A 68,233-nucleotide genomic window follows, 5' to 3' on the forward strand; every position below is an offset into this window, starting at 1 on the left:
ATGGTAGTGGCGTGGGTATGACAATATTCAATTTTCCCTACTTTTGGGACCACTGCTTTTTTAAATGCTATAAAAATCCCGTTTTTTTACTGTTTGGGCAGTTTTGTAATATTACAGCTGTCAAAGAAACTAGTAGCATTAGCAATGCGACAGCTTCTATTCACAACCTCTATTTATTCATCTTCGCCTCCTCTCTTGTACCTCCTCTTGCAGGGAGGAGACCGAGGAAGGACTCCCCGCAGCTGGTAGTGCACCAATAGCAGTTGAAGCTGCCAGCATGATCTGGTATTGAATTCGTCCAGAAAACCAGATCATGCGACAGTTTCACCTGTTCAATGGGAGCATAATGAACTTCGATTCGCGGATTCGTGTTTCGGTTCGCAGCCACACGGAAGCTGCTAGGGTTTGTGATTTTCGATCAATTCAATCTTCGTTACACTCTTGTTTTGTTCTTTCACCTCCTCTTTATGTATTTACCGAGAGTATTATGGATTTTCGTGGTGTTGTTCCTTGATCTATTATGGGAATATGTAATGAGCTGAGATCGTTGATTGCATCTCCTAACGTGGTTCTGAGCTTTCCAGATCTTGTCTTGTTTTGATGGATTCGGATTATTTTTCTCTTTGGATAGACTTGTTTGTTGATGAGATGAAAGAGGAAAGCGAAATTCTCAGATGTGATTTTTTATTCCCTAGTTACAATGTTTTAGAACCGCTTACGGCCTGAACTTTGGTGCAAATCTTTCTTTTATGATATCATAAACGTGCAGAATCATGTATGTCCGTGCTTTTCTATTTTTCTTCATCGTTTCTTCTTTTCTTTTAGATATCTGTTTCGTATTTGATGTTTTTCTTTCCTCCTTCATATCTTGCTCGCAGATGTCATTTTTTCCACTCATCATCGCACCCGATCCCAACTTCTTCTTCTGCTTACCCCGTTTAACCAGGTTTAACATCTTCTCATGGCTATTTGATATTTAACACCTCTTTTTACATTTTCTCTTCCATTCATATTTAACCCCTATGACTCCTTGGTTTAAACATGCATCTTCAAGTTCCACATTCACTACCGTAAACTACCATTTAGTCTCAAATTCTTCTTTCCAACTAATGTTTCAATCTGCACTTGCTTTAGAAACGCATCTTAAGATTCTTAGTTGCAGACTTGAATATACTTTGTATTATTGAAACTTTTTTCTTATACTTGAAATTCATGGCACCGTAGAAGATACTTTAACGGTTCAGTGATTCACTCTAGCCATCTGAAGAGATAAATGTACAGGCAGCGCGTATATTGTAGATTTTTTACATTACTCGTAGCCACATACTTACAAACAGAAAGTTTTGTCTTACTGAAGATATGACGTTCTGGCAGCAGATTCGGAGTACACTGTAAGTAATTGTTTGTTTTCTTTCTGAAGATTAGCATCAGCTCGATTAGTTTAGCAAATATGAAACATAAGAAAGAGAACTGATGGGACTGTGAAGTTTTATTCAATAAGATAGGAAAGATGCTTAGAATCAGAGTAGAAACATATATCAAAAGATGTATTTAAAAGAAGAACACCTCATTTGATTAAAAAAAAAAAAACGAGGCAGTAAAAGAGAAAGACAGGAGATTCTTGGGCTAATGCAGGTCTTAAATCTGTCTCTAAGACCCACTAAGAGATATATTGAAGAGTCAAACAAAGCTTCCATTGATATCATCAATGGTGCGAAGATACAGTAGAATCACTATAAGAACTAAACTAAGACAATACAGAGATTTGAATTAGGTATGTTGTAAACCCAGTTTTTTTTTTTTTAAATGAATTGGCCAAAAGTCAAAAGACATGGTTTAAAGATCGATGTTCACTAGGAATGCTGGAAGGGGACTGACCTAACTGTGTTAAGTCCCTTTTAAAACAAAGGCTACGGCCATTAGATAGGTACTGTCTCATCACATGCCCTATTCATGGTGCTCTCAAGAAGGTCACGTTTGCTCTTAAAAACTTCTTTGAAGACGAACATGGTTCCGTAATATTTTTGTCTAGTGCAGGGAAAATGATGGAACGGAGAAAGCTTAGCTGGTTCTCTCTTGCTTTAGTAAGTAGAATTGCAGCTTTAATGGTTTTTCTACGGAGTGGTCCATTTCAGCTAAGTGTTCCAATCTTTCTCTCTCATTTCAGTTACGCCTTCCTCTCTCTCTCTTTCAGGCCTCTGTGATCATAAACCATAATGGGTCTCACTTAAAAACAAAGCTGTCTCAACCATCTCTCTCCCTCTCTCTTCTGGAGAACATTATAGGTTTTCGCCTCTGTTTGATATAAACTGTGCGTCTTAAGAGTCAGATTTTTGAATTCTCAAAGCTCAAACAACAATGGCCAAAGTCCTGTAACTTTTCTCTCTCCTTTTTTGACTGCACATAAACAGCCTCATCTTCTCTCCAAGACTCAAACCGGCAGTGCCTTTCTTCCCGTGCCTGTTTCTTGAACTTTCCCACCGCCCTTGGACCTGGGCAAGGACCACCCCTCCCGGTGGTCCCGCTTCCGTTTTTCGCTTTCTCTTTCCTGAGAACCATTTTTTTTCCGCCAGCAAAAAGGAAACCCTAACGTCATCCAGTTCGATTCAATGGCATCTGGTTTCCCCGTTCGATCAAAGACACAAGATGGCACGTCACGTCCGGTTGTTCATCCCTTGTTTTCATGCCCTTTCCAGGCCCCTTCGCATGAAGTGGAAGCTCTGCCGTCTCTCTTGACCACACCACTCAAATGGCAAACTTATCTGTGACACAGCAAACCACTGACGAGGGGTATCGGAGGAAAGTATGGCGATGAAAAAAGGAGAGATTCTGAGTTTTCTATTCTGGGGATTCAACCATCTTCCAGATGTTGAATGATCGTATCAGTTCTGAATTTTTTTTTATTTTTTTTTTTTGACTGTAGTATAAGGTAAGACACAGGTGCAGTCCACGTACACTTTGTCCATTCTTTCTTCCTCGAATAGTTCTGAAATTAGTAGTAGTTGCAGCTGGTTAGAAATTTATTGCGTTCCATGGGCAAGAACTGCGCGTTGGACTGCATGTCTCAGGGAAGTGGATTTTAAGCTGTAAGGATGAAATCTCCTTTCAAATAAGCATCAAGTCACTCAGAATGATGACAGTGTACTATACACAGACAGTTTGGTGTGATATACTTTTCTGCATTTCTGCTTTAAAGAGCACACAGGCAGTGCTGTGTAGAATACGGTTGAGGTCTTTTATGGGCTAAAATTGGATTGGTTGCAGAATAGATAAAGGTGAATCGGTGCCAAAAGGAGGAAATGTGATAATTTTGTCCTTTTCTTTTCAGTCTTCTTTCTCTTTCGGAATTTTTCCAGATGTGATACGCTTCAGGGACTCTGCATGTGCTGCCATGGATCTTCAAAAAAGAAAGAAAGAAAGAAAAACTAAACCCAATTTTTTTTTTTATATGTGGTCTTCCTCTAATCGTGAAGGTTAACACTTAATTTAGCCATAATCTCTCCGTTTTCTTCATCGAAGACAGCACAATGGAGGTCTTTTTAGCCCACGAAGTTCTTCTGCCTCTCTTGCAAATAGCCAACAGTAAGACGAAAGAGTTTATTACATCTCACGGCATCGATGGTGCTCAAGAACTTAAACTAGATTAGACGTTAAGAGTTCTGAGTGTTTCAGGAACTTAAATGTGTTTTTATCATGGATTAGGATTGAGTAGAGAGTTTGAATCAAATTAATAATTTTTTCCTTTCTGTTAATACGCCGTGTTTGGACTGACACCCATGCAATCATGACTGGAGAAGAAAGAAGAAGATTAGCTTCACTGTAGAAGGATGTAATGAAAAGGAAAAAGATTGGGCGTCTCCATTTATCCACCGTCCTCTAATTTCAATACGAAGAACAGCCTTCAATCCTTTCCCTTCCCTTTTTCTAATCTTTTGCCGTAACTCTACCCTAATCCCATTATTGAACCTAAAATCGTCAAATTTTCTACCACACCTGGTTTTTCCTTTCCTATGTGAGTTATCTAACCAGCACTTTTCTTCTCTCCATCGTGTACGTGTTTGCCACAGGGTTTTAGAAACCAGTCAAAGAAAATAATCCAACTGACTCAATTGGGTTTGCAAGCGAATCAGAAAAAAAAAGGAAATAGATTTTTTTATTTTTTTATTTGTTTGGATAAATACGAAAAATGAAAGAAAAATAATAATATTTTAAAGTTTTAATGATTAAAAAATACAAAACTTCACTGCTTTTAGTATTCAAAACCCAATGTCATTCTTCTGCCTTTTCTTTTCCAATGTAGTTGATTCAATGCAAAGACTGACTTTCTAATTTCCCATTAGCCTCATATGTTTTTCCAATCCTTACTGCATCTCCCATGTTAATAACTCTAGCTTGAAGGCAACACAACAAAGAGAAACCCAGAAAAAGAATTCATTAAAGATCACCATGGCTTCTTAATGAGTTTCTTTACACCTGGTAACTCACCAATACAGAAAGGAATGAAGATGGAGATTATGTGAACCCTCTCAGTGAGACCAACATCAAAATAGAATACAGTGCAAAGACTGCTTGGAAAAAAAGAAAAGAAAATGGGCTGCTGCATAACGAAACTATACATGCACTAATCTGATGAGATCACCACTGATAAAAAAAAAAACAGGACATGCAGAGAGAGATTACAGATGCAACAAATCAGATAGATAAATGGCTCACCATCATTTTAACAATAAAACATCACTTTCTTCACATTTTCCTTAAGTGCTGGCAATGGACGTATTCCCGACTCCCCTATTGAACGCACACCAGACTCCGCGGAACGTGGGGAGTGTGACACTGTTTGGTTCATGCCTCCTACCAGTGAGCTGTTTTCTGGAAGGTCAGGTTCCATGTAGAAGCGAGCTCGAAATGCTGCTAAGTGTGCATAATATACAGGAGGAACTGCATCACAATAGGTCCACAATATTAACAGAGTTCAAAATAGTAGTACTACACCTAAATGCATGAAAAGAGGTATAATGCTCTCTGATACTGCAACAGTCTTGTCAACAGTACCAGAGATATGGTTGAGCTACTCAGGCATGAAGGAGCTAATGTTGCAAAAAAGTGTTCCATAAGAGGGCTATGGAAATTATTGTGAAGCAACTATTCCATAAGGTTTTGGTTTTTCTCTAAGAGTGGTATAAAAAGTTTTCCGACAGTCGGCTTGTAAGTGAAAGTGCAGCACATTGTACAATAAAGTTTCTGGTAATTGGCTAGGAGTATGGGACTAATGCAATCTTTAATAGAATCTAAGAGATGTGAACACTAATCACTGATACACACCTACAGAGACAGATCTTGTACACCTCGCATACCTGCAAATTAAAGGAATGAAGAATGCTATCAGTAGTTCCAGGGAGCTCAGCAGTACTGTAGATCATATATATATATAAATATTTTTTGAATTCCCAAGATTTTACACAAGAAAGCCCCCATTGTCTCCATCGAGCCAAAGGCCCTAGTCACCCATTGACCAAAAATATTGCCCGACTAATGCAGTAATTTCTGAGACCACTATCAAATTCATCTCCTGTTTCATCTCGCTTTGTGATAGAAATAAAACCATAAAAGAGATGAATTAAGACTACTTACGTATAGCAGAGGTTATTCGTCAAAGACTGTATTCCGTCTGCAGTGAAATTGTTTTCATCCCATAAAACATGGTAATGGGCTGGCCGACTCGTGCCCTGTGGCAATGCACAAAAACTACTTTGTAAAGAAAATGAGAATTAAGATGTATTTCCAGGAAATAAAATTGAATTGCCACCACATCTTTTACTAGATGTAGCACACTGATATTAAATTTTCATTATTCAGAAATAAATTAGTACCAGCTTAAAATGAATATCCAAAGTGCATATGCTTTATGACAATGAAAAATAATGTTGGCAGAAAAATGTATCATCTTGCATTTTCTCCAAATACCTATTAAAAGATCAGCCAGCTAAATCACTAGTTAGGCATATGTTGCCAGGAAGTAAAACAATTAAACTCATATTCAATAACCAAAATGTAGATAATTGTTTTTTCGACAACGAGAAATAGGAATGTATTAAGAAAGCTCCTGAGGGAGAGAGTGCAGAGGTGATGATTGCAAATTGAGAAAAAAAAACACAGCAAATTGCAACAGATCTCTTCTAGTGCATGAAGGATTTTCTTTTCTTAAATAAGTTCTTGAAAGATTTTCATATAGAAACCCTTGCATCGTTTCAGATAACCAATGTCTTAAATAAGTTCTCCTTCTTCTTCTTTTTTTCAGTTGAGTTGCATCAGTTTTTTTTTTTTTTTTTTTTTTTCGAGAAATTGTTGAGTTGCATCAGCGAAAACCAAACACTGAATCCAACGTAGTAGATCATCTCTTGGTATACAAGAGTATGTGCTTTAATATATATTCTGATTATTTAACGTGTTCCACCAATTTTTATCCAATGTTTAGAACTTGTTCCTTCTCAAGGGGGGAGGAATATTTCCCCACCATCTCCCTGAAAAATTGAAGGAATGGACATGAATGACTCTTTCTAGTCCCAAAAATTTAAGGAAAATACCTGAAGTCCAGCATGGCTGCAGAGATAGAAATCAAACTCTGTGGGATGACAGATTTTAGAATCAACCACGGTGCCTGTGCAACAAAATCTCTTTTCATTTATGCATAATCCAGATATAAGACTATATTTCATAAAACAGCTCACTCAAAAAACTGAACTATCAATGGACTACACGTTACCTGGTAGGATGTTCCCACTCTTGTCTGTACTGCTTCGGTCTTTATGGTTGCTTGCAAAGAGTCTTGTGTGGTGACGTTTTTGGACCACAACAAAAGTAACTGGGGGTTGATAATTGGGTTCAAGAGATGCACAAGCCTGTATAACCCACTTATTCTCAGTTATGATCCCCATTGTTACATTCGAAAAACATTTTAAAACAGCAGTAACAGTGGCGCAATTAGTGAAGAAAAATGGGAATTAATATGCCCCTTACCTTTCGAATTGCATCCAATTCATATAGTAGGACATGATAGAACTGCCCTTCGCTCACACCATCTCTGTTCACAAGGTTCTCACATGAGAAATTAAACAGTCCAATGGGTACATTATTTTTTATATAATATATAGTATATATTATATATATGTGCATCCAAAAATCAATTTGAATAATAAGAATGTCCACCTGTAGAATATAATTCTCAGGGGCTTTTGGCCGGTTGCCTTCCGAAATGAAATCAATAGATCCCTATAAGGAAAAAAAATCATGAACATGATGATGAATACAATGCTTAAGTTACAAAATGCTGAAATGAGAAAGTTATTTCGAATCCTCAATTTAACACAATCGTCTTTATAACTGCAAAGAATGTAAAAACAACAAACTACATTGATTCAGATGTATACATAGAAATTAAGGTAATTATATGGTCAGATAGCATCTGATATAACATAGAATAAATCATGCTGTAGCCAAACCATTTAGTCACAAGAAATCGCATGGTTTTTAGCATAGTAAAAATACAAGAAAGGTAGACTAGAAGATCTCTAATACCGTATCATGCCACCACTAATTGTTCCACGGACTGGATCATGCCAAGTCTTGAATAAATCCTGTATGAGTTCCTGTCTGTGAGCCTGAGCACAAACTAGTCCAGCATATTTGGTGACTTCAGGCCAGTCCTGGGAGGCCACTACCTACATCAGAAGCCAAATTTCTTAAGTATCTCAAAAGGGAGCACTGACACAGAGGAATAATATGGTTTGAGGTGGTGTAATATAAGTACAGCTGCAATTGAAGGGCTGGACTCTTCTCCATTCTCAGGGTGTGTCACATCTGCGCCAAATATAATAGTTGGTATATCACTAACAAGAGGTATCCTCCAGCTTAGAGCATCCAAAAGAACTGTGTTTCTTCCTCCCATCTGCGAACAAGACAGAGATCATCTAAAGCACACATAAATTAAGAAATCCAGAATGGTCCGAAGTAAAGTTGACCTTAAGAATACATGACAACATAAATAGCTATCAAACTTCCTATGGCTGCAAAATGTCTTTTGTGTCATTAAAGTAGTTACTGAGTCACTAATAGCCGTGGATAAGGTCATCAACAGACTTCAGGGGTTTGATTTCAGAACAAACTTACATGTTGTGCAACTCCCAAGATAGCTTTCATCACTGACTGATGAATGGCATGTCGGTGACATAAGAGTCTTATATTTTAAAGCGATATCTCTTAAAGACTCTGGACTGGGAATGTAATACATGTAAAGCAACATTAAGACCACCATGAAGTATGACCAATGTTCCTAACATGAAAAACTTGTTTTTGACCAGTAACCTTCATTGTAATGGTTGAGATAGGTTGCCAACAACTGAGAAATTCATCTCTCAGATTCCTGAGTCCCTAGACATGCTGTGTGATGAAAACATCCTGTCTTCAAGAAAGAAACTACTGATCCCCATCCAAATGCCAAAAGAGTAGACAAATTGGATCAATGCTTCTCGAAAAAAAAAAAAAAAATAAGGATCAACAGTTCCAAAATCTCAACTCACCTTGACATTGATTTTTAGGGAGACATTGGCCAGATACTCTTTTCTAATTTTGAAAACATGTTTCGTTAGACAGCATTGAGATATTAAACCAAGCTCAGTTTCGCATATTCGTTTCAAATCACCTGAAAATGCATTTGAAAACGTTGTATAAGGTCTCAAATAATTTCATTAAAGAAATCCTTGTATTAAAAGGAACCATATAAGCAAAGAATTCAAAATCTGTGCTCAATAAATTCTACCTACCATACAAGGACCCATTATTGTCAGGCAGAATGGCCAAGAGTAGCTCTAACTCTTTTGCTTTTAATCTATTAAGAGACGCATTGCATACATGCTTCAAGGCCTTCTCCACATGTTCTGGCTTTGCAGAGTAGATTGGGATCACAGGTTCAGGATTAAATTCCTACAGTAATAATCCACAAATACCAAGTTCAGAGGTCTAAAAAATAAAATACAATAAAGAGAACCCATGAATGACACTGAAGATATTAAGGCTCCACCATGCCAGACACTTGGCACATCTGAACAAGCTCGCTGCAGAAAGCACGAGCAGCACTCTCCTGAACACTACGTGAAAAATTGATACATGCCCATCGACTGACAGTGCTTCCATTGATCATTTTCTGCATGCAAGGGGTAATGAAGAAGCTTGAGTCCACAAGATGAGAATAATATGGTCTCCATTCTTTCAGAATTTTCATATGAAGATATTAACGCCATACCTTGTTCCTCATATTCCATTGACCAACCTGAGGCAGGCAATCTTTTTCTTTCCCTGAATCATGGTATTTAAGCTACATAAAAGAGAACCAGAAATAGATATTAGATAATAATAATAATAATAATAATAATAAAAAAAAAAAAATCAAAGTCATATCAAAGTCTAAGCTGAGGTTACCCAAGGAGCAGGAAGAACCCTAGCCTCCACAACTGCCAGTTTTTCAGTGATTTTGATACCAAACTCCTTCGCATATGGATCTCGATCATAAGCATTACGCTGAACTGTCTGCTCATTTAAAAATATTTACATGAGAAAGAAGCAGGAAAATGTTAACATTCGTAGCTATTTTTGTATCTGCCATCAGAAATTTGAACCATTTCTTGACATCTCTCTGTCATCCTTGTGCGGAAGCCATGTTAATCTTCTATGTATCGTTCTAATTGTAGGCATCAGATAAAGTATCAAAATTTAATATTTTAATTTTATTGATATCTCTGTATCATTCCAATTTTAATATTCGTGAACATTCGAAATTTTAAGTAGATAAAAGTATGAAACATCCAAAGCTATCTGCACAGTTTTTATAACACCATCAGAATGCTAACATTACTAGCTGTGAAGATGATGCAGTGGATCAGACCAATAACTGGTCAAGATCAAAGTCGTGCTTAAGCATTGAACAGAAAGAATTTAGTGAATGTAACCCTTTGCAAATCGCACTAATGAACTTGAAGCCACTACAATTAAGAAAAGAAAGGCAAAATAAACATTTAAAGACACCCAGATTCTTTTCTGTCAGCAAATGATTTACCATGTAAGGAACCTCACTGCAGGCAACATCTGGTATTTCCTACTTCAGACAAGAATAATCACTAAAGTAACATCAAGTCTTCCAGAGAGTTAAGTAAGATCCAACATTTAAACTTTTGGTTGGTTTAGGTTGAGGCCTAGATAATAGAAAAGTTTTACAGCATAAACCACACGAATAAAGTGCAAGAGAGGCGAGGAATATATGTATCAATAGCAGATCGAACAAAAAAAGGCTTCCCTTACTTTGGTTTCTGTAAAGTAATTTGGATAGATAAATATGTAGGTGAGAATCTTGCTTCAAATTAAGCCCTTGTGCACAGTCAAGAAAACATACACATGCATAAACGACCACATTAATAGGACACACAGTTAATATCAGTACAAGCAACAGAAATGGCATAACTTGGACTAGTAAACACTTTTTCAAACCTGTAAAATGTCATTTTCCCGATCTTTTGGCCTCTGGCAAGTAACTTTCAAAAGAGAAGTAATTTGTTTTTCATTCAACCTTTTAGTATACCGCTGTCCCCTCACAATTTTGCAGGCCTAGCAGCAAATCAGAACCTTTGGGTTAGGATCTTGAAAAGGATTCCACCTAATTTAATCATATCTATATGGGATGTCAAATTTAAAATGCCCGATCAGTACCTCCATTGGAAGATAGCTAGCCTTTTTTTGGTTTCCGACTTGAAGGCACGGAAGATGAGTGTACTGGATATTGAAGCCATACATCTCACGGAAGTATTCAACTACTGATTTCAGGTTTGAGTGTTCATCAACAGGAAACCTGAAAATTCATAAAAAAGTATGAACAATTTCATTCTGCAGCCTCTTTTAATAGTCTAGAAATTTACAAGACAGAATCTTACACGAGCTCTCTCGTGGGCTGTGATGTCAATCCAGCAACCCGATATTTTCGTCTAACATTCACACGGTGTGTCACTTCAACCTTCACTCCTCTAAGGGCCTTTTTTACCTGACAACATTTTTCCAGTGCAATAACAGAAAATCGATTTTATTGCTCACGATTCAAACTTGCTATACATGACTTAGTGATTATTATTAAGTGCTACCTTCGTTCGGTCAGAATCAGATAGTGGCCTTGACAAAACATCCTTGGAGAGAAGTTGAGCAACGAAATCAATGACCGGAAGGGGCTCAATAAATGCAGTTGATGACATATCTAATAGATGGTTAGACAAAAGCAATTAGAGAAACTAAACACAAGGAGCTAAACAATCATAAATGCAACAGTTAACTTGGTGCTGAGCAATTACCTATATTGAGCGATAAGCCCATCTGAGTAGGCCTTATGCTCTGATAAAACCCACACCATGACTCGAGACCATCACCAAGCCGCTGAGGTGTTCTAATATCAGGTGAAAAGAAGGATCTCCCAACAGGGCAATACCTTGAAAATCAGCAATTCAGTATAAGTGAGATTTCACCTGACCTCAACATAGTTGGGAATGGCTATAATGATTACTCTATAAGTGAAAATTTAAGTGTTCATTGCAGTCATTAGGAAGATGAAGAAAATGTAAAATACACACCAGATTTCACGAACAAACCTTTTGGCAGATAGTTCTCTCAAGACAGTATCAAGAATCTTAAGAGCTTCTACTGGGGCTTCCCCATGTCTTCCAGCGAGAAATTGACTCAAGTGATGCATGTCTGCTCGAGCAATAAATCTGATCAACACTCTGTATTCTCTCTCCCTCCTAAAAACATAATGAATAAATGGAACCAGTTTACTTCTGGCTGGAGAATTAACAGGGGCAGAAAAACGAAACAAAGCATTCACAAAATACTTATATGAAGAACTTCATTTAAATTGAACCTGTTCGTTCTTGCTAACTGTCAACAGAAACAATATATAGAAGACACAGAATGTGAAGTAATTAACTTACAAAATCCTTACTTTGGACCATTTACTCCATCGTCTCCATCCACAATTTTGATGCTGAATTCCTTCGAAACAAAAGGAAGCTCCCCAGCTGTGTAGAGACTCCTCCTTCCATCATAGGCGGGTAATCTCATCCCCAAATCCGACTCTCTGTACAGCCTCACAAGCTCTGAAATTATAGCTCTATTGACAGTTTTTGACGCTACCTCAGGTGTTATAGTGACCTGAGAGAGAGGAAATTGTACTCTAAAGAGTTAGAGGCACGGATACCCATCCTACTGCATCAGTTACATCAACAGAGTTCCTTGCTATGAGAACTCAATAGAGTAATTAAAAACACAACATTAATAAAATGTATAAATGGAAAGCTAAGGGACTTACATCGTACTGGTTTAAATCTTTGTTTGGTAGTTCTGCTAAAAAATGGTTAGCTTTTACTATACATTTTACTCCAGCTTGTCCCTGCCCCGGCCTTGGTGGAAACCTAAGGGACTTGCTAGAAGAAGGATAATTCATCTGCATTTGACACGCAGTATCTCCAACCACCGAATAACTACTATGAATTACCGTTGCAGGGAGGATCATCGAACCATGGGAGCAAAAACCTGGATCCTGGCGCATTAAAACGTCAACCTGGCCATTGGATTTGGCCCCATTTCTCCTCTTCCTTCTGTTCCTATTCCTTGTGGCGGTAGATGGAATAGAAATTTGAGGATCCTCAGGTGGGCCTTTGCCATTTTGAACAGTTTTGAGTGGTTTTTCAGCTGAGCTCGTGGAGCTGAGAGCTGGAGATTTTATCACAAGATGCCTCTCGGAGCTTTCTTGCATTTGCCTTATGGGCATGGTGGTCAAGATACTGCTCAAGCCGAAAAGAAAAAGTATGTTGATAAAATGCTTCTCTCTGTCTCCCGCTTCGTCACTTTCAGTCTTCTCAAGTGGCCCTGTTGCATGTGCTGGAAAACAGAAAACTTGGAGAACAGAAGAAACAAAAGTTAGCAAGGGAACTTCATTGCAGAAGCTTGATACACATTACTAATGCCAAAAATCACAGCAAAGATTCAAATGCGTTAAAAGGGGAAGGAGAAAAAAAGATAGTTGCAAATGTGGCTAGTCGAAACCCAAAATCAAATCTTTCCATAAATTCACTTTTACTTTATTTGCATTTCCTTAGTTTCAACTGCTAAGAATCCGTGAAAGGAAAGCTCCAGTACCGCACAGAAACTAAAGTATCCATGTTTCCACTCCACCATAAATTTCTCACAAACATGTAAAAAGACAAGGAGAGATGACAAATAGCATGGAAAATCCGAAACCCAGAATTGGTGGCTAAATTGCCGCTCAGAAACAGAAAAAACCCACCATGCAACTTACACAAAGAACTCAAAATCCAAAATTCCATCCTCATCATTCAGCTCAAAATCACCGACAGTAAACCGAAAATTTCAAACAACACAGAAAAATCAAACTCCCCGGAAACCAAGAAGAAAAGGAAAAACTGCTTCAGAAGTAAAAAACCAAAAGCTAGAAATCAAACACATAAAGATTCCAACACCTGATAACGTTCCAAGATAAGTATAAGCAGAGCTCACCAAAATCAGTAACACCGAAAAGCCACCAAAAAAATCCAAGTAATTATTTGAGCAAGAAACAGTGCAGTTACAATGGGAGAGAGGTGGCGAAAAGCATGGAAGGGAGATGGAAACAGCGGAGGGTCAGCAGATGAAGCCCATTCACGCATGCAAATGCCTTTGTTGGTTTCTTTATCACGTGTAAAAGGCTTCCAAGAAGGGATTTTTTTAGTGGCATCTCTCCAAAGCCATGAGTGGGTCCTGTCCCCTCTCTCTCCCCTTCCATTCACAGTCTGCGCAGCAATCCAGAAACGCAAAATAAATAAATGTACAGACAGGGTCTCCCTCTGCGGATAATGCTTAAATTAATTAGAGAGAGAACCACAGACCGTCCAAAAGGACTGAAAGGATGCAAAAGCAATCATACACCGAAGAAGAATAATTCGAACTTGCAGTCCTTGTTTGCAGAGATTTCAATGACCTCCCTCCCTCTCTCTCTCCCCAGCAAAATCTCATGCGTCCAGGAAAGAAGTAACGGTCGACTCAAGTGAGATAAGATAAAATTTTCTCTTCTCACGATAAATCCATCATTTCTTCACTTCTTCCAAAGCCCAGACCATTAACCAAAGAACATCTTCAGATCTTCTCCGCTGCTGATAATCTCCCAACCCATCTCGAGTTTTAGGATGCATGGGCTGGTTTTGTTTTCTAGCGTTTTGTTCACGCCCAGGAAGACAAAGAACCGCCATTTTTGAGCCATGAGAGAAACATTAAAGAAACCAAAAAATAAAAAATGAAAAAGCATGGGGATGTGGGCACGCTGTGTTGATTCCTATCTGCTTCCAAGGCAGAGGATTCGAGAGAAATGAGAGAGAGTGGCCCTCCACTTTCTACGTGAATAAAAAGACTCTGAATGGATATAAAGGTTCCTCCTCTTTCTCATTAAAGCCTTCCTCCAGTTCCTCTTTTCTTGATCCGACCAAAATCCCCTTTGCAGTAGAGCTTCTTTCGATTCCAACCCTAGGATCTGCTAACTCTCATAGTTTCACCCTTCATCCCCACCAACCGTTTGGCCCCAACCTGTGCGACAACACTTCTATAATTGAGTGGTCAAATGACCCTTCATTGGATCTCTTCCCTCCCTTCGTACTAGCAACAGTAACAAGTAGCTCACCCATCAGCTTTCATTGATTTCAAAAAATCAATTCTATCAAGGTGGCCTTCTGAGTTGGGTTATCACATCAACAGCCCCATGGAATCATGGGAATGAATAAACTGATCTTCAGTTTTTGTTAATCCAATAATGACCTTCAAATTGTGTTTAAGTGATCATAACCCAAAAAAATCATCTAATCCAAGAGAGAAACACAGAATGTCAGATTAAAGAGTAGGGAATCCACCACCGACACTACCACTTCAGCTGTAAGCATGAGGGAGGCCATTATTCCTCTAAAGAAGAAACAGCCAAAGCAAGAATTAGTTTTCTTTGAGTTGATCCATCAATCCTCTTGGATTCAAAAAACCAGTTTTAAGACAATCCACATCATTAAACAAGTTTTGATCGAAGCATGGGCATGTTGGGACTTGAGACCCATCATGGGTGTAGAAACTTTTCCCTCCTACTTTTATCAGTGAGCACTGTGGATAGAGCTTCCCTTTTCCATGATGATAGGGGTTCATGTTTCAGTTTTTTTTTAACGCAAGCAGAAGCACGCGTGGGGAACTTTTCCATTCCCTTTTCAACTCTTGCGATGTAAAGAATGGTTTTAGTTGCCAAACAAAGGTCTCAACCAAAAGATCCCCAGCTGGCTCTTCATTTATGGTGCTTCGATATATAAGTAAGAACAGCCAGAAGGTGAACTCCTTACGTTTGATTATGTCGTTTTTCTCTTTGTGTGGCCTTTGTTCTTCTTCTTTCTTTTCTGGGTATTTTCTTCATCAATTCTTATTCAAAAATGGAGAGTTGGCAATGGTTTTCTTAGTCTTCGAGTCCACGTCATGTGTTTCCCCTTGCTGGGAAAGTCCAAGGAAGAGTGGCCATGCTGTCCAAAGATACGACGGTTAAAAGAGAATATCAAAAGCGAAGAAAATAACAAGAAAGCTTTTACGAGGAAAAAAAACAAAAATCATGCTCGTCATGCCCGTCTCAGCTCTTCCTTCCGGATGTCGCCCCTGCACAACTACCAGTTCCTCCCCACCATCAGAATTTTTATCCTTTCTAGCCACCTTATGGTCGAGTGCCCCATTTCTACGATTTTTTCTTCTATCCATTCTTGACGCTCTTTTCTCTTCGTTCGTTAGATTAACTAGCAAACCCGACTCTACTTTCTCATTCCTCCGTTTTTATCTCCTCCAACCATCAAAAGTCAGGAGTCCTGAACAGGTTGAATCAAGGGATGCTGTACGTTTTTTTACTGTAGTTAGGGGTGATGAGAATGGTGTGTAGAGAATAAATATTTCATGTTTACATTGATGGAGACGAGTACAATTTATAGATTACTGAGAGATTAAACCGAAGAGAAAAAAAACATTACACTGAAGATAAATACAAAGGGAAGATCCTTTATTGTTCATTTATCTCTATCATGCCCCCGCAAGACGGAGCTTCGAGAGGAGAGTCCAATCTTGGTCTTCCGGACAAAGAAACATATTCGCAAAAGCGAAGCAGTTTGGTGAGAGCATCAACCAACTTATCAGTAGAGTAGACATAAGTAACCCGTAGAATACCACTTTGAACTTGTTCGCCAATGAAGTAGTAGTCCAAAGCAACATGTTTCATGCGAGAGTGAAATACTAGATTGGAGCACAGATTTATAGCACTGAACATTGTCATATAAAGCATCAATTATTGTGAAAGAAAAACATGAAGTTCAGTGAAAAGAGAGTCAATCTAACAGATCTTAGTTGCGGTTGTTGCAATAGAGCAATATTCTGCCTCAATAGAGGAGCGAGCCACAGCCCGTTGCTTCTTGTAACTCCAAGATATATGATTGCGACCTAGGTAAATAAGATAGACACCTGTTGAAGTAAAATCATTATTGTTTTATGCCTAGTCAGCATCAAATAACGCATGGAGAAACAAAAAAAATTGTCGATGTAGGACAATACCACGATATTGAGTTCCACAAAGATAGCATAACAATCGTTTAACAACATCCCAATGGTTAGTAGTAGAGACAATGCATAGACTGAGAGAACTTATTTACCGCCTAGGCAATTTCAAGGCGTGCAAGCGACAAGTATTGGAGACTACCAAAAATAGTTTGATATTCAGATGGATCAGAGAGTGTCCTACCAGAATGAAGTGTGAGTATAGAAGTCGTGGCAAGAGGCGTAGTTACATGCTTTGCATTGGCCATGCATGTGCAAGCAAGTAGATAAAAAATATACCAGCTTAAGACAAAAGTAAGCCTTGAAAATGAGAAACAATTTCTATATCGATAAAGTAAGTCAATAAGCCAAAATTCTTGAGTGAAAATCATTGAGCAAGAAAGTGGATAAACGTTGCAAGAATTTGATCATTGCCTCTTGTAATAATGGTGTCATCCCCATAGACGAAAATATACGACACAACAGTACATGTGTGAGAGATAAATAGAGAAGAGTTTGCATAAGAGTTGTTTACATTGATGAAAACGAGCTCAATTTATAGATTACAAAAAGATTAAACCAAAGAAAATAAAAATTAAAATGAGGATAAATACAAAGGGAAGACAATTCCTTATTGGGTTCGTGTTCTTTTATCTTCATCAAATCTTGTACTATTTATAATTGCAACAAATTGGTACAACGTACAAGGACAACAATGTATGAAAAGGAGGGTGGGGAGGAGGAACTCTGAGAGGAGTTGATGGTAGGCAAGGCCACTTGCCCAAGGTGACCTCATAAGAGTTTTAGAGGTCGAACTTGCCTATTTTGTCCCTTGATTCGCCCTAAGGGGGATTAGGGCCTATTAGTGGCCAGTGTAAGTGAAATGTATTTCACTTACGCTGGGTAAAATATATTAAAAGTCGTTAGTGCCCAACGTAAGTGCTGGGGGAAAGTAAATTACAAATGTATTTCACTTTTTTCCGTTTTAGGCATAATGGGAGGAAAAGTGAATTCAGAGGGGTTGAGCTCTGAATTCACTTTCCCTCCCTCAATTACATCAGGCTAGGGCTGTCGGGAGGGCTCTGTCAAACAAGGGTTTCAGAGAATTTTTTTTTTCTCTTGCTTGCGACCGACCTTCGGTGATTTCAATCGCCCTTTGTGCTACCTGTCTCCGACGCTCGACTCCCTTCTTCTCGCTGTCCTCAACACCAATGACCTTCGGTGACTTCTCTCTCCTCTTTGCAACCTCTCCGGCTCCTCTCTCGCTCTCGACCTTCGACGATTTCAATTGCCCCCTCTATGACCTCTCCCCAGCGCTTGACTCTCTTCCTCTAGCCGTTCCTTGCACCGATGACCGTCGCACGACTTCTCTCCCCTCTCTGCAACCTCTCCGACTCAATTTGGAAGAAAGTAAAAATAAATTGGCACACAGTACAAGGACAACGATGGATGAAGAAGAGGGTGGGGAGGATGAACTATGAGAAGAGTTGATGGTAGGCAAGGCCACTTGCCTAAGGTGACCTCACAAGAGTTTTAGGGTCGAACTTGCCTATTTCGTCCCTTGATTCGCCCTAAGGGGGATTAGTGTACTTTTAAAGTGAAAGTGAAAGTTAATGAAAAAGTGAATTACGTTTTCGTGTTAGTGTGCTCCAAAGAAAGTGCAGTGTAAAGTATTTTTCTTGTGTTAGTGTGCACAATAGAAAATGTAGTAGAAAATGGAGAATGAGTTTATTTATAAAATAATTTGATAGATTTAACTTTTTAAAGATAATTTGACTTAATTTTTTAATTAAAAAAATAAACTAAATAATTTTAATTTTAATTAAGTAAAAAATAATAAATGTAAACAAACATGGTTACTTTTATAATGTCAAGATACTTAATCAAAATTTGACTTTTAAAATATATTAATTATCACTCATAATTAGTAATTTAATATAATATTAGAAGGTATTAATATAATAAATAATTAAATAGGCATTTTATTAATAAAATAAGATAGATTTTAGATTAGTCTAAAATAATAAAATAATTAAAATTATAAATTAAATTAAATATAAAAAATATACCTAAACAAACATGGTTACTTAAACTAATAAAAATAGAAAATAGAAATAAATATATGTACATAATTTAATATAAAATAAAATAAAAACAGAAAATTAAATTATAAATATATTGAAATACAAAATAAAAAATAAAAAAAATTTGAGTAGATTTTTTTATAACATTAAGCAAATAATAAACATCGATTTTTAATAGATTAATAGATTTTAAAGTATTTTTAATAAATTTGAACCAGATGCAATAAGCAAGCCATTTCCATCTTCTCCACTTTGACGTTCTTCATAAATATCACAGTCACCTAGTTCACGAGACCATGTAAATCTGAAGTCTTTGCCATCAAGATCAGTTACCTCTTGCACTGTGCCTCAACATGCTTGATTTCTTCAACGAGGTCGGAGGCAAGCGGATGATCCAATCCAAAGGCGAGAGAATCCGCTAAAATGAGGCTAAAGTTCTCCTCAGGCACATGCGACACGGCACTTGGGGGTTGTCCACCGTTACAGTGGCAAGTTGTCGGAGTAGCACCAACGGAGAAAGGCACGAAACCTTGGCGGAAGTATAAAATTAGATAAAAGAATAATTTACCGATATATTACTTTCATTGATACCGTTATTTATAATTACATAATGATAAAATGATAAGGATTATCTCTAAGAAAGTTTACATGATTATAAAGTTACAAGTATAAGTTACAAATTAAGACAATCTCAACTTCTCTCATCATTATCTTCTTTATCTCTATCAGCAAGCGCCTCATGCCTCAGCCTTCCTTCCTAAGCTTCCCAGAGTTGCTGAACATAGACCGATTCTACAAAGCTACACAATCACGAGAGGAAGGAAGTAGCCTTTAGCGTGGAGAGAGAGTGAATGAAAGTGAAATCGGAAAATGAAAGTGAATTCCAATTTACTTGGACTTATCCAAAATCTTTAATGTATGCCCAACGAGTGAAAGTTTTCCTTGGAGAAATTATCCAATACGAAGAGCAAAACACTATCTTGATCGTTCGATCAACGACTATCTCAGTCATCTGATCAATGACTATCTCAACCATTCAATCATGATCGACCGTACTTTCCTTAAATCCAAAGGAGAATGGGATGAGATAAGAGATTTCTATCTTTTACCTGTTTTTTAAAAAAAAATTATTATAACATAAAAATGATATGATACTAGTTTATTAATTATTTTTTTAAGAATGGTTAACCAAGACCCAACCAACTCACTGAGTCGGCAGCCCGGTTTGTATCCAATTTAGGACACTCCAAGTCTCAAGGAAAATACCAATTTCGGCTGCACAGCTGCATCGACACATCGCCATCTTTCACCAATCCACGAGAGAAGTTGCTACTATTGAAACCGATCACCTTACCCTGCAAAAAAATCTTCCAAGCTCGCCAAATTGGACTTCTGATCAAATTCGTCCATTTCTTGACACACTCGGACTAGGAATTTAGGTTACAATCTGGGCATATATGCTCAAGCCGACATTCAAGAACTAAAAGCTCTACTGTATCGAATGGATCTTGCCGTTTACATCGCCATCAGGCATCAGCGACAACTCAGATGATTGTCCAAGTCATTACCATTATTTGATTGCAAAAAAGGCTCCTCCGCACTTCCTTTTCCCTGTTGAGTGCGTCCTCCATTTTTGAATTCCGAAGTGGCGGAAGCTTCTCAGCAGGAGATGATTCAGATAGCAACAAACACTTGTCCGCTTACTCGTGAGAAATGCAAAACTATTAGGGTCCGGAAATAGAAAACCTGTCCAGGTTCATCCCCCCAATCCGCTTTCAGATTTTCATTTTCCTGTAATAAATATCCCATATAAATCTCATATAGATCTTAGTCCGTCTTTGTCTCTATTCTTTTAAGGTTGGCTGCTCGCCGAGGCGAGACTTGTGTCGGCCGTCGCCAACTGAAATTCAAATTTTTTTATTCCTGGAACGGCCCTTCAGCCGGGCATTTATAATCTCTTGGCATAAGGAGCTCTGACTGCGGCCAAAAATGGCGTCCATCAGCAACTTTCTGTGCAGAACCCCGGCTCTGCAGCACCCGTCTCAACGGACCCCAAAGACCCATTTCAGTTCGACCGTCAGGGTCCCCATTTTGGGTAAGAAAGCCATTTGGAGTGGGAAGAGATTCTGGGTTTCGGCGGGTTTGATTGAGCCGGATGGGGGAAAGCTGGTGGACCTCGTGGTGGAGAAGCCGCTGCGGGACGAGAAGCGCTGGGAGGCGTTGTCTGTGCCGCGGATCAAGCTGTCTCGGATCGACCTTGAGTGGGTGCATGTGCTCAGCGAAGGATGGGCTAGTCCCCTGTCTGGATTCATGAGAGAATCCGAGTTCCTCCAAACTCTTCATTTTAACTCGCTCCGGCTGGATGACGGGTCACGCGTTAACATGTCGGTGCCGATTGTGCTGGCTATCGACGACGCCCAGAAGCGGGAAATCGGGGAGGCCAGCAGAGTCGCCCTTGTCGATTCTCGCGATACACCAATCGCGATTTTGAGCGAGTAAGGTCATAGGCCATTTTTAAACGAATTATTTTCATTCATGCTATATGTCTGTATGGATTGACATTGGAGGGACACTTTTATGAATGCTGAAGGTAGAGTCTTTCAATGTTATTGGGATTCTTAAGCTTACGAATTTCGTTTTCTGTTTCTTTATATGCTTTTTTTTATGACTTAAATTGGGTACAACTGCTTGCCCCAGTGGTATTTCGTTGTGTAGTGTAACTTAGAGCTCTAGTAGTTGTCTTTGTATAGTAAAATTTTTGACTGGAGAGTTCTTTCGTAAAAGGGTAGATTTCTTCGCTGAAGATGGCTTTACCTGGTGAAATGAGTTTATTTCTTCTGAAACTGTTGCTGATTTTTCTATGTCATCCCTGTCTCATCCCTGTCTCTGTTGAAGCCCTACTTTGCCTAACTAGTGGACAATATGCAACTTCAGGAACTTCGTTGGGTGGTTTGTTGTTGCATAAAAGCTCTCTTTGGCATATCATCAAATCCCTTAGTTTCTCCAAACACTTCTATTAAGATGCACCTTAGTGAACTTTCTTTCAGTAGTTCTCTCCATTTGCTGGCATTGGTAGAAGGCATCAACACAAACATGGAAAAGCACGTATGGTTTTACAAGTGTGTTTTTCATTGTCCTGCTCTAAATGACAGTTGAACTGTTCATCATGAATGCATGGTGGGGCTTATGGCATGATAGTGCTGGCCATAATTGAGATGATCTATATGACAAGAGAACACATTATCATTGGTACTGCATTTAGTCGAATTCCTTTCCATTTAAGGGAGCCTCTACATGTTGAAATCACTCTCAGCGGCATCTAGTGGTGAACTATAAACTTATGTTAAACATAGTCAACTAGCGAAATATTAGGTTGCTGAAGTTTGACTGTTGATATGTGCAAGTTTTGGTGAATGGGTTAGAGATGACTGGGATTAGAGATTGCTGTTACAAGATAAAAGTCCATTTTTAGTATACACGTCTTGGTATTCAATTTACTGGAAGTACAAATGAGCCCATAAGACAAACTGATACTTCTAGAGTTCACAGGACTTTTGCTCAGCTTTATCAGATGTTCTTTTTTGCACAGCACTTCACTTCCTGTGTTGTTGTCAAGACACTTAGATGGGTTCTTTATACATGTTCAACAGGTTTTATTCCTAAATTTTATGGTATACTATTGGTGAGTACAACCAAGCAATGGTTTTTTTTTTTTTGTAATTGGAAGACTGTGGTAACTTGTGTCAAATTTTGTACACTAATGAAGAGATTCTCTTAAAGGATTAAAACTTATATAAGGTGCATGTTGGTAGACATATAGTATTATGTCTGGAATTGGACTGCAGACCATACATTGCTGGAGGGGAGTTAGAAGAATGAACTTTCCTTTGTTAGTTTTTTTACATTAAAAACACTGTTTTTACTTCCCACATCGGTTGACATAGATTTTGAGAAAATGCTACTGTTGATCTTGATGAATTACTACCTCATTTGTAGTATTTAATCCCAAAGTTTTAAATCCTTTCATCATCAAAATCCTTCACATGTTCATATAACTGACACTATCAAGGTACTTGTATGACTAGGGTTCGAAATGCGCCTAGAGAGATGATTTCCCTTATGTACAGCAGCAAGTGCAATGCTTTCACATTGATTTACAGAATAATTTATTGCAGTTATCAAATATTTTGTTCTTAGGAGAGCTTTCTCAGAGCTAATCTTTGTAAAGTTGTCTCAATCAATTATTGGCCTTGCCTCTACTAAAAACAACCAAACATCAAGAAATTGCTCTCTTTCTTGTCGCCAAGATCTTGATCAAAATCTAATACTTCCATGTTTTGTGTTTGATTATTGCAGCATTGAGATCTACAAGCACAATAAAGAAGAAAGAATTGCTCGAACATGGGGAACCACTGCTCCAGGCTTACCATATGTTGAAAAAACAATAAAAAATGCCGGAGACTGGCTTGTTGGTGGTGACTTAGAGGTTATAGAACCAATAAAGTACAATGATGGTCTTGATCAATACCGGCTCTCTCCTGCCGAACTCCGGGAAGAATTTAGTAGGCGCAATGCTGATGCAGTATTTGCATTTCAGCTCCGCAACCCTGTGCACAATGGGCATGCTTTGCTTATGACTGATACCCGTAGACGACTCCTTGAGATGGGATACAAGAACCCGGTTTTGTTGCTTCACCCCCTGGGAGGCTACACAAAAGCAGATGATGTGCCCCTTACTTGGAGAATGAAGCAACATGAGAAGGTTGGGAAGAATTTTTTATTTTTTTTAAAATTTTCTTCTATTTTAATACTTGGGAAAGGACAGTGTTAGTTCACATGAACTATGTCCACCCTTAATTGGCTTGGATCCGAGTATTGATGGGACTGAAAACCTGGCCACTCCTTCAAGTCATGTACCATTTCATGTTGAGTTTTAACTATCCATTTATGTGTCGTTTTTTCTTTTTCTTTTTTGAAGATCTATTTGTCTACTGGAGATCCACAAAGCAAAACAGTTGTTCCAGTAACCACACTTACTCTACTCTGTTGAGTTAATAAGTTTGACTAAATTATCACAAACAGAAGGCTTGTGTTCTGATAAAAACTGGGTGTGGACAAATAGACACTTTTACTCGGGAACTTTTTAGACTCTCATTGACGTACAGTGAACAAAATTTTCTCCTCATGTTATATTAATAAATGACTCTTATGGCATTCATGACATATGGTTCACTGCTGAAAAATATTTCAGGTGCTTGAAGAGGGCGTGCTCAACCCAGAGACAACAGTTGTTGCAATCTTCCCATCTCCCATGCATTATGCTGGCCCAACTGAGGTTCAGTGGCATGCCAAGGCAAGGATAAATGCAGGGGCAAACTTCTATATTGTTGGCAGAGACCCAGCTGGCATGGGCCATCCCACTGAAAAGCGTGACCTCTATCTTCCTGACCATGGGAAAATGGTACTAAGTATGGCCCCAGGACTCGAGAGGCTTAATATCCTTCCTTTCAGGGTAATTTTCAATTGCCCAGGCACTTCAGTTTTTCCATAATTTCATTGAGATTGATATTGTATTCACATTGGCTTATGAAAACAGGTGGCTGCTTATGACAAGACCAAAATGAAAATGGCCTTCTTTGATCCAGCGAGGCCCCAGGATTTCTTGTTCATATCTGGGACAAAGGTAATCCTTCCCTGTCCATGTTTCTTTTTTTGTGAGTCACCTTCTGTTTGATATGGATAATCATGTTGAACGAGGTTTTTCTCTCCAGATGCGCACCCTTGCAAAGAACGGAGAGAACCCTCCAGATGGATTTATGTGCCCTGGTGGGTGGAAAGTCCTGGTTGAGTACTATGATGGTCTGATCTCCTCTGGCAATGAAGCGGTCCGTCAACCAGTTCCAGCCTAGAGCTGAACTGGTACCACATTGGCTATCTTGTTTGTCTATTGAGTGAAGATCTTGTGGTTTCTATACTTGTGGTGGTTTCTGTATAAAAACCAGAACTTCACAGCCGATTGTCTTCTCTGCTTCCCCAGCATCTGCGGTGTGGTACGTTGTCGTCGTTCTGTAAATAGTTCATTGCCCTTTGAGTGTTTTCACATGTGTTATTCTGTATCTATGCTTTGTGGTGATTTCAATTTGTGGGAACCATGTAAGCTGGGACTGGCTGATCTATGTGATTAAACCCGAATGCTCAATTTGTTGCTGAATGTGAAACAACCGGCGTTCAAATGGGTAGCTTGATTGCACTATCAGTTGGTACTTGTTCAAATCTAGGGTTGTTGGGATTACAATTCTAAAGAATTTAAGCAAAATTATAAGCGAGAAATTTTCAGACCAAGGCTTCATTTTCATTAAAGATTGAAACGAGGTTTGTGCTGGGATTCAATGGCTTCTCATGGGGTTTCTTGTAGGTCTCGAGTTCTAAGTTTTGCCAGGCTTGGTACGTATATATAAGCCCTCTGGTCTGTGAAACTCTGAATTATATTGCCAAACTGCAAAAAAGATTAGAATAGGAAGGAATATGGAAAGGATAACAACTCTCTATAGTCTGGAATTAAGGAACTTGACCTCTTTCTTCATTGTACAATGACTGGAGATGATGGGAAGCTTTATGCCTTCCTCATGTTTCCTATAGAGAATGATGGGAAGATGCCCCAACTCTGAGGAGAAAGGGAAAGCGCAGGAGAGGGTCCCCTATGATTTTTTTAATCATTTGGAAAAACAATGGTAATTATACCTTGATTTCCCAAGATCTCTTGGAAATATTTTTAAAATAGGTTTTACTAGTATCGGGCCATATTGGAAAATATAACAACATTGGTAGCCTTACTTAAAAGACTTACCAAAGAGTTTAGGGTTTAGGGTTTAGATTCAATGTAGAGCTAATATATATTAAGTGTCTACTTGCTGTTGAAAATTTATCCGAACAAGAACTAGACGGAGGTGTCCACTTAGATACAATCCCCATTGAGGACTAATCTGGATGTCAATGTTAAAGAATAGTTCCATATGGATTATCAGTAAAAGAGTCTTAATTTATTAGTCGAAAAAAAAGACATCTTAACTTACTGGTCATTTTAAGACATAGTTAGATCATTGGTCATCAATAGACTAGAATATTATGATCCCATTACATACATTTCTTTTTATCTTGTTATAAATCACTTGAATTTTTTTTCTATTTTATATTAATCAAAGGTACTAATAACTAACATATTTTTTATATTTCTCTTGTTATTTCCTTTCTATGACTTCAAAGTTTCATCTTAAGATTTAGTTTGTATTGAATAAATTAATTAGATTATGAAGCTTATGAAATATTAATTTTTCCTTGGAAAAAGAAAATCATTAAGCCTTGTTAATGCATTTTCCAAGAAATGCTAGAACAACGATTTTTTGTGTAGAAATTAGGGCTCTCCCCTTTCCTGGAAAGGCATATCTCTCTAGTGTTAGTCTCCCAATCCCGTTAGAATAATTTTGATGATGACAAACTCTTAAGTCGGTAATGATTTGTATTAAATATGACTTGTAGCTCAAAAAGCCCTATAGATAATTTCAAGTAGCTTAAATGTTCGACTAGGCAAGGATCGTCCAAATAACCCATACACAAATGGAAGTAAGAAGCTCATCCTAGAAAGCAAATTCTCCAAACGATCTAATAGGATTATTCAACTAAATAAGAGAAAAAAAAATTTACCCATGTCAAAGACTAGGCTAAAAGAGGCGAGAAAGAGTAAAAAGGGCAAAAGAAGTTAATTACAATAGTTAGTGAAAAGAAGAGATGGAGCCAAAGGAGTAAGTCTACATGTAAAGAAGTCAACCACATTTCAATATAAAATAGAAATGAGTTTTCTACATGTAAAAAAGAACAAAAATTAGACTGCAAGCAAAGGAGTCAACCACATTAAAAAGCATAGAAATGAACTAGTCAACCATTTATGGTAGAAGGGTTATAGACTTGATGATCCTAACCCTCCCCTGAAGCTCAATTTATAGATTTATGAAACTACTGTATTACAATAATAGCCCTGAACTTAAAGTCTAGGGTTTTAACCCTAAAACTTTAACTTAATTACATCAATGTCATCTCTAAGAAATACCCTTTATTGACCTTCCTGCCATCTTGTATATGGGCCTATGGGATTTCTCTTTGATCTGTGGACCTTAAGCTCGTCTTCTATATTTCTTGGTTGTATGGGTCTTTCTTGGTTTTATGAGTTTGGGCTCATATTCTAATACACTTAGATATATGGGTTTTCTTTGGTTGTGTGGGTTTGGGCCCTATCTTCCGACACTCCTCCTCAAACTGAGGGTGAAAAAATAACATGAACTCCCAGTTTGCTGTAACTGATATATAAAATCTTTGTATAAAATGATACATTTTCCCATATGCCTTCATATTCCAACGGTTCCTCGTTCGTCCTCGTGCCTAGAATTTTTTTAGGAAAATAACCTAATTTTTTCAAGGAGGGAGAGATTTACAGCCTAGAGAAGTGAGAAATCTACCTCCAACGCAACCCACTTTCTTTCCCTTTCTTTTCTCTTCTACTGTCCCTTTTTTTTTCTTCCTCTTCTTCCTTCTTCCCTACCCATCCTAATCCGCCGATGAAAACCTTTGTTGGTGGCTTCTCAATCCTTATTGAGAGAAGAGTCCTGAAGCATTTGAGGATCCTAATGTTATTTAATCAGAACAATGATGTGATGCGAAATAAGAAAGCCGCGTTTTTAGCCTTTTCCATTGCATCTGGAGCGGCTTTGCCAGCAAGAAATTTTCACAAAGATGGCCAGAATCGCAGACTAGAACACAATCATATGGGTACCTAACAGGCCACCCAGACTCTCTTTTTTAACATATTCTACTTGAATATACTAAACAAACTCCACGCAACTGCTTGCGAAATCATAAATGTTTCTGTACTGAAGATATACGACCTCCATCATCCCTTTCTCATGGCACTCTGAACTGACGATGGTATCTGTATAGACACATTGCCTAATTATTAGAACACCTGCGCTGTATTTCTTCGTTTCACCTTTTTTTGTTTACCTTTCTTGCTAAGCCTCCAATACAGGGCAATCATCAAAGGGCCTACAGAGAAAACTGAAAAAGATTTCTCTGACCGACAACCTTGCTCATTTATATGTGAAAGTATCACCAGTCGGCGGGCATCAGTTCACAGATTTAGCCACTGATCCCGTTTCTTATCTTTGCTCAGATTTTAAACTTTTCTTATTGCTCCCTCTCATGAATGACCCAGTGGAGGCTTGACGACGAAGCGAACGGCGAGCTGCTTTAATTAAGCTTAACACTCTGGCAGTCTCATGGGCATTCAGCTTTCACCTCACATTCGTATTTCACCGAAGTTGTAGCACTCATCATGGTATGGTACTGGCAGCCAATTTAGGATTCATGTTTTGAGCAAATTTTCTGGGCAGATTGTGTTGAATCACTCAGACTTTCTTCTTAGCTGAAATTGCAGGAGTTTGATAGCTCATATGGGCAATGAAATGGGGAATTCAAACGTCACCGGCGTGCCAGGTATCTTCTCTGCATTCTGTTAACTGAATCGATCTAGCTCAAACCTCAAGTTTGATGGTCTTATTGTTTCAATTTTTGCTGATTTAGAGCAAGATAGTCCCAGGTTTGGTGATGTAAACAAGCTAACAGAAGTTTCGAAGGATCCAATTGATGAAACTGTGCAAGAGGATCAGTTATTAGACCTAAACTTGGATCATAAGGCTCCGAAGGAGCCAAAAGCTGCTGAAGAAATTGATAATTCAATTCTGCAGCAGACATGTCAAGACAGAGGTGAGTGATTTCACCATGCAGTGAGGAAGTTTTTGGTTTTCACTCTCTCTATGAACTAAATTTTATGTTTTCATACCCCATTCTGTTGTTATTCACGATTATGTTGTCAGATAGATACCCGTAAAGAAAACTAAAATGTCACTACATATCCAGTCAATCATGATTTATGAATCCCATGTTTTATTCTAACCCATCAATCTGGACTCTCTGTTTGTGGTTTATCAAGTTTTTATCTCATAAACGCATCAGACCATGACTAGCTGATGGGTGTTCTGTGAACGATAAGTAAAATATCTAAGAAGTAATATGGAATGCTATCATTAACAGAAGAAGAGGAGAAGGAGATGACACCAGTGATGGTAAATGCGAGAGTCCAACCCATGGAACAGTCACCAACCAAATCAGAAGATTTGAAATCTAATGAACAGGAGGAAGCCCTGGTTATAGCTGCCCAGGTGGAGGATTCGATTCAACAGTTCGGAAGTGAAGAGTCGAATGCATGTTCTGACATCGAAGGGGAAGAAGATTCGGTGATGACAAATGAAGAAGAGACAGAACTGCAGGACAGTTTAGTTGCAGATTCATCCACAGGTCCGACAGAGAAAATACAATCTGGAGTTGACATGGTACAGATGTTGAACGGAGTTGCTGTTGAGTATGGTTCAAGCTCAGAATTTGATAAGAGCCAAAAAGATGAGCCAAATGATGAACCAGAGAAACATGAGCTAGAGTTCTCTGAAACAGTAATTCTGTTGCATAAAAAGGAGGGAGAACAAGATCAAACTGAGCATCCAAACGATTTTGATGCAGAAAACGAGTCAACAGAATTAGACTTGGATGAAGCGATGGAATCCTTCTATCTTGAAGCTATCGACTCCGAGATGAGAACGGAAGGCTTTGAAGCTAATAAGAAAGAAATTGAGATTCCACCTGAAACAGCACCTGATAGATATTATGAGAACGCAACAGTAAATCTTGAAGAAGAAAGTAAAGAGAACGGAGAACAGAGACTGGAAAGTTTACCTCAAAATGGAGAAGAGAAAGCAGTTGAGAAGAACGCGACGGAAATTAAGTCACCTGAAATCATAACTGAAGAATTAGAAGATGAAACAGTAATTCAGTTGACTAACAAGGAGGGTGAACGAGATCAAACTGAGCAGCCTATCGATTTTGATGCAGAAAACGAGTCTAGAGAGTTAGACTTGGATGAAGCTATCGACTCCAAGATGAGAACACTATGCTTCGAAGATACTGAGAAAGAAACTGAGATTCCACCTGAAACAGCACCTGATAGATATTATGAGAACGCAACAAAAAATCTTGAAGAAGACAGTAAAGAGAATGGAGAACAGAGACTGGAAAGTTTACCTCAAAACGGAGAAGAGAAAGAAGTTGAGAAGAACGCGACGGAAGTTAAGTCACCTGAAATCATAACCGAAGAATTAGAAGATGAAACAGTAATTCAGTTGACTAACAAGGAGGGTGAACGAGATCAAACTGAGCAGCCAATCGATTTTGATGCAGAAAACGAGTCAACAGAGTTAGACTTGGATGAAGCGATGGAGTCCTATCTTGAAGCTATCGACTCCGAGATGAGAACGGAAGGCTTTGAAGCTAATAAGAAAGAAATTGAGATTCCACCTGAAACAGCACCTGATAGATATTATGAGAACGCAACAGTAAATCTTGAAGAAGACAGTAAAGAGAATGGAGAACAGATACTGGGAAGTTTACCTCAAAATGGAGAAGAGAAAGAAGTTGAAAATAAAGCGACGGAAGTTAAGTCACCTGAAATCATAACTGAAGAATTAGAAGATGAAACAGTAATTCAGTTGACTAACAAGGAGGGTGAACGAGATCAAACTGCGCAGCCAATCGATTTTGATGCAGAAAACGAGTCAAGAGAGTTAGACTTGGATGAAGCTATTGAATCCTTCTATCTTGAAGCTATCGACTCCAAGATGAGAACAGTATGCTTCGACGCTACAGAGAAAGAAACTGAGATTCCACCTGAAACAGCACCTGATAGATATTATGAGAACGCAACAGTAAATCTTGAAGAAGACAGTAAAGAGAATGGAGAACAGATACTGGGAAGTTTACCTCAAAATGGAGAAGAAAAAGAAGTTGAAACGAAAGCGACAGAAGTTAAGTCACCTGAAATCATAACTGAAGAATTAGAAGATGAAACAGTAATTCAGTTGACTAACAAGGAGGGTGAACGAGATCAAACTGAGCAGCCTATCGATTTTGATGCCGTAAACAAGTCTAGAGAGTTAGACTTGGATGAAGCTATTGAATCCTTCTATCTTGAAGCTATGGACTCCAAGATGAGAACAGTATGCTTCGAAGCTACTGAGAAAGAAACTGAGATTCCACCTGAAACAGCACCTGATAGATATTATGAGAACGCAACAGTAAATTCTGAAGAAGACAGTAAAGAGAACGGAGAACAGATACTGGGAAGTTTACCTCAAAATGGAGAAGAAAAAGAAGTTGAAAAGAACGCGACGGAAGTTAAGTCACCTAAAATCATAACTGAAGAATTAGAAGATGAAAGTGACATGATTGAGTTATCTGGTTCAGTGACAGAGTTTGTAATTTTAGCTCCTGAAAAAATAAGGGATGTAACAGGAATTATCACGAATTTTCCAGAGCTCAAGGAGAGCGAAGGAGGGGAACTTCAAAGCTCTTTCTCGTCGCTTTCAGATTCAGCTGCAGATATAGATGCAGAGGTTTTGCAAGAAACACAAAATTCGGATACAGAGATTGAAGTCACAGAAGATACAGACGGATCAGCACCAGATTATCTGAACGAAGCTCAAAACGATAACTCTTCGGTTACTGAAGATCGGGAAAGAAAATCAGAGGAATTCATTTCAGCTTTTACTGATCTTATCATGGAGGAAGAAATTCTAGCCAATCCTCCTCTTCCTCCTCCTCTTCTGGAACTCTCTCAAGAACTTGAACAAAAGATCGTCGTTATGGAAACTGAAAAGTATGACAATCCGGAAAGATTTCTGTCCGATTTTCATGAGGAAAATCAAGGAGATACAGAAAATTTTGAACTTCATCGAGGACCAGACCGAGCGGAGGAATCTGAGCAAGCTGAGAATTGGAAAGACCAGTTTCTGGAGCCGGAAGCAAAGATTGATGTGACACAGAGCGTCAGTCACAGTAATTCAGTCATGGATACTGAGCAACCAGAAACAGAAGGAAGCTTAAATACTGAATCGAATGAAGAGAACTTAGAAACCGAAAGGATCAGCTTCGATTTCCAAAACCCAGTTCCAGAAACAAGATTTCCAGACGTCCAATCAACCAAAGCAAACTTTTTTTCGAGCCACATCTTCCCTCAGACCGTTGCCGTGAAAACTGAAACCTCCGGAGTAGAAGGAAGCCACCCTGACGAGGACGAACTGGTCACAAAGATCTCCATTGCAAAAACAGAAGTTCTAACTCCCAAAACAACAAAAGAGGAACGCCCGGAGGAGGCAGTCCTGAATGGGAAAAGCTCCTCCACGTCCAACGGTTCTGCAATCAAAAGAAGCGACGCGGTGAAGTCGAAACCACCACATCTGAAGGAAGACGACACTGTTGTCAGCTCGTTACAGAGGCACGAAACCGCTGCGATGAACAAGACCGTCGATGATGCATGGGAGTCTCCTGATAAGAAAAAGATCGTCGCCACTTCCCCAAGAGTGAGAAGGAAACAAAGTAAATCCTGTCTCTTCAGCAGCTGTATGTGCTGCACAACAGTGATCCAGTAGGATCTTTTTTTCAGCTTTCGTCTCCTAAAATTTGATGAACTCGTTCACAAATTTATTGGGTTTTCTATATTTTTCCGATTTGTGGGATGGATTGGATGAGGGTGCAGCAAGATTGCAGCATTTGTGCCTCTGATTGAATTGTCTCTTTCCTTTGGGTTTCCCATGATTTATAATTTTCCTTTTCCTTCTCTGGTCTATTACGTCTTTTTCTCTTTCGGGGGTAAGAATGCTCCATAATTGCCATTTTTGGGTTCTCAAGTCTGGATCCCGTCCCGTTAGTACACCCTAAGGTAAGTAAAAACGTGAATTCGAATTTATTTTCATTGAACGTGTGTCAAGGGTGGAAAATGAAAGTAAATGAACTATATAATTCACTCTCACTTCTCCCGCATAAAACGAGTTAAAGTGAAATCCAATGGTTCACCTCTGAATTCACTTTCACTCGCCTAAGGTCACTACTTGGCCTTGACCTTGGTATTGTTCTGGTTCTTCTCACTCGACCTCTTGTCGTTGCTCGGCCTAGCCCTCCCCTATTGTTATGCTACTTCCCTTTGATCTTGTTGATCACTCTCTCAAAATTGAACCTTGTTATGAATAATTTTATTTTTTGTAATTTTTTTTAATTTATATTACACTAAAATCTTTTTTATTTATAAAATATAATATTTATTTATTTATTATATTTATGATTTTTAATACGATATTAAATTACTAATTTAAGAGTGAAAATTAGAGATATTATAAAAGTAAGAATTTGGTAAAGTATCTAGACATTAAAAAAATAAATATTTTTGTGTAATTATTCTATATTTTATAATTCATTAAATTAGTAATTTTTAACTTGTAATTATTATATTAATTTAGACTAAACTAAAATTTATCTTATTTTACTAATAAAAATTTGTATTTAATTATTTATTATATTAATAATTTATTTTTACCACTACCCTAATAATACGCATAGGGGGGGTTAGTTCACGATGAAGTGGAATGAATTTCCCCCGCATTACTTAGTTTATCCCATTTATGACGTTAATCCAGAATGACTTGAATTGAAGTGAGATATCACCGTTTCATTCGCTCAAACAAAAACGGGGTAAAGTTATTTCCTCCACGCGCGACGCGCGCCTTGCTTCTTCCCCCTCCCCCCCCCCCCCCCCCCCCCCCCAATTCAGTTCTCGCTCTCGTCAGCTTCTCCAGACGCAGAGCCCCCTCGGCCTCCCTCTCTTCCCCCTCTCTCCGATTTTTTTCCTCCCTCTGCCCCCACCTCCGTCGCAGAGCACGGGAGGCTCTGTCGCAGAGCCCCTCGGTCTCCCTCTCTTTCCGCGCCCCTGTCGGCCTTCCTTCCTCCCTCTCTCGACCTCCGTCGCAGAGCACGGGAGGCCAGAGCCCCTCGGCCTCCTGACTTCTCTTCTCTCTCGGCCTCCCTATTTTCTCCCTCTCGGTGCATCGTCGGAGCGTCGCCTCCGTCGCCGTTGCCCGCTACCGTCGCCGTTGCCAAGATCGCCGCAGAGGAAGACGAAGACGATATTTAATTTTTCCTAAGTTTAGGAAAAATTAAACATCGTCATTGGTTTAATTATCCAATGAATTAAACCATTAGTTTTTCATTTTTTGTTAATATATTATTAATTAATAATATTTAAAATGTATATTATGTTATTGATAAATTAATATATTTATTTATTTATTATGTATTTATTTATTTATATTAAAATAATGATTTTTAATGTTAAACTATATCTTATGTTATTACAGAATAATTTATTTATTTATTATATTCACTTATGTTATTTTTAACTTTTTTATTTATTTTAAATAATTTATTCTAGTCACACATAATTAGTATATTAATTTATAATAAACTATAATCATTAATTGGTTTAATTATCCAATTGTTATAATTAATTAAACCATAATTATTATTTTAATTTATAATAAATTATAATAATTAAGTAATATAATATAATTTTGTATTAATTAAGATATTAATATATTCTAATACTACACGTTAAATCACTTATAAGTGTAGTAACCACGTTTATTTTTGTTAATTATATGTTTAGGTATATGTTCTATTTAAGTATATTATAAAATGTTACTTATTCTTTTTTTTATATCATATTTTTCATTTGGGGCACTAACACTGGAATCTGTTTTCCAGCCACTTGAACTCATCTATACTAACACCTAAACATTAATTGAAGTGGAAACAATTCATCTCACTTAAATTCAATTTTCTACTTTATTTCCACTTCATTGTAGACTAACCCCCCATAACATATTTTTACTGTTCATCTCATCTGTACACTACCCTGGTAGTACGGGTTTAGGGAAAAGAGGGCAAAACGTATGTGACGGGGGAAAGGGAAATACAGATGTATTTCACTTCCCCCGTTACCGGGCACAAAACGATGGTAAGTGAATTCAGAGGGTCGAGCTCTACCATAAAAAAATTTCTCCCTCTCTCGCTAGCGACGTTCGGTGATTTCGATCGCCCTGCGACCTTGTCTCCGGCGCTCGACTCCCTTCCTCTCGCCGTCCCAGCACCGACGACTTTCGGCGACATCTCTCCCCTCTCTGCAACCTCTCCTACTCCTCCCTCGCTCGCGACCGTCGGCGATTTCAATCGCCCCCTCTGCGACCTCTTCCCGGCGTTTGATTCTCTTCCTCTCGCCGTCCCAGCACCGACGACCTCGCCGTCCCCAGCACCGACGACCGTCGCCGACTTCTCTCCCCTCTCTGCAACCTCTCCGGCTCGATTCGAGGTATTTATGAAGTTATTTGCATCTGTTTTTTCTGTTTTTTTTCTTTTTTTTTTTTGTCTATCTTGAAGTGTTGGAGTTTTCTCTGAGACATCTCGCATCAGAAATATTTCGTTCGACAGAGAATGCTTTATTCCTTAACTATTTTCTGCCCTTTCCTGTCTTAGTTGGAGCTTTCAATTTCTCTTAAAACATTGAAACTATTGCGTGTGTTGAATTTCTAGATTTCCCAATAGAATTTTTTACAGGTTTTGATTAAGTAAAGGCCGAGACCATTTGGCAAACCCTTCCAATGTGAGAGTGTGCCAGCTTGCCTATTCTGTGGAATGGAAAAAAGACTGGGAGTGCTTCTTCTTTGGGCATTTCTGGTCCTTGGGAGGAAGATCATCAAGCTTTTTATGTATTTTAATTTATACCTATAGAACTGTCATTGAGGGCCCCGCTCAGCTTCTGGGTCTTTTTTATTGTGGTACTAGTATATGCAGATTTTGTCAGGCATTTGAGGCATTTTAGTTTTTCTTTGTAATGTACTTATTTTCACATCATGTTCTTATCTCCATTTTTGTGACTAAGGGGTGATTACTTTCAACTTGTTCTTGATATTCTAAGAATTAGTACTAAGATTTGCACATGAAGACATTTAGCTTGCATTATGAATAAATGTCTTCAGCAAGATCACATTTACTCATTTCCTCTTTGTGAAGGCCCTTATCCATCTGTTAGGCATTCATTTCCTCTTTGTGAAGGCCCTTATCCATCTGATAGGTTTATTTTTTTAATCTCTCAAAGTAAAGACTTTATATTTGTTGCACATCAGTATGTGTCTCTCTTAAATTCTTTTACCGCATCATAGGTTTCTTATATTTGATTGCATAAGAAATGGTAGCTTTAAAGAGCATCTTCAAGGTATCTTTAGAAACTTATCCAAGTGCTTTTACTTTTGGGGATTCAATAAAAAATAATTTGACATCGTAAGATCTGCATAGATCCACTTAAGACTCCTTTGAATTGGCATAGCTGCTGATGTTGCAGCTGCTGTGGTAGGTTGTGCAGCATGAGTTTGTATCCTGAGATGTGTGAAGTTTCTGGCTCTTTCATAAGCTCTATGTTTGATGTCTTGGTAGGAATACGTGCAGGACTCTTGTGACCCTCCAATCCTTATGATTTTGTTCTAATGAAATCTACCATATGCTTCAGGCTTTCGCCCTTTTCCAAATTGCCCGTCCTCCGCATTATTCTGTAGAAACTGAACATCTGCTTTCTCAGTTAGTGCTGGCTGTTGCTGGTTGTTCCGCTCTTCCGGTTTCTTCTCTTCTCCTCGCTGCGAGTACTGGTGAGATTGATCTTCTCTTTCTACCCGAAAATAGCTTACTTTTTTCGCATTTTTTTATCTCTTAAGTCAAAAATCCATTCTCCAATATTTTCTTCTCTGTCACTGAAGAAGCGCTTTACGACTCTGGGAATTTAGCACCTGCTGACACTCATTCCGTTATCTCTAATCAGTAAGGGATTTCTGGGAACCCTAAATAGTCCGCCTCAGAGGCCCTAGTTGAAAAAAAGAGAGTTTTTGCATGGCTCAGCTACACGCCATTTCCTCGTGCTCATATGCAAAGCTCTCATATTGTGACTCTGCAGGACCAGGTAAACTCTTTTCTTCCATGGGGCTCGTTCGTTTAGCTGATCCTGCATTCATGGGGGATTACTTTGATGATGACGATGGTCATTTGTTTATTCATTTTACACTTTATGTGGGCGTTGTATTCTTGACTGTTAGCAGTTAAGCTTTTTCAGCGACATCGTTTTATATTTGTTCCTTGCACTTTGAGTTGCATGTCGGAATGCGAAGTCTTCACATAGCCCGGTCTTCTTATTTTTGTGTCAGTACCGTGGAAATCATTTTTTTAATTAAATATGTACCTTTTGTAATCGATCTGAGACAAATGGAGGGTTATATGCGATGAAAATAGAAGCACGATAGAAATCATTGAAATTTGACTGCGGAATATATGACAATACAAAAGCTTGTAGACTTAGTTTTCTTATCCTGACAAGTAATTTTTTTTTTTTGGCTGAATCAGGCGCTCCATTGCCTCATGGTAAACGTCAGCGTCCTGCAAGGTTGTGTTTGTATCAGGAGGTATACACAGCTTTCCGTTATTTTTGTTTTATTTAGGATATTGACTGGGACGAATTAGAGGTGACACTGAAGTAGATGATGAACCCAGTTCGCATGAGTCATATACCTGAAGAACTGCTCCTGTTGCATCAGGGCCATTATCTGGTTGTGCTACCTTAGCATGAGTCATGTACCTGAAAAATTGCTCTTGTTTGCATTGGGTCCATCATCTGGTTCTTCTTCCTCTGGAACTTGACTCACAACTAGTTTGTTCATTCTGGAGAAGCAAAATCATCTATGTTTTTGCCTGTATGAGAAGCTCGTGTGACCTCTTTGGAAATTGGCTAGTTCCTTAGGAGACAGCTTACCAGTTAGATGTTTGCTGGGTCCATCTTTTCCGATCATCTGGATACCCTTGTGGAATTTCTTACTAACAATTTTTGGCTTTGACAACCTCTGTTGTTGCAACTGCAGTCTATTCTTGCTTTCTGATCATTGTTATGTCCTTCTTTCATGATGATTAAATGAAGGGAACTTGCATCCAGTGACAAACTGGCTTTCTGGAAGATTTTTTTTATCTTAAAACAACTAATCCTACTAGTTTGGTTGCTCAGTTGAGAAATGGTGTTTGCTTCTTATCTCTTTGATTAGATCCGAATGAAACAAAACACTGTATCTCTAGAAGCTAGTCCTTGTTTCGCTGCTCTGATGAGTACTACTATTTGCTTGAGACCTCTTTGATTCGAAATTTATGCATACTTATGTGCTTATCTAATGTATCCATTTAATCCTTCTAGTTAGGGGCAAAGTTTGGTGGACTCCATGGTAATGCAATTGTTCATCAAACTGTGAGTTGCAACAATGTCAAATATTATCGAGGTATCGTGCAGAAGTGGTTTCTATTATTCAAAATTTCATTATTTCTAAAAACAGATATTTCTATGTAATAGAGATTTGGTTTATGTTGGACTTGATTAGAACAGTTAGGTATCAAGAGTTTATCATGCATTTCTTCACAATGCATCGAGGGATTGAATGAATTTGGATATATAACATGTGCTATGAAAGAAGCATCACCAGAACTACTTTTTTGGCCGATACTCTGAAAAAAAAAAAAAAAGAAGAAAGTAGCCAGTACTGATTGGCAGTTACATCTGTTAACAGAGGCCCTTCATGTTTTAATATGGAAAAAGGGCTCTGAGTACTCTGCATGAGATACCTTTCTTTACTCAGTTTTGTGATTTCTAGATCCAGACATGTCTTGTGAAGTTCATATCACATGTTTTTGTCTCTAGTTGTTGGTTCCTTTGTATATATTTTATCTGCTGTGATTTATCAAGATCTAATACTCCTGTTACCATTTTGCAGTTATCCAGGCAGTTTTGGCGGAGAAAGAGAATGAGATATCTGGATTTCCCAACAGTGGCCTTCGAGGGAAATTGAATAAAGTAGTTCTAGCTTATAGCGGTGGCTTAGATACCTCAGTTATTGTGCCATGGCTGAAGTATGTGTACTGTCATTACACATGACTATTAACTTTGTGAAAAAAAAAAGTAAATTAAAAAAGTTTCTAGAAAAAAGTTTACTGAGTTGGCTCTATTTTGCAAGTCAGAGCTCAAAAACTGGATTGGATCTGAAAGTGTTGAGAGACATCTTTGTGAAGCACTTCAGTTAAAAAATGTATGTTTCTAAGAAAACAGTATGAATTAAAATCAATTGATTTTTAACAGAATTATGAAAAACTTACTGGTTTCACAATGGGAAAATGTAGGAAAGAAGAAAGAAAAAATGGTTTGAAAAACCATTATGACTAATTCAAAATGGTTTGGAACTGTACTGAGGCTGATTCAACAGTCCGAATTTTTTGCTTGTCCTACATATTTTTTTTTTAAATGAAAGTAGACATCAATAAATTGGAAAGCATCTTGGTTTTTCCTGTTCCAGAATTATGTTGTTACCATTTTTCATTAAAGGGATGTATGTTCCCCTCTCGAGTTCACAAAAAGTAAGGGGCTAAGCTAGTTCCTTCGCTCCTAGAACTTGGTTATGTTATTAGGAGTTTCATCAAACACTAGTGGTGAATTTAGTTTTGTTACTGAATTTATAAGCAAGCAAAAGTTTTGTTACTGGGAATAGTCCCACGTAGAGAAGAGTTACAAAAAAAATTGATTTATAAGGTTGAGCAATAGGCCTCCTAAGTCGTTAATCATTTTGGGATGGAACCAGACTCGATCTTAACAAGTTCTTTAAATTGTTATCTATTGAATTTCTAGAAAAGAGAAAAACTTCTTTGACTTAATGTAATATGAGTAGATGAGTCCCTATTTATAATAGAGGAAAGTAGTAGAGTCCAATTATAATTAAACTACTTTTGTCTCAATTACACCTAAAGTCTAACACTTAAAGATAAGTCTTAGCAAAATTAAACAACTGAACATAAATGAAAGACTAATATAAGTAAAACACTTTAAATTGACTCTTCTGTGAGACCACTTCAGTGAGATTCATGTAAGACTCCACCATATTAATTCTGGCTATGTGAGACTTCTTACTATGAGAGTCATGTAAGAGTCTTCTGTATCTTCTCTTCAACATTATCAATTTGATGTCTTGCTTTTAGACATTGAACTTACAAGGTGCTTTTCCAGATTGGTAGATTATGTACTCTCATTTCTATGATTTTCTCTACTCTGCCTTGGGGCCTGAAGGAAATGGGAAGAAAAGCAGTGTGTTAGCAACAGGGGGATTAGAGGAGAGTATTGGGTTTCTAAGACCTACACCTGATGTCACTCCTATCCTTAAGATTTGGCTCAATTGCAATCACATCTTAGTAATTTTTTTATGATGAGTAGTATGTTCTGGTTTATAGATATGACACTGATCTTTACAACCTTTGCTCTTGTTAAAACCTTGACAATAAATGCTTACCCCATAATTTTGTATTCTAGAGGTTAATTTGTCCTGTCAAGGTAGAAAACTGTTTATTGTGCTCTAAGGGGTGGGGAAGGATTGCACTAAGTATCTTTCTAGATCTGTATTATACAGGTAATAGAGTCATATTTGAAAAGTATTTTGCATTTGCTTAAAAAAATCTGCTTTTACATTTGGTTTATAAAAAATCTTGTTTTATATTTTATTTTCTCTAAGAAGTTTCTGTGTCTTTGGAATATTATCATTTTCTGCATCAAATATTTAGTGCTAACTCTCTTCTTGGCTGATGTGTGCGAATATTTCATAGGAATCTTGTTCTAACTTGTTTTGGTTGATGCAGAGAGAACTATGGCTGTGATGTTGTTTGCTTTACAGCTGATGTTGGCCAAGTATGACAATTAAATGCAGACACCTCATAAGTTTCTAATATATCTCCTTCTTAAACAAAGTTTTTCCAGTCTCATTTTCTAGTTCTCTTTCCTTTTCTTGGTTTTGTTAATCATGCTAATACTTTGTTTCTAATTTAATGCTTGAAGGGCATCAAGGAATTGGAAGGTCTTGAAGCCAAGGCAAAAGATAGCGGTGCAAGTCAGTTGGTTGTAAAAGATTTGAAGGAGGAGTTTGTCAGAGATTACATTTACCCTTGCTTGCGAGCTGGTGCAATCTATGAAAGAAAGTACTTGCTTGGGACTTCAATGGCTCGCCCTGTTATTGCTAAGGTTCTGATTTGTATTGTATTAGCCCCTACTCTCTCTTTCTTTCTCTCTCTCTCTCTCTCTCTCTCATGCTTGTGGAATTTTTTAATAAGCCCTTGTCTTTCAACATCATTTACTCTTGAAATTGTGAATATGGTGCTGAAGACCAATTATCTTTCAAATTGTAGGCAATGGTTGATGTTGCCAAAGAAGTTGGAGCAGATGCAGTAGCACATGGATGCACAGGGAAAGGAAATGATCAGGTATTTGCATTTGCTTCCATGTGGTGGTATTTACCAATTTAATTATCTAAGAAAACATGATGAGTTTTACTTTAACACTGCTGATTGCTGTTATCTTTATCCTGTAGGTTCGCTTTGAGCTCACCTTCTTTGCCCTGAACCCTGAACTTAGTGTTGTAGCACCCTGGAGGGAATGGGAGATTAAAGGCCGAGAAGATGCTATTGAATATGCAAAGAAACATGATATCCCAGTTCCTGTGACAAAGAAATCCATCTACAGCAGAGACCGGAATTTGTGGCACCTTAGTCATGAGGTGTTTGCATGAAATGTCAATTTCTTCTTCTACCTTGTATGTATAATAGTTTTGTACTTTTTCCTAACCAGGTGGGTAATATGCTTTTTATTGACCTCAAAGGGAGACATCTTGGAAGATCCTGCAAATGAACCCAAGAAAGACATGTACATGATGTCTGTGGATCCTGAAGATGCTCCTAACGAACCAGAGTAAGTAGCTAATATTAATTTTAGCCAAATTAACATTTATGATCATATGCTTTCTCTATGATTATAGTAGGTTATTACAAGGACGACCTAGTTTTCAAACACCAGGTCTACAATACTTTACCTTGTATGGAAAGCATTAGTATTTGCTTTGTAAATGTAGGTACTGTGTGGACCCTGACATGCTGATTCAGGCTACACTTCCTGGAGAAATATTTGTTTTTTCCAATTTGTCATAAATGTCTTGGAAATTCTTTTTACGCAGGTATGTGGAGATTGGAATAGTTTCTGGGCTTCCTGTTACTGTCAATGGGAAGGAGCTGTCTCCAGCAGGTCTTCTCTCAGAACTCAATGAAATTGGAGGAAAGCATGGAATTGGTCGTATCGACATGGTTGAAAACCGACTTGTTGGGATGAAGAGCCGTGGTGTCTATGAAACTCCCGGGGGAACGATCCTCTTCTCAGCTGTCCGTGAACTTGAATCATTGACCCTTGAACGTGAAACTATGCAAGTTAAAGACTCACTAGCCCTGAAGTATGCTGAACTAGTCTATGCTGGCAGGTGGTTTGATCCTCTTCGGGAATCCATGGATGCATTCATGGAGAAAATTACAGAAACAACCACAGGATCTGTAACTCTAAAATTGTACAAGGGCTCTGTTACTGTTGTCGGACGGAAGAGTCCTTTTAGCTTATACAGGCAAGATATTTCTTCTTTCGAGAGCGGGCAGATCTATGACCAGGCTGATGCTGCTGGATTCATTCGACTCTATGGACTTCCAATGAGAGTCCGTGCCATGATGGAGAAGGGGATTTGATAAATTCTTGTAGTAAGTATCAGATACATAACTCTTTAGCAGCTTCGTAGAATTTCCTCTTCTCTTTATTAGATGTGTTTAGTGAATGGCTCCCTGATACTGATTTGGACGAGTATGTGAGTTCAGCACAATCATATAGACAAAGTTATTAGTGACGATGGTAGCTCATTTGGCAAAGATGTGAGTTCAGCTCAAGCAATCCTCAAGAATAGAAGTTTTGTAGCAAATCATTGAGGAGAAAGTGGAGCCTATCAATTTTCTCAATCTCCAACCACACAACACTAGAGAGATGAAGCAATAAAATTGATAATATTGTCTCGTTGCAATCAGCCACTTCAAAATGCCATAGACGTGAAAAGGCAGTCAATTCCCTTAGAGAAGGTTCAAATAGTGGACAATCCTTGATTGAGAAAAATATTTCCAAACAGGTGATATTTTGAAATCCCTTCCCTAATTACTTGAGATTTGGACAGTCAATAACACGTAAATTTGAAAGTGTTGTAGGAATACCTTTTGGCAAGGACAACAACTTATCACAATTTTGAAATTTCAATTCTGGCTGAAGTAACCCTTTTGCAGTCGTTTGACCCCTCGAAGACCAGAAATCTTCAAAGAGGAAAGTGAGGTTAAATAACACAAAGACTTCAACATTATCATCTCATTGCAATGCCCAACATTTGAATCTTGTCCGGTCAAGTTATTTGCATTTTTGAATTTTTTCATATCCATAAACTCACAATGTTTTCAAGATGAGGGGTTTGACAAGAAGGCCTTTTTTTTAATTTTGGATAGTTTTGAACTTCAAGTTCAATGAGATGTGGAAAATCACATTTTTTCACTTCAAATGGCCCCTCTAAATTTGGCATGTGCTTCAACTCCGATATTTGTAATAATGAAAATGTTTCGGTGCCAAAAAAATTCCTGACCTACATACTTTAGTTAATCCATTCATTTTATAGTAAAAAACTTAAGGGAGGGCAATTGACCAAGTGGTGCAAGCAATTTGCACTTTCTGCGATCAACAAGTTGTATCTCCACCAAGTTTGAAAATAATGGGTTGCTCATCCACCTTGGAAATGTGAAGCTACCGTAGTTCACAATTGTTAGGCGCCTAAGCTTAGCAAGAGGAGGTTCAAGAGCTTCAAGTACTTCTACCTCACTATTTTCATCCTTTTAAGTGAGAAGAACCAAGCTAACTCCATTCCAATCCTAATATGCCAAGTTGATGTTTCTTCTTTAAATTAGTTTCCCTTGCCTCTTTCACACTTTCTACATTCTCAAGGTTGGTTATGCGAACTTGGTGAAGGTTCTCCAAGACGTTTAACTGCTCTATTTTATGCTTTTTTTGTGATAAGAGTAAATTTTCAGTTGTTCAATACGAGTAAACCTTTCAATACTTGCTAGCAATGAAACCTTTAAGAGCCCTTTGTGCATGTAAAAAATTTGTAGATTGATTAGATTATTCATCTCTTTTGGTAGTTCTGATAATTTATCACAATTTGAAAGATCTAGTGATTGAAGATTGCACAAACTTTAAATGGAATCTGGTAGTTTTTGTATGTCTGTTTTGCATAGTTTAATCCTATAGAGATTATTTAGGCTGCTAATGCTTATTGGTAACTCAACAAATTCCTTGAAACTTGAAAGGTCTATATCTTGTGACTTCTCCAATTTACATAAAGAATCTGGAAGCATCTGTAATCTGTTTGTGGACAATAAGAGATGTCATAGATTAATGAGGCTTCTAAGGCCTCCTAGTAACTCAACAAAATAGCGGCAATGATTTAAATTCATTGTTTGCAAATTATAGAGGCTGCAAATGGAATAAGGTAGGCTTTCTATACCGGAGGATTGGAGATCAAAATATCGTAGATGTTTCAAATTTCGAATTAACTTTGGAATTTCCCGCATAAAAAATCCAGATAGAATTAGAACACGCAAGCATTCAAAACTGTGGACTAATTCAATACCTCATTATTGCGCTCATTTGCTATTGATAGTGTGTGTAAGTTCTTGGTTTTGACCAATTTGTTCAATAGTATTTGGTTCACGACTTCACATGTCAGTGAATATGTCTAGTCTCTTATGTTGGCCATTTCGTCCCAATCTATCTCCCCTTGGATTCTGAAAAAAAAAAAATTCCCCAAGATCTCAGTAAGGTCAGAAATAAGGTAATGCATAATATAGTAACTGTCCTTATAAGGTTTATCGTCAAGATTTTGAGAAAAAATATCTGGCAACTGAATTGTCAATCATTTGCAATATCTTCCATCTGGTCACTTTTATTAGCCTCAATAAAACCATATGCCATCCATAAACGGATGATTTTATGTGAAACAATGTTTTAGAATTGGATTCAAACAGAGATAGCAGATCATCAATGCAGGGAGTAGATGATCCTTGGATTTTTGTAAGTCCCAAATTTCACTTTCTAATAATCTCTCCCATTTATCAACTTTAACCGTACCTAACAATCCACCGAGTAGGTTTGCTGCCGATGGTAAACCCTTGCACTTTCTGATAACTTCCACCTTTTTCTTTTCCAAGTTAGGATGCCCCTCAGCCTTATAACTACAACCAAACATTTTTTCTTTAACTATAGTCGAACAATCATCATTTGATAAAACTTTTAGTTTGTAGATGGCTTGTGTGCTCGTGTTCCTTGAGGTATCTTCACTCGCATTGTTGAAATAATTTTACTTCTTTTTTAAACAAATCTTAAAGGGGCCAAAAGAGTCTCCCAATCATCAGAGTTCTCTGTCCACACATCATCTAGCACCAATAACAACTTTTTATCTTTTGCCAACTCTTGGAGGTGGCATTGCATCCGATCCAAAACTCTTAACTTGTATTTAACATTTGCTATAGCTTCAATCATAGTTCTAGTCACTCTTACACAATCAACTTTATGAGACACATAAGCCCAGACTTTTAAATCGAATTGGGTAGAATCATTATACACCAACTTAGCAACGGTTATTTTATCGATGCCTCCCATACCAACAATCGTAGTTAAATTACTTCTAGAGAAGATTCTTTTGATTTTAGTAAAGATTTTATATTCTCCTTATCACTCTCACGTCCAAAGATGTCATTTGCATTTACAAAAGAAGTAGTTTCTCTTCTTTTTCCAATATCTTTAAGTGTACTTCCACCAATACTATCTCTCAAATTAAGGGCATTACTGTATTCAACAATTTCTTCCCATTTCTCCAACACCTCATTTATCTTGGATGAAATTTGATAATTAAAAAAACAATTTCCTACTACACTGAATACTTTGTCTAGTTTTAGTGAAGAAAATAAGGTTTGTACCTATTCTCTATCGGATTTATTTCTCTTCTCCAGTTGCATTTGACTAAGTTTTGTAGTTCATCTCATCAACAATGTCCTCTGTATCTTAAGCAAACCCCCTAAGGTCGTCCACCCAAAATTCCACAATTTATCAACGACCGAAAAAAAATCGTTTTTAGGTTGGATCATTTGTTCAAGTCCCTCAAAATGACTATCACTTTAAATTGCAACTTCGTCGAAGAAATTGCTCGTTTGCCTTGTGCTTATCCATATTGCTCAGGGAGCTAAAAAGCAAGTTTCCACCAATACTTGAACGACGTAGTTTCCCATTATATAGGTGAACAGTCTCGATCAGAACAACTTTGACGAGTTCCAAAGCGGGTCATTACTTGATCAAATATTTGTAGATGACGAACTGGATGTCGTTCCAGCAAAATTGTACAACGAGCGGTCCATCTCCGAGTCTTACAATTTATAAATGAAAAACAAGTAAATAGTGAAGGTGAATGGAATATTTGATATCATCTTCTTTTCCAGTTTAAATAATAGAAGGATAGAAAACTTCAATCGGAGAAACTGCTTCTCCTTGGATCTACAAATAGGGAGGGGCATCCTCTTCCTTTCCCACCCTAGTGCCTTTTTTTTTTTTTTCGGCAAATGAATCCCCTACTCTCCTTGGCATCCCATGACGGTTTACTACAATTGATAAATCCCATGATGGTTTTCACTTCGAACACTCTCACCATGATCGCCACCATCTGGTTTACTACAATTAATGGATCCTAAATTCTTCCACCTATTGAGCTAGTTAATAATTTGGTATTTCTCTTCGTCTAGTTTCTACACCAAAATTGAAAATGGAAGGGAGGCCAAGATATGGAACTATGCATTCGAAAGGGCGGAGAAGGTTGCAGGGTTAACCAGAGGGAGCATCTGCGCTACTGTTCTGATAGAGACCCTCTCGGTACAAATTGAGAGACCATTCTGTTGGATTGAACTGTGGGAGATGGGATTGTCTTCAGCTATGCAAATATTGTTTTTTGTTATTAATCATGAAAATATTAAATAATAAAAAATTAATTATTCCTATATTTTTCCAATAATTAGTTTTCATATTTGTTGTAAGTTAGCGAGATTAATGTGAGAAGTTGGGATTAATTTTTTAATTATTTTAATTAACAGTCTCAAATGTTAAAAATTTGATAAAAATCGAATTCACATTTTCAACCTGGAATTTTTAAAATAAAATTTATTGAAAAATAATTTTCTCTTATCAGTCTAATTCCATAATGACGGAAGCAAGCACATAACACTGGTTATAAGCCTCGTGTAATCTGAACGCGTACGAGGAGAACTGGAAACCGATGCAGGCTGGCGATTGTGGTCAAAATTCTAGGCGTCAATGGCGATTTTAAGAACATCTGGAAGGGCTTGAATAAAGGTCAGAGTAAGACAAAACCTACAGATTCAGAAGCATTCAGTCGGTGAAATGGACCAAGCTGTCTCTCCAGGTCATTTATTTCCAGTGGCTTCATTTCGCAGGGACGTGATGCATCCCATATCCAGCTATGTCTATTAAATTTTACGATATGAAATTTCGAATCGATAAGGAGGCCTCGCTGTGCCAGCATTTGCTCTTAATGCGAGGCTGGTTGCAGACGGGTGGTTGCGCTTCACCATGACCAGAAAAAGCTCAAAAACAACACATCATTCACTATCAATAGAAGAAGAAAGAGGTCACACAAATGAGTGTTCCTTCATCATTACAGTAAAGGCTGTTTACAGAAGTAACAGTTTGTCCTGTTGAAAAGAGAAGTATTGAACACTCTTGATTCCTCTGAAAACTGAATTGAAAATGAATAAAGATATAGATATCTTTCCCATTTGTGGATTCCTTTGGTAATGGTAATGTGGGATTGAGACTACCAGACTTAGATCAATCTACAAAGCACCACAAGCTATTATAGTTCCAAAGAAAGGAAAGAAGGGGATGGAATTGAATGGCGATCTATCTGAATTTTTTTTGCAGAGATTTGATCTAAACAGTCATCATCATCCTCACAAACTCTTCATAGTTGACCTGCCCATCGCCATCCAAGTCGGCCTCCCTAATCATCTGCTCCACCTCTTCATCTGTCAGTTTCTCCCCAAGACTGATCATCACATGCCTCAACTGCAATAAAATGGTTCAAGACAGATCTTAAAAAGCTGTTCAAAGAAGACCCATTTATGAGTTTAGTTTTCAACAAGGAAGACTGCTTAATTTCTGTACTTGTTCATGACTGAACAAAGAAGTCAACCAGCCACCCAGGACCTCTTTGATTGAATATGATAAGAGGCCTCTATAATTGCACGTTTGGGAGGAGTTCATCTTCTCCTTCAAAGAAGAACAGATTCTTCTTTTTGTCATGAAAAACTTGTATATTTTTACCTCGGTAGCAGAGATATAACCATTCTGATCTTTGTCAAACACTTTGAAGGCTTCTTTCAGTTCCTCCTCTGCGTCAGTCTCCTGTAAGAATTAAAAACAAAAACAAAAAGTCAATAGGAGTAGTTGGCTTTTCTTGGACATGTTTAGAAGCAAACAACTGTCTAATCAACAGATCGTCAATTTGATGAGCCAGGCCAAAAAAAAAAAAACCAATCAACGCTTTCAGCAGTTTAGACTTTGGGTGTTCCTTTTGAAAATTTAAAAACTCCAGGCCACCTATCATTTGAAAATTTTGACTACCAGCATAGCTGGCTAAAGTACAATAATCAAATTCTAGTTTCTACACAGCTGGTTTCTGGCATTCATATTTCATATGGAGCATTTCTTTTCTCTCTGTACCTTCATTTTTCTTGCCATGAGATGCAGAAATTCTCCAAACTCGATGGTTCCATTACCATCCACATCGACTTCTCGAATCATATCATGGAGCTCTTCTTCTGTCGGGGTCTGACCCAGGGAACGGATAACAGTGGCTAGTTCATCAATAGTAATACGACCTGCAACGAAACGAAATACCCATATCAGTAACAAAAATCAAAACCTCGAAAGAGAAGTCCAATAAAAACTCTTATTCTATCCTCAAACACCATAAAGCAAAAAAAGGAAAAAAAATAAATTCCGTGAGGTGAAAACAGGACAAAGGCATCAACCCCGGCAAGCCCAAAAAGAAATTAATCATCTCCAGACAGAGGCCAATTCATTTTACACCATAATCACTTCATAGTAAACGTACCCAGTACGCCCAGACCTCAAACAAACAAAACCCACCACTCCTCGTTTCCATCCACGATCACAGACCCATCGTTTTGATAAAAAAAAAAAAATAAGCAAATGGAAGGCAGTTGCGATGCAGAGTATTATTACCATCACCATCCTTATCGAACAAGCAAAAGGCTTCCTGAAACTCCTCCGTCTGTTCTCTACTCAATCCATCAGCCATGACTGTAAAACGACGAGCAAAAAGGAAAGTGGAAGCGAAGTTGAGGAAAAGAGAGCAGTAAGAGGAGGAAACAGAGAAGAAGGATCCTCCGCAAGACGAAGAAGGTATAAAGGAGCCTCGTCCTCGTAGGGCTTTTTGTAGGGCGCCGTGAAACCCAATAAGGAATTATTTTCTAATAAATTGGAAGAAAAAAGCGACAGTCAATTGCCCTTTTTTAATTTTCATTCTTCCAATTGAATTTCTTCCAGGAATTTGATTCTCGCGTGTTAATCAAGGTAACTTCGATGGATGAATAAAACGGAGCCGAGACAGACTCGAAAGGGGAACCGGGAATGGCTTATTGCTTCTTCAGTCCATCTTGCTTAGAATTTCAGACGAGAAATTGAATCAACTACTGAGATGTTGAACGGTTCAGTGTGCTTTTGAAAATTTGTCTCGTCTTTGTTTCTGGCCTTTTTGTCTACTGAGCCTGACCATGACGATGGACTTTCCCCTTTTTCAAAATATTCCTATTTCCCAGTCTAAAATTGCGCGTGTAACAACGTGTTCTACTATGGCTTCCGTTCTACACTCCACGTCCTGACTCCGGTTCATTTTTTACTTTTCCGAGTCCAACCGGCTCTGGTCCAATGTGTGATCCAACATAAAGTCAAATCACCGGTTCACTGAGTTGGTATTTTGTGCGACCCTGCCTGACGGTGGGCCCGCGTGTAAAACGATGGAGTTTCTTACACACTCTGGCGAGTGTAATTGAAACCCCTTTTTTTTCCGTCTTTTTCTTTTACAGGACAGCTGGCGGTCGGATGCTCCGAGGACACGCTTTCAAACGAAACGGAGTCAACGTAAAACCCGAAGCATAACTTCCGCCTATCAGGAATATCTTTTCCGTTTTTAAGAACCCCACTCTTGGCTTAATTTACAACTTCTAGCACTGGTCAAGGATGCTCCCTTCGAGTAGGTGACCGGGACTCTTTCGACATTACTGAAAAGACTATCTGCCCTTTTACTTTCACATGCCAGCGTGGCTATTTCCGGCTTTGCGGGGACGAGACAAGCCAGGCTCACCGACGGATAGGTTGGGTCGGGGACTGAGTTAAAAATTTTAAACTTGGGAGGGTCTTTCCGGGAATAGATTTACAAGGCAGGTTCATTGGGGCCATGTGAACCCACTTAAAATTAAAAGTGCTTACGTGGCTATTTTCGCGCTCAGGAAACAGCTCGGAACCTTCCTTGCACGGTCGTGGCACGTGCACTGTGCCATACACGTGAGAAGGCCGCCCGTGCACAGTATTTTGCTCTCGCTGTAAGTTAATGAATAATTTGGAAGAGAAAGCGCGTGAGCGATGCGTCAGGCGAGTACAGGAGCAAGGGACAGAGATATCCAGATGACCGAATTCCGCGTAGCGTTTTAACTTCTTCATGAATTAAATATCGCTTTTGCGACTTTGCGTGTTAATTTGATTATTTAAAAAAAATACTTTCCTTTGGATCCAGACGTCAGATATGGATCCTATTGTGGACGTTGGATGGAATCGGATTGGGCTCCGAGGACTGGATTCTTTCCGAGAAAGGTTTAGATTTTAAAATTTTCATTTGACCTAGTACTGGACACGAATATCGCGATCATAGCTTTCAGTATTTTGTCGCTCTCTGTTTTACAGCTCCTGCAAATCACAAATATAATAGATGTAAGTAGGACGGTGTTTGAGTTAGTAACTGTGCTTTCTTTCAGTTTCTGCATTCGTATACCAATAAAAAACTCCAAATCCGGATTCTTATCTGATATTTGATCAGATCTGCATTTAGATCAATCAGGTGGTATGGGAGTGGCTTCCCAGTTTGGATCCTGAATGATGATATAAAAAATGCTGCTCAGAGTCAAAAGTAGGAGCGGGCCAGTGTTGAAAAGTTTGATCTAGTTGAAAAGCTGCGCTTGGCCGTCACTGAATAAGATAACATTAGTACTGATATTTTTTGTGGCTATAATGGAATGGCTGAGATTTCTTCCTACCTCTGCTTGAAACATAACTCCTAAAAGATGTAATGGGAGTTTCATCAGTAAAAAAGACTTGAAAAAGATGCATGCTACAGAGATGGCTTAACAAAGGCTGTTTCTTGCAGCTACACCTGAATAAAATGGTGAGAAGAGCAGAGCCTGCCCCTTTTTGGCTTTGATCCATCTATTCAGTTTTCTTTCTCTGATCTTCTGCTTTCAGATTGGCCTGCCTTTGGGAACTATTTGATCTTTGAGCCACATGTAAATGGGTACCAGCACATAATAGGTTGCAGCCATGGCACCGAGGATGAGGCGCAGGAGGAACACAAACGGGTTCACAGGCTCGGTCACGTCCTCAGTTTTGGGACCAAGCTGTACATGCATCAAGAAAAATGGGTCACTAAAAGTGATGGAAGAAGAATGCAAATTTCAGGAAGCTTTATTTGGTTCTCATTGACAATCCTGAAAGATCAGCAAGGTAATTGCACTTTAGTATTGAACATATATATATCCAAGCATCAACTGTTAGATAACTATCATGCATCAACTTTCACAGTAATCCCAACCCTCATGAACTAATATGATCTTATCTTGATCAATCTCATTATCTTCAATTGGGGTCTGTTCTTTGATAAGGTGAGGTATTGGCCTGGAGGGAGAGAAGAATGTTACAACCATTATTAAAAAATGAACCAATACCTATAATTCCACTAATCTAGTTTTGGATCCAATATAGACCTTCATACTACTTCACCTCGTAATCATTTTATTTGTTTCTTAGATCAGTAATGATAGTTGGAAGTATTCAATAGGTTCAGTGACTACTAATGATGGTCTGTCAAAGCTCATGGGTTTTCCATTTGAGATGGTTATCAGAGTAATTTCTTTTTTCTTTTCCTTGTCTGAGGTGTATTTGCAAGGTTCATTCTTCTGTTATGAAAGCCAACAGTGACAATCTTCTCAATGACTCTTAATACTTATATATAGCAGTTATAGCCTTCTCAATTCCTGCCTCTTAAAATTCATATATTGTAGAAATGCATCTAGAGATGGTTGTTGTAAGGATTATTAAGACAGCTAGCAGCAGCATTCATATATGTGAAATTTATAAATAAATGTGGCTGTGGTCATTAGTGAACTATTTGATAAGAATACCAGCTGGATCACAAAGAGCAATCATTGTTCAAGCATCCAGATAGACATTGTGAATATATTTTCATGAGTTAATTATTTTTATGGGGTATGGAAGAAACTGATGAACAAGTGTTATGAGAATTGATTGTTACCTTGTCTATGAGCTCCAGAAATTAAATAAAATATATTTTAACCTAGCAATTGATGTTGCAATAAGGTGGATGCTCCAAAATGTTTCTAAAATGATAAGAAATTGGATTACACATCTGACCACAGCAACCTCTAAGCTAAGGAGTCAGCATGGATCATGGTCCACCATTCTACTTCTGACATTCTACAAGTAAACATAAAAAAAAAAAAAAAAAAAAAAAGGAGGATGCCAAATACAAGATGCAAGCGTTTAGAAGCATATTGTCAAATGTTATCCTTTCTGAATAACAAATGTCTTGATGTGGAAACTGATTGGTTCTTCTCTGTCTTCATATATACCTTAAGAGTAGAACATCTAAAAACACTATGCAGCTTTGGTTCTCATACCAAAGATCTATATATTTTTGGGAAGTTTGGTGGCTGAAAATGATGACAGGTGGTATGTCATGTATACGACAGACAGACTGTCTAACTTCAGCCTATAAGACTATCAAGATGTCAAGTATCCTGCAATCAAACCCTTATTAAGTTGGTTTCAGTAAACCTGTTAATGTTACAGCTGCATTAATTGGGGATTTATTAATCAAATTTGCTAGAATAGACTCCCAAAATATACTAAAAGCCAATTAAACTCACAATACCTTAGAGCTCAAAACCTTGAGAGTGACCAAGTAAAATTCTATAAGAAGATTCCATTTAGAAAATGTCTTTGATACTTGAAGCAAATTAATTCTTCAACGAGTAAATATGCCTACCTGCAAAGGAGAATCCCCTGATGCCTTTTTCACGCCTGTCACTGAGCAGCCCATGATGAGGCCATGTCGACGAGCCCCACGATACCATTTGGGCCCGATTCTTTTGAGCTTCACATCTTTAAATCCAGCTTTTTCAAACCACTCTATGTACTCTTCTTCTTTTGGGAAGAGCATCCACACATCAGCAAAGAAGCGTGACAATGAATTTGTTGGGTATACAGGTCCAATTAAACAGGCTTTTCCACCAAGCTTCAAGACCCTGTAAGCTTCTTTGATCCCCCTTTGAGGGTCGGGCCAATACTCAATGCTGAGAACACAGATCCACATAAAAGTTCAGTGCACACAAACAACTGAAAAATCTTACTGACATACATGCAAAATCGCATCAGTGAGAAAGTTAGTTTGGTATCAATCAGAACAATGAAATGGTCGCTTGTGATCTTCTCTTTAATACTAACAGGGTATCTTACCATTGTTCAAGACAGAGAAAATTTTTCTAGGTCGTGCAGTACTCACTACACTCGAGAAAAGGGGACAATGAGAGGTCATTACACTCACTGGCTTTCACATATATTTTTTCTTTTAGCTAACAGGCTTGGCTTCTTCAAGACCTAGTCTAGAATAACAGACATCCTAAACATTTATCAAGTCCATCAGCCTTGGTCAACCCAGCCCAGAAAGATCCGATTTGAGGATTATGCATGAAAGTCAAGTTTAATAGCTTTCCTTTTTGAGTGTCTTCCTAACTTGTGTTAATCTTTTCCACTGATGGAGAAATAAAGGGTTAATGACTCCCACCCCCTTCACAAACTGCAAATTACTCTCACACCCCTGAATTTAAAAAATCGTTGCACTTTCCCTTTATTTGAACTTTTGACAAAAAGTTGATAAATCTACCCTTACTTTACTTCATTAATATTTTATTATTTTCTTTAAAAAATTAAGAAAAAAGGAAAAAAGAGCTTCCACATCCTCTGTTGGGAGGAAGGGAGGGGGCCAGGATTTCCTCATCTGTGAGAAAAAGGGGAGGGCACAGCCAGAATGGCAGCAGGCTGTGAACCCGCTGCCATGCAGGTGGATCGGGAAAGACCAAACAATTAAGCTCATAATAGCTTAATAACTCAAAACGACAAGGGAGGATTTTTGGGGGGTGGTATTCCCATAGTATTGATTTCCCTTTTCCCATAGGGCAACCTACAAACAATCGAAACGAGCAGCTGAAAAACAAGCAAGTCAGGGTAGCTCCCTCAACTCGTGTGCTACTACTAATATAAAAAATCTTTTGTTGGTAAGGTGATAGCTGATTGTCCCTCTTCCAGGAATCACACTCTGCCGAAGCAATATACCGAGTTGATGACGAAGCTCTATCTCTAGGGCACTAGAGTCACATGTTACCACAAAAATGAAATCGCCAAAACTGACCCGGACCAAGGAAAAGTTGCCCACCACCATGCAAGGGGAGGGGGAAAGGCCCTGCCTTCCCCCGTTTTCAGTTAACAGAGAGTTTTACAGAGAATAAAGAAGGGAAAGGACCCAACCTCCCCTCTCCCCCTGCACAGCTGCAGGCTCTTTCACTTGTAAATACTTAGGTCATTTGCTCATAACCAAAGATATGATGAATGATACAGTCATTTCAAAAATTACAAATAACTAAACCTGAACCTCACCAACAAACAGTTCATTAAGAAAAATTCTGCATCAATCTCCAATAAACACATAAACATCGTAAAGAATCCTACCGAATCCGGAAATCAAGTAACACATAAATTACCTTCCAGCAGATACGTATCTATCAGCATAGTCAGTTGGGAAGGGAAGATCTTCGGCGTCACCTTCGATAATCTTGCAGTCCTTGAGTTCCTCCTTCTGCTTGGCCTTGGCAAGCTGGTGGGGGGATTGATCAAGAATAGTAACATTCTTTGCATCAACATGCTTGACAATTCCCAAAGTAGTGAAGCCAGTCCCACCTCCTACATCAACTACTATCATGTTTCGATCACTGAGATCAGCTGGCTCTAGAGCATCATCTCTCATGTCCTCAGTCCAGTGTCCAGGATTTATTATATGGTCATAAACTATGGAGAGGAACCTGTAAAACCAAAAGGCTTCCTTTTTATGTTGAATGAACCTAGGCTGAGAAGCTGGCCTCGAGGATGACAAACTGCATTTGGGAGCTAGGATCCTCGCCCTAGAATACCCACCATAGGAAACCAAGCCCATCTGAGGAAAACATCTTCCGTGGAAATCAGACTGCGAAAAGCTAAGCTTGTTGGAATGCTTCCCGCGGATAAGAGAGAGAGTCTCAGCTCCATTGAACAGGGACGACGCCATTTAGTAACGGAAGGAGAAAACCAGAATAGCAAAACGTAGTTTTCTTTCAACTGTTTGATATGAGAGCTGAAAAAAAAAAAAAAAAATGAAAAACTTTTTAGCAAGAAACTCCACTTACATTTCTGAACATCTACAAGCACACACAAATGGAAAAAAGTGGTCACGAGCACATAAACAACTCTTCTTTCTACTCGAACCACGAATGAGTAACAAACATGTTGAAGAAGGATTTATAAAACAATTGAAATCTATGGGTGATCGGATTTCATTTCTGCAACAGGGGCAAAGGTTTCTTCATGATCAACATCAGAAGCCAGTCTACCTAACCGGTGAACCCCAAAGCCACTATGTCTAGGGCACTTGTTTTGAACTCTGCTGCCCACAAAACCCCAAAAATGGAGCTAGCAAAGCGGTACAATGAAACCGGAGCTTAACGAGTAGTCCCGTAGCAGTGGTAAGTGAAAATAAGAGATGAGACAGAGAAAAGAAGTCGAAATGAGAGCTGAAACAGGAAAAGCCAAACCCGAGTAGTTATTTCCCCCAATCGAAACCGGTGAGAAATGAGAGATAAACACAGGAGTTGAAATGATTTCACATCCGGCAAAAAAAAAAAAAAACAAAAGAAGAAGAAGAAGAAGAACAACTGAACTGAACTTACCACTTGATATCGTCTCCCCAAGAAAGACTGGGAAGTCCATGGAATGTGATTCAGCTTCAAAAGATTGAAAGAAAACCAGAGCGGTAGAAACTAGAGAAGATGAGAGGAATTGCTGCCTACAACAGGCACCACTCACAGGCTGGGACTGACATGTGTGGCAGGCTGCCTGGGTGGTTGTTACTCAGATGGGTGGGACCCGAGGATCCCACCAATTTTATGATTCTTTCTGATACCACCAACTGAGTGAGATTCCGAGGGGGTGGCTGTTTGGTAATTTCAAGAAAGGAATCGAGGTAATTTTGCAAATAATAATTTTTTAAATACAGTGTTATATTTTTTTAAAACAGATGTATAATTAAGATAGGTAATTTTTAAATACGATCCTTTTAAGTAGATAGAGTAATTTTAATTTTTAATTAATATTATAATACAATTCAAAATATAATCATTTAAATTTTAAGGAGAAGAGTTTATTGTCTTTTTAAAATGATTAATTATTTATATTTTAATTTTTTTATTAATAGGATTTTTAATTGTTTATATTAAGTAGTATATTCCCTAAACGTCTAAGATAATATAAATACGTTATTCTTTCTATTCAAATAAATAAATATTATTATTTGACATTATCTGTGATGTATTATGTTCCCTTATATAAAGCAAAGTTTAAAGATAAATAATTAAAATATTATCAATTTAATTTTTAATTATTTATTAATTTTTTCTCAAGTTAAAATATATCTTAGTTCATTAATAAAAAAATTTAATTAGATTAACTTTATATAATAAAATATTATTTTTATTTAAATTGATGATAGTTAATATTATATTTAATTACTAATTTAAGAGTGAGAATTTAGATATTGTAAAATAATAATTTGATTAAATATTTTGATATTATAAAGCTAAGTATTTATTTAATTAACAATAGTCTCGTGGGAGCTGATCCCCATCCAATAATTCATCTCCGAATGAGAGATATTTCGATATGATCAGATTGAGGCCTGTACCTGTTTTACTGAAGATGATTTCTCCAGACCCATTTGCTTTTTGTCGCAGAGATTCTCTATCCCGGCGGCCTTTGGCGCGATTCGTGCAAATCACAGACACATCAAGAGATTGACTGACAAAACCCGTTACCAGCCTCGTGACGACGCCTCCCTCCTCGAGATCCATTTTCCTCTTTAAAAGTTTCTTCTCCGTCTTTATTGATTCCTGTCTTCTTCTCTGAAGCATCATAACTTTCCTTCCGTTCTAAGCAAGTAGCAGCATTATTGAGATACTTTCCATTAAAGAAGCTCTCCACTGTCTGTGAATTTGGAACTCTCTTTCGTTGTCATGGCTGCTCCGAATTTTAGCAGCGGCTCTGCCCGCGCTAACTTTCGCGGTCCTCTTCCCTCTCGCAACCGCAGACCCTCTACTCTACCCTCTCTTGGAATAATTCACCATCGTCTCAGAGGCAAGTCCTATTTCACCCTAGTTAAGGCCTCCAATGGCGAATCTTACCTGGACATGTGGAAGACTGCCGTGGAGCGGGAGAAGCAGGAAAAGGAGTTTCAGAGAATTGCAAAGAACGTCCACGGAAGTGGGGAAGAGGAAAGCGACGACCCGAAGGCAGTGGAGAGGAAGACTCAACAGTTCGAGAAACTTCTTGAAGTTCCCAAGGAAGATCGCGACCGGGTTCAGCGGTTGCAGGTCATAGATCGTGCTGCTGCTGCTATTGCAGCTGCTAGAGCTATCCTCAAGGAGAAGCCTGAGGCACCGGCGGTGGACCCTGACGTGGGAGCTGAAACTTCAAAGACCGATAGCGATGGTGGAGTTGCTCAAGGTACTGCAGATGGTGGAGTTACTCAAGGTACTGCAGAGTTTTAACTCAATCAAATGTTTGGTGTTTCTTTTAGATACTCACCCTTTTCTGTTTTTTTAATGTTTGCTGTTTCTTTTAGATAATAGACGCTAGTTGCTTTCTCTTTTTTTATATACTTTTTTCACCAAATTGTCTGGGCTGTTTTCTTGGCTTATTCACATTGCTTGAAATTTGTTTGTAGGAATGTGGCAACGAGAAAAAGTCTTTATGATAGTAGTCGATTAACTTTCACCGAGCTGATTGGCCATAGGGAGCAGCTTGGTTGCTTGGTTCTGCACTTTACCGATTTCATACTCTAATAGCTGGGTTGATATTCAAATTTCTTGTTTCCTCTTTACGTAATTCTTCAGTCCTCCCTGCTTGTGGGACGGGGGAGCGCCCTTTGTTCTCTTCTGACCATGTATGTAACATTGGAAAAGGAGCCTAATTGTTTGTGGTTCGTTGAAATATTGGGTAAAAAAATGTTAAAAGGGGCCTAATGTTAGTGAAATGTGTGTGGTCAATAGATCTTATATTCATTATTCTGCTTCTTTCCATTCTTTTGTGTTTCCCCTTTCCAGGTGACAAGTCTACAGATGCTACAGTATTTGGAAGAAGGATGGTGTTTACTTTCTCTATGCTATTGGCATGTAAAGTTCTAGGGGTTTAATCTATTAACAAATTATTTAGAGTAGAAGATTGAAGGTGGAAGAAGTGAGAAGAAGAAGAGATAAAAAGAGGGGAGGGAAGGAGAGAAAACAAGGGAGAGAAGAAAGAAGTATGAACTTAAACTCATAATAGAAGTGCCTCCTCTACCTTAGGTGAAGCCCTTCTCTTTAACTTATATCATGTGCTGAAAATATATTACATAATAACAAGTTTTCCCTTAAACATGGCTGGGCAAATAAGGGTTTCAAAGTAAAAAACAAAAATGACAAAAGAAATTAACCATGAATACATCTTAATGTTTAACATGACATACATAGATACTGCTCCTCCTTTATCAATAATTACAAACATTTGGGAAGGGACATTGAGTTCATTCCATTTTTTTTTAATTGATCATTTGATTTGATGGGTTGTCTGATACACATTATACTGCTCGTGCAGTATAAAAGGTCTTCTGTTTTTCTTTCTTAATGGGCATTAAGTAAACCTATCACCAATTGATTCCTATGTTGCGGCCAATGACAACTTCATAGAGCTTTGTCTCTTGGAAAAATATTATTTCAGTAATATATGTCCAATTCATATAATTAATTATGTTGAGAAATCCAATATTGTTTCAGAGGACTGATGTTGAATGTCACTTTTGTGCTTGACCCTTGAATTATCCAGGAGTAGGTGGTTCAGGTTCATCTGTAACCTGGTCAGGATCTTCAGGACTAGGAACGCCTGGTCCTGACTTCTGGTCGTGGTCACCTCCAGCAGACACTGTTCAAAGTTCAGATAATATCAACAGCTTGAAAGCATCATCTAAACCAATGCCAAATCCAAATCCTGCATACCCTGTAATGGAGAAAGAACAGTCCTTAGACTTCTTACTGCTTCCTCTGGAGACTACCTTATCAGAAACTCATGATCCACCTCTCCCTCCTCTTCAATCCTTAATGGAAGTTGAGATAAGAGATTCAACCAAATCAAACTTGGAATTTTCTGTGCCGTCAGAAGAAACAGAAGTCGATGTGCTTTTCTCAAGCCATGCTGCAGAAGCAGTTCAAGCTCTTCAAAATAGTGGTGAACAGTCATCATCGGGAGTGAAACTAGATGGTACAAGATGGTGGAAAGAGACAGGTATTGAGACAAGGCAAGATGGAGTTGTTTGCAAATGGACATTGATCAGGGGAGTAAGTGCTGATGAAGCGGTAGAATGGGAAGAGAAGTATTGGGATGCTGCTGACCAGTATGAGTATAAAGAGCTTGGTTCAGAGAAATCTGGTCGAGATTCAGCAGGAAATGTGTGGCGTGAATTTTGGAAGGAATCCATGTGGCAGGTGCCCTTATTCTTCTTGGTGCTTTCATAGAAATGTAATTACAATTGCGACTTATAGTGTCTTTCCAAACTTCTGCAGGACCTCGAGAGTGGCCTTGTCCACATAGAGAAAACTGCTGACAAGTGGGGGAATAATGGTAAGGGTGATCAGTGGCAAGAGCAGTGGTGGGAACACTATGATCAGTCGGGCCAAGCTGAAAAGTGGGCTCACAAGTGGTGCACAATTGATCACAATACGCCTCTGGAGGCTGGTCATGCTCACGTTTGGCATGAAAGGTACTTAATTATCCCTCTTCTGTAATTAAAATTCTAATGAAGAACATTTTGATTATTTTATATGAAGAAACGATCCTGTAATGAATGATGGTGGAATAGAATAGGGATCATTAGACTCACCCCCATCCATGCAATAGGATTCCTTTTCTGATCCGGTCACTCTGATCCAAGTCACGTCCCCAACTTACTTTAGTCATCTTAAAAATCTACTTTGTCCATGTTGCTCTAATTTCCTATTGTTCCCAAAAACCTTGAGATTGAATTGTTTGATGAATGATACCGATATCTCATCCATATCTTGTTGTCACCGTTTCCTGCTCTATTTCCCTCACAGGTGGGGTGAGAGATACGATGGCCAAGGCGGAAGCATTAAATATACAGACAAATGGGCTGAGCGTTGGGAGGGAGATGGATGGGCAAAATGGGGAGACAAATGGGACGAGAACTTCGATACGAATGCTCATGGCGTGAAGCAAGGAGAGGCATGGTGGGAAGGAAAGCACGGTGAGCGGTGGAACCGGACATGGGGTGAAGGCCACAATGGATCTGGGTGGGTGCACAAATATGGAAAGAGTAGCAGCGGTGAACACTGGGACACGCACGTTCAGCAAGACACTTGGTACGAGCGATACCCACATTATGGGTTTGATCTCTGTTTGAAGAACTCTGTGCAGCTTCGGGAGGTTACTAAGCCGCCTGAAGCAGCATCTTGAGCATGTTTACTCTTTGCATTTCTCCCAATCTGTTCCTCTTTTCATATTTCTTGTTACTGCTTGTGTTTTGCTTTGGTCAATGGTTTTCTGTCTCCCTCTTTATGCTGACTTGCATGAGATTCATGCACCCCTGGCCATTTGAGATGGAAAGTGTGGATCTACAAGATTGTAGACTCGCCTACATAATATATAGATAATATGTGTGTTGTCAATATAAAATGGAGAGACAAGTTGATCTAATTGCTTTCTGTTGAGTTCATTTACTTTATTTTCCATGGTATAAAATCGGATAATCTGAAATTCTGCTCCATTATTTAAGTTAATGACTGTTGTATGTTTTTTTATTATGGTTAAATGAGTTGAGGCTACCCTGACTTCGGATTAAAGAGGAAATGGGTCAGATTAGGAGTGGCACCAAGCTAAACTGGCTAGCAAATTGTTTGAGCATTGCTCGAGTTCAAACTTGTAATAAGGTTTGTTTAGTATAACAAGCCAAGTTCAGTTTGTTGGCTCGTGAGTCACTAGTTAGCATAGATTTTTTTACAAAAATACCCATTACTTTAATTATCTCTCGTCAATTTCCTCTTTAGTTAATTGATAGTCGTTTTTATTTACCTCAAACCTTTAGGACGATCTATTGTTCAGTTTTTTTGGGTCATTCAATATCTAATGTTGCTATTTGTCAATGAAATAAGTATTATTGATGGATGTGTTTGATATTTCTTTTAGGTCTATTAATATGGTTATTTTACAATAATATGTGTCAAACGTTTAGCCAATACAATCCAATTGACCGGTCTGTTAAGTGCGAAAAACCAAGTACCTTACCTAAGTAGACCAGGGGTGGATCGGAACCACCTAACTCTTTCTTTTGCAAAGTCGTCTTGGATTCCTCTGTGATACCTTGCAGTTCAATAGTATTAACGTCATCATAATATTTTTTTTAGTTATTTTTTATTTTTTTATTTTTTGAATTTTTAAACATAGGTTAGAGTTCTAACCCAGCTCGAGCTTAGGCTCAAACTTAGTTAAAAAATTTGGATTCAAGTTTGATTTCAATTTTAAGCTCAAAGTTGAACTCAAGCTCGAAGTATTCAAATCAAGGTTCGAGTTTGACTAGGCTTGATGCTACTTTTAGAACTTGAACATATACAAGTTCGAACTTGACTAAGCTTGAAGCTACTCTTAGGTCAGATTAAGTAGGGGCTAAATACACTTTTGAGTCTCCTCTAGAATTGGGTGACGACTTGACCCAAATTGGTCCTAGTGCCGTCAAGGAACCTTGTAATATGCATAGTCTAATTTGTTTTTTTAAAAAATTATTTATCATTTCCGCTCTCCACTCCTTTTGGAGTGTATCTAGTGAATTAGATTGGTTTTGGAGAGAAATGTAACCAAGAAAAACACGTTGAAAAGAAAAAATCACAACCGCTCCCTACTTACTAGCCACATGGCACTTGAAAATGACACGTGTGAACACGTGTCAAGCTAACAAATCCCTCCTGTTTCCTTTGTAAAACGTAAAAGAATTTGAAGATCGAAGCGGCCCTGCATGCGGGGAAAAGAAAATGAAAGAGCGATCATGAAATAAAATGTCTTCCACTTCCTTAACCCTCAATCGGCTGACAAGATCGATGCCTCTGTATTCTATTTCAGAGTCTTGTTTGTCACGATGGGTGCCAGTTTCATCGTGCAAGAACAACGGTCACCACCGAAGCGCCAACTTCCTCTCACTCTCCCGGTCAGGTAGTCCATCTCACCCACTCCGACTAGCGACGAGTCCACCGGAGGTCCCTGAAATATCGCCGCCGGAGATACGATGGTCCCTGTTGGAAACCGCCCCCGATGAGATCCCGGGTATTCAAACACAGCCGGAAACTGTCCGTAACCCCATACCTCCAACTCCGATTCCCGGCCATGGACCAGAGTCTCCTATACCGTCGATTCCTTCACCGCCCGATGTTGTGCCACCAGAGACACCGGAAATTGTGCCCCCGAGACCGCCACCACCTGGTATTTTTCCGCCGCCTAAGACGCCGCCGGAGATTTTGCCTCCACCGTGCACGCCGCCGCCCGAAATTGACCCCCCACCGATTACACCGCCGGAAATTGATCCCCCACCGACGACACCGCCGGATATTTATCCTCCAGGGACGCCGGAGATTGTACCTGCTCTCGGGCCGCTCATGAGGTGGTTTGCGTAGAGTTAACCACTCTCTATTCTGTAATCAGAAGAATAATGCATAGCAGAAGTACCAAGATGTAATCCGAACTTAGTGGTTCCAATCAAGAGCTACACTGACTGAGGTTTTTTTTTTTTTTTTTAGATAGTTTAGGGAGAAGAAATAAAAAAAGAAATATCTGAAAATTTAAGAGGGTGAGCGGAGGAAAGCGATGAAACTGATCTGATCTGACCCACTTGAGAAACGTCACGGGGGAAGAATTTGTCATCCTAATAGCTTCCGATCGGACGCCTTCCCAAGAGGCTCTAATATGAATATTGAATAATTCTGTAGAGTACTTCTTAATTATTTAATGCTTTAAGATCTCGTCTGAGACGGTCGTTCATGCTTCTTGGAACAACTGTCAGAGACGTTAAGCAAATGGTAAGAGCAGACACCATCAGTATTATAAAACTCCAGGTTCAAGGCGCTTGCTTTGTAAGAAAGCACGACGACAATCCGTTCAGCCAAACTGTGAAGAGTTTCTGAAACCGTTTCAGCAAAAGGCATCCATTTGACAGTTACTTGAGTTAAAAGAGACTGAGAAGCATTGTTGGTATCAATTGAGGTGGTAAACCTAAGGAACTTTTGGATTCCATCGCTGTAGGGCGTTGAAGATTCCGCCGAAACTGTGAAGAGGACAAGACTTCGATGCAGAAATTGGCAGCTCAGTGAGCCCTTGGGTGTCGAGAAATTTACACGGATTAGGGTCTAGTTGCTTAAAAAATGTTTAATGGTCGCACGAAAAGGGCCAAAAATTGATGAATTAGCATGGAACAGAGTTCGCCGGCCCTGGCCCAGAACGAACAGAAAAGAAATGTCATAAACGAGATCAAATAACGGCAAATTTTCTACTATATATAAAACAGCAACAGATCGTGAATACCTTCATTAGAGAAGAGTTTATCGAAGAACATTTTGAGAGTAGGCGCCACCGCTGCCATTACCACCTCTGTTTTCTCTCTTCTGTTTAACAATGGCTACGCCGCCGCCCTTTTTCCCTCTTCCTTCTAATCTCGCCGTGTCCGAAGCAAGCCCCGAATGGATGAACAAAGGAGACAACGCATGGCAGATGGTGGCAGCGACGCTAGTTGGTCTACAGAGCGTGCCAGGGTTGGTCATCCTGTACGGGTCCATCGTGAAGAAGAAGTGGGCCGTCAACTCGGCGTTCATGGCCCTTTACGCCTTCGCCGCTGTTCTCGTTTGCTGGATGGGGTGGGGTTACCAAATGTCTTTCGGAAAGAAGCTGGTCCTCTTCTGGGGCCGCCCCGATGTCGCCCTTGACCAGAAATTCCTCCTCGACCAGGCTTTTGCTGGCATGTTTCCAACCGCCACCATGGTGTTTTTCCAGTTCTGTTTTGCAGCCATCACGTTGATCCTCATAGCCGGAGCTCTCCTGGGGAGGATGAACTTCCATGCTTGGATGCTGTTTGTTCCGTTATGGCTTACTTTCTCTTACACCATCGGAGCTTTCAGTCTCTGGTGTCCGGACGGGTTCCTGTACCAGGCAGGAGTCATGGACTACTCCGGCGGGTACGTCATCCACCTCTCGTCGGGCGTCGCCGGATTCACGGCGGCTTACTGGGTAAGGAGCCCGAAAGACTCTACACGTGCATGATGGAGACGGACCGGTGGGGTCTAAGGCTAGATCTGTCCGGTTCAAATAAACTCTTCGATTCATTCTCTGATACATCTGTTGAATAAAATCAAACAGGTAGGTCCAAGACTGAATAAGGATAGGGAGAGGTTCCCGCCGAACAATATCCTTCTCATGCTCGCCGGCGCCGGCCTTCTGTGGATGGGCTGGTCTGGATTCAACGGCGGAGATCCTTATTTTGCCAATATTGACGCCTCTTTGGCGGTTATCAACACTCACGTCTGCGCCGCCACCAGTCTCCTTGTCTGGCTCTTTCTCGACATCCTCTACTTCGGCAAGCCGTCCGTCATCGGTGCTGTTCAGGGCATGATCACCGGCCTGGTTTGCATTACTCCAGCTGCAGGTAAAATGAAACGTAAATAACCATTTTAAACGATTTTGATAGCCTTTGAGCTGAGATTGAGGAATTTGGAAAATGGGTTGTCTGTGAGATCAGGACTGGTGCAAGGTTGGGCAGCTATAATCATGGGCGTGATGTCAGGAAGCATCCCATGGTACACCATGATGGTCCTACACAAGAAGATCAAGTTCCTGATGCAGGTGGACGACACCTTGGCGGTGTTTCACACCCACGCCGTCGCCGGCAGTCTCGGCGGCATTCTCACCGGCTTATTCGCCGAGCCAAGGCTCAACCGCCTCTTTTACGGCGACAGCCCTAAGTTCATCGGCCTGGCTTACGGCCTACAAACCGGCAGGACCTCTGCCGGATTCCGCCAAATGGGTCTTCAATTGGGGGGGATTCTCTTCATTGTCACGCTCAACGTCATCATGACCAGCTTGATCTGCTTGCTGATAAGACTGATAGTGCCCCTTCGCCTCTCCGAAGACGACATGCAGGCCGGAGACGATGCGATCCACGGCGAGGAGGCGTACGCTCTTTGGGGAGACGGGGAGAGGTTCGAGAACTCGAAGCACAATTCGGTATTCGACGTGGAGGAGTTCCCTTCGACAATGCAGAAGACAGGCAGGGGAGAGGTCCAGGTGACATGATAAAGAGCTGTAATGGAGAGAAGACGACAGGGATTAGAAGTGTGTGTGAATCAAGCTTTAATTTTCTTAAATATGAGGTTGATATGGAAGGAATCGAGTCCTCTCAGCCTTGGATTCATTGCTAAAATGTAATCTCTCTGACTGTTGCTGCTGTTATAAAACAACCGGAAATACCCATGCACGTACACAATTTGGTGGCTGCCTTATTGTAGCAAATTTCTGAATTCACTATTGCAGTTTTCAAACCTCTCTCTCTCTCTCTCTCTCTCTCTCTCTCTCTCCCATATTTCAAGTAATGAAGGTATTTTTAACTTTCATCGTCTATCACTTAAGTGGTACATAAATAGAAAATAAATAGAAACCTTGACCCTAAACCAAACTCTAAACCCAAACCCTAACACTAACACAACCCTAACCCTATCTCTCAACCGAAACCCAAGCCCTAACACTAACACAACCCTAACCCTATCTCTCAACCGAAACCCAAGCCCTAACACTAACCCTAAATCATAACCCTAATCACAACCTTAAACTCTAAATCTTAAACCCCAAAACTTTGACTCTAAACCCTAACTGTAACCCTAACCTTTGCTTTATATTTTTTTTTTTTGCTGATATTAGATATATTCTATGTATATTCATGATATCATATATGCTCATGGTTTATATTCTTCATTTTATTTTAAAATATTGAAGTGCTATGGAATATGTCATGTAACAAAGAGATATTTTCCCCATCATTAAGGAGGGAGAATATGATTGGATTGAGCACATGATTTTTCTTTTTCTTTTTATGTTGCAAGATGAATTAGTGTCCTTTTTTTCCTTTTAGTTCTTGGGTTTAGTAAATGAGGGAAGAGTTATAGGACCCAAAGTTTTTCTAAGCTTGATTTAATAATAATATGAACTTAATTGAAAATCAAAATGAGTATAATATAAGCATAATGTGAACCTAAAATGAAAATAATACGTATGCATAATATAAACCTTATAGAAACACAATTTGAGGGAAAAAATGTGAAATTAAGATTAGCATAATATTAACTAATAAACAACATAATATCGGATTATTTTGAAGTACAATATGAAAGTAATATCGAGAATAATATGAAACTACTGATATGCATAATACGAACATATACTTTAACAAAAGCATAATTACAACAAGTAATAATTCATAATATGGGCTAATTTATATTATCATCCATAAAATATGTAACACTTGACCAAACTTTAGCTGGAATTGTCGCAGAATTAGAATAGAGAGTCATGTTGGTGTAGGAAGATAGAGTTGATTGATTGTGCCCTTAATATCACCATCTTGACATCTAGAATGGGTTTTTTGTTCTTTATAGTTTAACAAATTTTCACTAGTGACATTGTATCTCATGTTATTGACTTAAATAGTTTGATTGGAATGTGATTGCCTTGCTCAAGAGATTGTAACATATATTTTAGTTTTGTGCATTCTGATAAACAAAATGCACAAGTATACCATTTTTGAATTTTCTAGTAGGATACTTGGGGACTAAAAAAATTTGTTTAAACAATTATTGATGTATTTCAGATGCATGTCTATAATTTCCTTGAATGATATACCTCATACTTTGTTGACTATTATGCACTATTCTCTAGTGACAAGTATGTGCATGCACGTCAAAAAATTATGCTGGTATAACATCAGAGGTGTATAGAGATGTTGCCAAAATTTCGACAAGTGTCTTAAATTATAACTATACAATAGTAAACAATTTTGCTTCCTTAATGGGAGAGGAAGCGTGGCGAATTTAAATAAACGAAGAAGTTGGATGTGATCTGGAAGCCATAATTTAGGACCCTTCTTGTTTTAAAAAATAAGGATCTCAAAGTAGGGACTAGTGTGGACTCCTAGTACGAGGAGCATGGATCACCCTGTAGGCTATAGGATTGTTGACCCTGAAAGAAACCAACACATACAACAAGAAGAGAGAGCTTGTGTATTGAATGAGTGATGAATGATACATAGGAGCCATTATATAGCTTTCCAAAAGCTCAAAAAAGATAAAGAATGACACACATCTAGGTGTATCTTGGTTGTCTTCCAAGGTGCCTTTCTTTTCTTTGGTTTCTAGAGAGATGTGAGTTGATGTTTCTTCCCTTTCTTTGTCACTTGATTGCTTTGATTGTTGGATCTTGATTATTCTTCCTTGATTGACTTCCTTTGATTGAGAGATTTTAGGAGCTAATCTTTCTTGATTGATTTCATTTGATTGCGTGATTTGTGGAAGAGATATTTCTCCTCGAACTTGGAAATTTTTTAAGCAAAAATGAAATTGAAGATGAAAGGAACAAAAGGCAAAAACAAATTTTATATGGTCAGTCCTAAGAGCATATCCCGGAA

The 68,233-nt window shown here is 38.7% G+C and overlaps 9 protein-coding genes and 1 non-coding gene across 11 annotated transcripts; 6 read left to right on the plus strand and 4 right to left on the minus strand.

The window, feature by feature from the left end:
* Positions 1–4,413: 4,413 nt before the first annotated feature.
* Positions 4,414–13,454, minus strand: LOC137949063 (protein argonaute 10-like). The gene is made up of 23 exons (XM_068795328.1): positions 13,385–13,454; positions 12,395–12,981; positions 12,029–12,237; positions 11,679–11,828; positions 11,385–11,518; positions 11,181–11,290; positions 10,977–11,083; positions 10,756–10,894; positions 10,537–10,653; positions 9,475–9,582; positions 9,299–9,370; positions 9,077–9,199; positions 8,820–8,979; positions 8,577–8,698; positions 7,808–7,945; positions 7,576–7,718; positions 7,207–7,269; positions 7,018–7,081; positions 6,764–6,899; positions 6,585–6,658; positions 5,632–5,726; positions 5,323–5,354; positions 4,414–4,938 (listed from the first exon to the last, which is right to left on the minus strand). Exons 1-23 carry the CDS (start codon positions 13,419–13,421, stop codon positions 4,721–4,723), a joined length of 3,138 nt encoding a protein of 1,045 aa, XP_068651429.1. The 5' UTR covers positions 13,422–13,454; the 3' UTR covers positions 4,414–4,720.
* LOC137949141 (U6 spliceosomal RNA) lies at positions 9,660–9,760 on the minus strand. The gene has a single exon (XR_011111713.1). It is a non-coding gene; the product is annotated as a U6 spliceosomal RNA (small nuclear RNA).
* A 6,986-nt stretch (positions 13,455–20,440) lies between the features above and the next one.
* Positions 20,441–25,066, plus strand: LOC137947946 (ATP sulfurylase 1, chloroplastic-like). The gene is made up of 5 exons (XM_068793818.1): positions 20,441–21,250; positions 23,112–23,517; positions 24,007–24,267; positions 24,352–24,438; positions 24,527–25,066. Exons 1-5 carry the CDS (start codon positions 20,745–20,747, stop codon positions 24,662–24,664), a joined length of 1,398 nt encoding a protein of 465 aa, XP_068649919.1. The 5' UTR covers positions 20,441–20,744; the 3' UTR covers positions 24,665–25,066.
* A 3,201-nt stretch (positions 25,067–28,267) lies between these two features.
* Positions 28,268–36,609, plus strand: LOC137948478 (uncharacterized). The gene is made up of 6 exons (XM_068794561.1): positions 28,268–28,298; positions 28,386–28,568; positions 28,896–32,309; positions 36,121–36,143; positions 36,301–36,436; positions 36,503–36,609. Exons 1-6 carry the CDS (start codon positions 28,268–28,270, stop codon positions 36,607–36,609), a joined length of 3,894 nt encoding a protein of 1,297 aa, XP_068650662.1.
* On the plus strand, positions 34,784–42,603 carry LOC137948146 (argininosuccinate synthase, chloroplastic-like). Of its 2 annotated transcripts, none has more exons than XM_068794114.1 (12): positions 34,784–35,106; positions 36,301–36,436; positions 36,545–36,744; positions 37,182–37,240; positions 38,017–38,098; positions 38,588–38,723; positions 40,491–40,539; positions 40,687–40,869; positions 41,034–41,108; positions 41,216–41,401; positions 41,504–41,592; positions 41,855–42,603. In XM_068794114.1, the coding sequence occupies exons 3-12, from the start codon at positions 36,675–36,677 to the stop codon at positions 42,405–42,407; spliced, it is 1,482 nt and encodes a 493-aa protein (XP_068650215.1). In that variant the 5' UTR covers positions 34,784–35,106; positions 36,301–36,436; positions 36,545–36,674; the 3' UTR covers positions 42,408–42,603. The 2 variants fall into 2 exon arrangements, with proteins under 2 accessions (XP_068650215.1, XP_068650214.1); XM_068794113.1 differs by having other exon boundaries at positions 36,607–36,744.
* Positions 42,604–47,442: 4,839 nt separating this feature from the next.
* On the minus strand, positions 47,443–49,267 carry LOC137948027 (calmodulin-like protein 11). The gene is made up of 4 exons (XM_068793934.1): positions 49,057–49,267; positions 48,532–48,689; positions 48,133–48,213; positions 47,443–47,874 (listed from the first exon to the last, which is right to left on the minus strand). The coding sequence occupies exons 1-4, from the start codon at positions 49,130–49,132 to the stop codon at positions 47,740–47,742; spliced, it is 450 nt and encodes a 149-aa protein (XP_068650035.1). The 5' UTR covers positions 49,133–49,267; the 3' UTR covers positions 47,443–47,739.
* Positions 49,268–51,031: 1,764 nt separating this feature from the next.
* Positions 51,032–56,286, minus strand: LOC137947776 (2-methyl-6-phytyl-1,4-hydroquinone methyltransferase, chloroplastic-like). The gene is made up of 4 exons (XM_068793541.1): positions 56,157–56,286; positions 54,939–55,564; positions 53,168–53,474; positions 51,032–51,500 (listed from the first exon to the last, which is right to left on the minus strand). The coding sequence occupies exons 2-4, from the start codon at positions 55,496–55,498 to the stop codon at positions 51,345–51,347; spliced, it is 1,023 nt and encodes a 340-aa protein (XP_068649642.1). The 5' UTR covers positions 55,499–55,564; positions 56,157–56,286; the 3' UTR covers positions 51,032–51,344.
* A 905-nt stretch (positions 56,287–57,191) lies between these two features.
* LOC137947775 (protein LIKE EARLY STARVATION, chloroplastic) lies at positions 57,192–61,266 on the plus strand. The gene is made up of 4 exons (XM_068793540.1): positions 57,192–58,011; positions 59,341–59,996; positions 60,075–60,271; positions 60,606–61,266. The coding sequence occupies exons 1-4, from the start codon at positions 57,495–57,497 to the stop codon at positions 60,982–60,984; spliced, it is 1,749 nt and encodes a 582-aa protein (XP_068649641.1). The 5' UTR covers positions 57,192–57,494; the 3' UTR covers positions 60,985–61,266.
* A 1,352-nt stretch (positions 61,267–62,618) lies between these two features.
* Positions 62,619–63,188, plus strand: LOC137948479 (protein TRACHEARY ELEMENT DIFFERENTIATION-RELATED 7A-like). The gene has a single exon (XM_068794562.1). The coding sequence runs from the start codon at positions 62,619–62,621 to the stop codon at positions 63,186–63,188; it is 570 nt and encodes a 189-aa protein (XP_068650663.1).
* Positions 63,189–64,182: 994 nt separating this feature from the next.
* On the plus strand, positions 64,183–65,919 carry LOC137948480 (ammonium transporter 2 member 5-like). Its single transcript, XM_068794563.1, has 3 exons — positions 64,183–64,791; positions 64,921–65,206; positions 65,300–65,919. The coding sequence occupies exons 1-3, from the start codon at positions 64,183–64,185 to the stop codon at positions 65,851–65,853; spliced, it is 1,449 nt and encodes a 482-aa protein (XP_068650664.1). The 3' UTR covers positions 65,854–65,919.
* Positions 65,920–68,233: the final 2,314 nt, after the last annotated feature.

This window comes from Aristolochia californica, unplaced genomic scaffold (genome assembly GCF_029961685.1).
Source record: "Aristolochia californica isolate CCGP_79_NKW_82.1479 unplaced genomic scaffold, dmAriCali1.0.hap1 SCAF_13, whole genome shotgun sequence".
Classification (NCBI taxonomy): Eukaryota; Viridiplantae; Streptophyta; class Magnoliopsida; order Piperales; family Aristolochiaceae; genus Aristolochia; species Aristolochia californica.

Coding starts and splice junctions, on each gene's coding strand:
- LOC137948027 (XM_068793934.1), bottom strand. CDS start 49,132: ATGGCTGATGGATTGAGTAGAGAACAGACGGAGGAGTTTCAGGAAGCC. Junction 48,690..49,056: donor GTTCGATAAGGATGGTGATG/GTAATAATACTC, acceptor GTTTCGTTGCAG/GTCGTATTACTATTGATGAA. Junction 47,875..48,132: donor GTTATATCTCTGCTACCGAG/GTAAAAATATAC, acceptor ATTTTATTGCAG/TTGAGGCATGTGATGATCAG.
- LOC137947946 (XM_068793818.1), top strand. CDS start 20,745: ATGGCGTCCATCAGCAACTTTCTGTGCAGAACCCCGGCTCTGCAGCAC. Junction 23,518..24,006: donor GAATGAAGCAACATGAGAAG/GTTGGGAAGAAT, acceptor AAAATATTTCAG/GTGCTTGAAGAGGGCGTGCT. Junction 24,268..24,351: donor TTAATATCCTTCCTTTCAGG/GTAATTTTCAAT, acceptor TTATGAAAACAG/GTGGCTGCTTATGACAAGAC.
- LOC137949063 (XM_068795328.1), bottom strand. CDS start 13,421: ATGATGAGGATGGAATTTTGGATTTTGAGTTCTTTGT. Junction 10,654..10,755: donor CTAGCTATCTTCCAATGGAG/GTACTGATCGGG, acceptor ATTTGCTGCTAG/GCCTGCAAAATTGTGAGGGG. Junction 5,355..5,631: donor ACGAATAACCTCTGCTATAC/GTAAGTAGTCTT, acceptor TTTAATTTGCAG/GTATGCGAGGTGTACAAGAT.
- LOC137948480 (XM_068794563.1), top strand. CDS start 64,183: ATGGCTACGCCGCCGCCCTTTTTCCCTCTTCCTTCTAATCTCGCCGTG. Junction 64,792..64,920: donor GATTCACGGCGGCTTACTGG/GTAAGGAGCCCG, acceptor AAAATCAAACAG/GTAGGTCCAAGACTGAATAA. Junction 65,207..65,299: donor TTGCATTACTCCAGCTGCAG/GTAAAATGAAAC, acceptor CTGTGAGATCAG/GACTGGTGCAAGGTTGGGCA.
- LOC137947776 (XM_068793541.1), bottom strand. CDS start 55,498: ATGGCGTCGTCCCTGTTCAATGGAGCTGAGACTCTCTCTCTTATCCGC. Junction 53,475..54,938: donor AGATACGTATCTGCTGGAAG/GTAATTTATGTG, acceptor CTGTGTTCTCAG/CATTGAGTATTGGCCCGACC. Junction 51,501..53,167: donor CAGGGGATTCTCCTTTGCAG/GTAGGCATATTT, acceptor ATGCATGTACAG/CTTGGTCCCAAAACTGAGGA.
- LOC137948479 (XM_068794562.1), top strand. CDS start 62,619: ATGCCTCTGTATTCTATTTCAGAGTCTTGTTTGTCACGATGGGTGCCA.
- LOC137947775 (XM_068793540.1), top strand. CDS start 57,495: ATGGCTGCTCCGAATTTTAGCAGCGGCTCTGCCCGCGCTAACTTTCGC. Junction 59,997..60,074: donor GGAAGGAATCCATGTGGCAG/GTGCCCTTATTC, acceptor AAACTTCTGCAG/GACCTCGAGAGTGGCCTTGT. Junction 60,272..60,605: donor GCTCACGTTTGGCATGAAAG/GTACTTAATTAT, acceptor TTTCCCTCACAG/GTGGGGTGAGAGATACGATG.
- LOC137948478 (XM_068794561.1), top strand. CDS start 28,268: ATGGGGAATTCAAACGTCACCGGCGTGCCAG. Junction 32,310..36,120: donor ATCCTGTCTCTTCAGCAGCT/GTATGTGCTGCA, acceptor GAATTGGCATAG/CTGCTGATGTTGCAGCTGCT. Junction 36,144..36,300: donor CTGATGTTGCAGCTGCTGTG/GTAGGTTGTGCA, acceptor CATATGCTTCAG/GCTTTCGCCCTTTTCCAAAT.
- LOC137948146 (XM_068794114.1), top strand. CDS start 36,675: ATGGCTCAGCTACACGCCATTTCCTCGTGCTCATATGCAAAGCTCTCA. Junction 41,109..41,215: donor CAGGGAAAGGAAATGATCAG/GTATTTGCATTT, acceptor TTTATCCTGTAG/GTTCGCTTTGAGCTCACCTT. Junction 41,402..41,503: donor TGTGGCACCTTAGTCATGAG/GTGTTTGCATGA, acceptor TTGACCTCAAAG/GGAGACATCTTGGAAGATCC.